At 41.5% G+C, this 72,089-nt stretch overlaps 2 protein-coding genes and 1 pseudogene across 2 annotated transcripts; 1 reads left to right on the forward strand and 2 right to left on the reverse strand.

Annotated features, from left to right (window-relative positions):
• Nucleotides 1-3,283: 3,283 nt before the first annotated feature.
• CUNH6orf141 (chromosome unknown C6orf141 homolog) lies at nucleotides 3,284-3,875 on the reverse strand. Its single transcript, XM_056130640.1, has one exon. It carries the CDS (start codon nucleotides 3,782-3,784, stop codon nucleotides 3,284-3,286), a length of 501 nt encoding a protein of 166 aa, XP_055986615.1. The 5' UTR covers nucleotides 3,785-3,875.
• A 16,278-nt stretch (nucleotides 3,876-20,153) lies between these two features.
• Nucleotides 20,154-39,075, reverse strand: GLYATL3 (glycine-N-acyltransferase like 3). Its single transcript, XM_056130642.1, has 5 exons — nucleotides 38,998-39,075; nucleotides 34,537-34,644; nucleotides 32,830-32,956; nucleotides 25,468-25,594; nucleotides 20,154-20,568 (listed from the first exon to the last, which is right to left on the reverse strand). Exons 1-5 carry the CDS (start codon nucleotides 39,073-39,075, stop codon nucleotides 20,154-20,156), a joined length of 855 nt encoding a protein of 284 aa, XP_055986617.1.
• A 16,487-nt stretch (nucleotides 39,076-55,562) lies between these two features.
• Nucleotides 55,563-60,690, forward strand: LOC130038825 (methylmalonyl-CoA mutase, mitochondrial-like; annotated as a pseudogene).
• Nucleotides 60,691-72,089: the final 11,399 nt, after the last annotated feature.

A 72,089-nucleotide genomic window follows, 5' to 3' on the forward strand; every position in this document is an offset into this window, starting at 1 on the left:
TGTTTACTAATCCATTTAATGTTAGCAAAAGCTCAAGTAACACTTTTAGGAATGCAGAAAAGCGTTCATAAATGATACTGGTTTCGGTCCTATAGGATTTTTTGTGTTATGGCTAGAATGAAAAGTGAATTAAATAATAATAAAACACTCTGATAGCTAACTTTGGCCATTATTTCATGCTAGGTGTTGTTCTAAGCTTCTTTCATTTAACTTCATCCTTGGGGAAACCCTGTGAGACAGATAATATTTGCTATTACAATTAACAAGATTTCATAGGCATCCATATGCCCAAAAAACACACACAGTAAAATATGAAGACTGTTTTGAACCCAAGAAGCTGATCTCCAAAGTTTGCAACTAAGTGGTATTATTCTTTACAGTTAATGATAAAGAGGGTTTTCTTGTTGACTATGTTTAGTGCTCAGTTATTGGGACATATGATGACTCACAACCCAATTTGGTGTCAGGTTTGGTAATTGTCAGGAATTTTAACCTCACATAGGAGTCAGGCAGAGTTGTTGGTGGAAAAGGTCATTCACTCTATTAGGCTTAGGTTACATTACCTTTTCTTCCACCAAGCAGTCTGTAAACAAATGAGCTCAAGGTGTGGAATTCCTCTTTCAAGTGCTGCTTTCATTGGCCTAAGAACTGTTGTTGGTGATTCTGCAGCCAACAGACCTTGCCAGACTCAGCGACACCCATGTGATTGCAGGACTTCTCATGAACATGAGTTAGAACAGTGGTTCTCAAAGTTGATCACACACTGCAATCACCTGAATGGACTTTAAAATACTGATGCCTGGGCCCCACCCTTAGGAATTATTCTGACGTAATTGTCATGGCTGTGGTCTGGCCTTCAACCATATTATTACAAATATTAGGGAGACATGAGGTATTTCCAAAATTGTCCAGGTTATTCAAGTAAGTTTATGGATCTCTACAGTAGGAAACTCAGGATAAGCTGAAGTATCTCTGGATGCCCCCTAGAAGTAAATTCTTCTGCAGGCCATCCCCAAACCTGTAGGAGAGTAATGATCACATTTATAACGACTTAATGTGTGTAATTACCCTACAAAATACATAGCATTTAGCATGTGTGGTCTACAGATGCTACGTGACCTCCAGGCCTCGACTGGTTCATCTAGAAATTTAGGAAATTTCTTGACCTCTCTTGTCTGCCAAAAGACAAGAAGTGGATTAGATATTTGAGAGCAGTGAAGCTCTAAACTGAAAAAGAGTGGTGAAGGAGAAGTGGAGGTGGGACCTTATACTCAACAGTTTAAAATTCCTCAAAAGCCAGAGTCCCAGATGTTTATAAATTCTTGCAGTAACCAAATATTCCTTCAGCAACGATAAATTCAAGCAAGCTAGTCTCCAGGGGGAGTGTACTGCTTCAAACGAGGTCAGGCTATTCTTTAAAGAAATGAAAAACAGGCTATTTGATAAAAATAGCAGAATACAGGGGCTGGAGCAATAGCACAGCAGGTAGGGCTTTTGCCTTGCATGCGGCCGACCCGGGTTCAATTCCCAGCATTCCATATGGTCCTCTGAGCACAGCCAGGAGTAATTCCTGAGTAACCCCTGTGCATTGCCAGGTGTGACCCAAAAAGAAAAAAAAAAAGCAGAATACATACAATTACGATGAATTTTTGCAAGTGCCCCAGAGAAAGTCATTTTAACTACATCAGAAAGGGGTGTATCTTAATCCGCTCTTGACCACAAGAAGTATTAACTAGGAAGTATGACCAAGAATTTCTTCTTGGAGTGTAGATCTCCAAGCCTGCTCAGATTGGGACTGGGGCCTCCTCCACCCAGATCCCCATCTTCCAGTATGTAGGCATTACACCCACCAACTGCCCCCAGAGCTGTGTAATCCCATCAATGGCCAAGACCCAGAGACTATAAAACCCAGCTCCCGGAAGTGCGCGGCTGCATTTGTGACTGTGCAACATCTTATCATCTAATTCTTACTCTGGAGAACCTGGCAGGCTACCAAAACTATCCTGCCCACAAGGCAGAGTCCGGCAAACTCCCGGTGGCGAATTCAATATGCCAAAAACCAGTAACAATGATGGATCTCATTCTCCTGACCCTGAAAGATCCTCGAATATGCACTTTTTAAAAAATCTCAGTGCTAGGACGAAGGAGACCTTACTGGGGCCTGCTCAAGGCAATCGATGAACAACAGAATGACAGTGACAACGATGACCAAGAATGAAATATTCAACCCCTTCATGGAAAACTAAACATTTCAAGGACGCATCAGAGCAGAATTCTGATGCAGCAATTTACATGTTGACATAGTTTAAGATTAAATAAAATTTCAGATTAAAAACGTGTTTACTGATTGAAGATAGCTTAGCAGAGCCCATTCCAATAGTATTTCACCTTCAAAGCACAGTTTTCAGTGTGCCCACCCTCCCACCACACCCCACCCCCTTCAACCGCTAAACTGCTAACGCCTCTTACCTACCTAACACGTGAAAAACAGAAACATAGGCGCATGGACAGAGAGCAAAGAGAAAAGATTGTGTTTACTTGTCACTTTATTTTAAAAAGTTTCCCACTTCCTTTTCATCTTTTAAATAAGTCTCTCTCTCTCTCCTCCCCCCCTCCATCTAGTCCTACCTCTTCTGCTAATCAGAGCAGACCCCAAACTTCACCTGCTGTGCTTTTTGGGGGGGGAGGTCCTACAGAGGAAAGGCGGAGAAAAGAAACCAAATTAGGCGATGCTGTTAAAAGGGAAAACAGCAGTTTTTCTTATTTCAAAATCTCCACAATCTGCCAGCTTGAAAATACCTTTTCTTCTCTTCTAAGTGACATAGGTAACAGGCTCAGTGTTTAAGCAAAAAAAGAGGTCTGTTGTTGACTTCCCTGCAATTAGTTCTTCCCTCTGTGGTGGGGGTCTTCTGGCTCCCTGAAGCTTGGTCAGGCCATGGAACACGTCCTCCTGGTTCATTACAAGTCAACGTTTCTGGAAGAATCTTTCCCCCCACCGGGAAAGATGAGCTCCTGCCCCAGCCAGGTGCTTTCCCCGGGATCCTCTTTCCTGGAACCGTGTTTAAACGATCCTCCCTGCGCAGTGGACATGCGCTGGTGCCACTGTCCGAGCTACGGGAGCCGGGGGCTCCCTCCTCCTGGGGGTTCCCCGCGCGCCCCGATCCCGGTGCGCCCCCGGCCGCCCGCCAGGCTGGGAAGATCGTTCATGCGTTGGTTCTTCCTGGGGGTCCCAGGCTGTCCCTCCCGGTGGGAGGATCAGGGTCCCGGGCTCCCATGCCCGGCCTCACTCCCTGCGGGTGCGGAAAGTGACGGAGGTCACCGAGCGCTCCTCGGTGAGCCTGGTCATCTGGCCCCGGGTCCAGGCGCTGCGCAGCACTTCCTGCGTCACCTGATAATCCACGACCCGCACGAGCACCGACGTGGCCGGGGGCGCGCCGGGGTGCGGCAGGGGGGCGCGGCCGGCGGGGTCTGCATCGCGGCTGTCCGGAGTGCGCACTCGGGCCCCGAGGGGTGCGGAGTGGCCGCCGCCGTCCCCGTCTGCGCCGCGGGCCGGCTCCTCCCCGCCAGGGTCCTGGAGGGTCCCCAAGCATCTCTCTGGATGCAGTAGGAAAAGCACCTTCTCTGTCACCCAGGCCTCACCGGCTCCTCCGCGCTCGTGGGCGCCGCCCCGGGCTGCTCTCGGCTCCGCCACCGTGGACCACGGCGCGCACCGGGCCTGGGGTTCCCCGCGCGCCCCGACCCCAGCGCGCCCCCGGCCGCTCGCCAGGCTGGGAAGATCGTTCATGCGTCGGTTCTCCCAGGGGGTCCCAGGCTGTCCCTCCGGGTGGGAGGATGATCAGGGTCCCGGGCTGCCCGGCCAGGTGGGAAGATCATTCATGCGTCGGTTCTTCCAGGGGGTCCCAGTCTGCCCCGCCCGCTGGGAAGATCGTTCATGCGTCGGTACTTCCAGGGGGTCCAGGGTAGCACGGCCGGGTGGGGGGATCCTCCAAGTTTTTTCCAGGAGGGTCCAGGCCCGCAGGGCCGAGTGGGAAGATAGTTCAGGCGTCGGTTCTTCCAGGGGGTCCTGGGCTGTCCCTCCGGGTGGGAGGATCAGGGTCCCGGGCTGCCCGGCCAGGTGGGAAGATCATTCATGCGTCGCTTCTTTCAGGGGGTCCCGGGATGTCCCACCGGGTAGGAGAAGGATCAGGGTCCCAGGCTGTCCCCGTCCGCTGGGAAGATCATTCAGGCGTCGGTTTTTCCAGGGGGGTCCAGGGCTGCACGGCCGGGTGGGGGGATCCTCCAAGTGTCGTTTTTTCCAGGGGGTCCAGGGCTGCAGGGCCGAGTGGGAAGATAGTTCAGGCGTCGATTCTTCCAGGGGGTCCCGGGGGGCTGTCCCACCGGGTGGGACAAGGATCAGGGTCCCGGGCTGCTCCGTCCACTGGGAAGATCGTTCAGGCGTCGCTTCTTCCAGGGGGTCCCGGGGTCCACTCCCCGCCCGGGAGATGCGCGCGGATCCCGGCGGCAGTGGGGTCGGGGCGCGCCGGGCTCCGGCCCGCGGGAGCCGAGACTAGATTCGAGTCCAGCCGGCCCGGAGCCGAGCGCCGCCCCTTCCCGCCGCCCCGTCCTGTCCAGTCCCGCCGCCCCTTCCCGCCGGCTCCGCACCCGGAGCCGAGGTGTCCCTGGCTGCCCATCGCGCCGCCGCCTCCTTCCCTCGGACTCGTCCTGCGCGGCCACGCGGGGCTCCCACACCTCGTGGGGGCATCTCGGCTGCCCGCTGGGCAGCTTAAAGCCCCCAGGGACCAGGCGCCGGACAGCCCCCGGCCCTGCGCGCGCCCCTAGAACTCAGGACAGAGGGTCTCTCTTTTCAAGGACTGTCCTCGAAGGGAAGATTGCACGAAGTGTCCTGTGTGTGTGTGTGTGTGTGTGTGTGTGTGTGTGTGTGTGTGTGTGTGTGTTAAAATCAGATTTGGTGAATTCTGATAAGGAGTTCGTGTCTCCTGTGAATCTCACCCCACTTGGCCTTCCACCCAGAGAATGCGGGTCAAAAGATCCGACTAGCCCCTGGGCTCCGGGCCAGAGGACTGGACAGCGGGTAGGCTTGGCTTGCAAGTGGCGGTCCTCCTTGGTTCTGTCCCTCCTTGGTTCATGTACTTCGCAGTGCGCTCTCTGGTGTTCGCTGCAAGTTTGAGCATTGAGATTGAATCTTGGTCACTGACACTGAACATTAAGATTGAATCTTGATCGTTGTGATTGAGAAATAAACGTGGGGTGTTTTTTTTTTTGATATTTTCCCCCCTTTGGAGACGTCAATATTGGTGAGACAGTCGGTTTCACCGATTTATTTGCTTTTTAAGTAATGATTGTTCCAAGAAGGGGCTCAGTCTTTGATTTAAAACAGGATGTCAAAAACAAACAAACAAACAAAACAGAACATACACAAAACCCAAAACTGGGAAAGAGAGCTTTAATAAGATATAAAAATTTAGTTTTGAAGGCAGATGGGATAGAGAAGGGATCAATTTGACAAGGATAATGGGATATGAGCACTGAGGAGAACTGTGTGCATAATAATTGGATATGAGCACTGAGCAAACATGATAACATCTCAGTACCTGTATTGCAAATCAAAATGCCTGAGAGAGAGAGAGAGAGAGAGAGAGAGAGAGAGAGAGAGAGAGAAGGAGAGAGAGACAGAGACAGAGACAGAGACAGAAGGAGAGAGAGACAGAGACACAAAGAAAAAGTATTTGCTGTAGACACTGGGGGCAGGGAGAGGGTGACAGGAGGGAATCTGGGGACATTGGTCCTGGGAAGTGTACACTGGTAGAGGGATGGGTGTTGGAACACTGTGACTGAAATATGACCATGAACAGCTTTGTAACTCATGGTGATTTAATTTAAAAAAATAAATTAATAAAAAATACAATTTAGTTTCAGTTTGTGTTATTTTAAACCGTTTCCTTACTGGGGACATTGGTGGTGGGAAACGTACAGAGGTGAAGGGATGGGTTTTGGAACATTCTATGACTGAAACCCAATCATAAACAGCTTTTTAACTATATTCATGGCGATTCAATTTACACACACACATATTTTCCCCTATCTTTTCTCCACCCTCCTATCCCATCTCCATCTTTTTTAAGCCCAGAGGTTAAAAACATCTGTCTGGGGGCGGGGTGGGGGGGGGAGGGTAGGCTTTGGGCAGACCCTCTGACACATTAGTCTTTGCCTGAATTTAATGGGAACGCCAGTAAATAGGAAAAACAACGACAACAAGCTAGGCTCTTGATTTATGCTGTTCAGTTCATCTATGGTAACAGGTGCTGGTTTTATCAGATAAAGCTCGCTGTTTTACCTGCCTCATGCACAAGGATGACCACACTGTCATTTCTGCCATTGTAGTATGGTGAAAGGTATTTACTTGGACAGAGAATGTTCTGGTGCCTCCCAGCTGATATAACAAAAGAAGCGTGGGTGGTGTGAGAAAACCTGGATCAGATCTGGCTGATAAAATGCCTGATCATGCCCCGATTTACTGCTAAATCACAGTAAAAGATTTTGAGTTTTTCATAACAGAATTATTGTGAACATTCTATAAATACGGTATGACTGAAATTCATTCACTAACAGCTTTGTAATGATCTATATTACAGTGATTCAATAAAAATTTTTTTATAAAAGAAGTTGTCTATTAATCATAAAAGAAAGAATACAACATGAAATTTGGTTGTAAATGGATGGCTATGGAGAGTGAATCATGCTGAGTGAAATGAGTCAGAAGGAGAGGGACAGACAAAACAACTTAGCATAAGACTAGCACTCAAGGACAACAGAAACAAGGGTCGGGGGGGGGGGGGGGGGGGGGGGGGGGGGATTGGTCTGCAGTTGGAAGCCTGCCTCAAGTGCTGGAGGAGAATGCAGTTAGGATAGAGAAGAGACCACTATGACAATGAAAGTTGGAATTGATCCCTCTGGATAAAAACTGCATTCCTGAAAGAAGGTAAAGGAACAAACAGGATAGCCTCTCAGTATCTGTATTGCAAATCATAATGCCCCCCCCCCCAAAAAAAAAGAGAGAGAGAGAAAGAAGAAAAGTGCCTGCCACAGAGGCAGGCTGAGGAGATGGGGGTTAGGGGAAGGGAAACTGGGGGCATTGGTCACTGTCACTATCCCCCTATTGATCACCGATTTGCTCGAGGGGGCCCAGTAACATCTCCATCGTGAGACTTGTTGTTACTGCGTTTGGCATATCGAATACGTCACGGGTAGCTTGCCAGGCTTTGCCATGCGGTTGAGATAGTCTCGGTAGCTTGCTGGGCTCTTCGAGAGGGGTGGAGGAATCGAACCCGGGTTGGTGAGGTTGGCCGCATGCAAGGCAAACGCCCTACCACTGTGCTATCTTGGGAAATATACATCGGTGGAGGATTGGATGTTGGAAAATCGTAAGACTGAAACCCAACCATGAACAGCTTGGTAACTGTGTGTTTCACAGTGATTTAATAAAAAATATATTTTTTTTTAAAGAAAGACAACACATGGACTTCAGCTGCGAAGACTATGACTGAGATAGAGCTGGTGATATAAATCAACTTTTGCTATCATAAACCAATGAAATTTGGGGACCGTTTCTTACTAACCTCTGAGTAAAAAAATGTTTCTCTTTAGTATTCTATTTCACACCTCTTCTGAGTATTTCACAGTTTTTCTCTAAACCCCAAATACTGTGAAATTGAATTCCTTGCTGATTTTCTCTCATCAGTCCTCTCTTTCTGTTTCTTGTCTCAAATATTAGCATGCTTGATATATTTATTATCTTACTTTCCCCTTGGGCTGGAGCGGTAGCACAGAGGGTAGGACGTTTGCCTTGCACGAGGCTGACCTGGGTTCTATTTCTCCATCCCTCTCGGAGAGCCCGACAAGCTACCAAGAGTATCCCACCCGCATGGCAGAGACTGGCAAACTACCCCGTGGCATATTCGATATGCCAAAAACAGTAACAACAAGTCTCACAATAGAGACGTTACTGGAACCTGCTCCAGCAAATAGATGAACAACGGGAGGACAGTGCTACAGTGCTACTTTCCTCTTAAGAACGATCCCTTTCGAATGCCCTGCTACAGTGGCAGGGGGGGATGGGGGGATGGGAGGATGGGGGGGGGGGAGGGATATTATCCTGGTGGTGGAAAATGGGCACTGGTGGAGGGATGGGTATATGATCGTGGTATGACCGAGATCCAAGCACAAAAATTTGTAAATCTACAACTGTACCTCATGGTGTTTCACTAATAAAAAAAAAAAAAAGAAGATTAAGACAATGATTAAAAAAAAAAAAAAGAACTATCCCTTTCTATTCCTGTCTGGTTCCCACAGACAAAAAAAAAAAGCCACTCTTAAGATTAAAATTAATCTAAAAATTAATTGTAATTAAATTAATCTTAGGACTTAAAATTATCTGTAAACCTACCCAGCCTGTGTATTGTTAAATGAATGGAAAAAAATGAACAAGTCATCCGACTTAAAAAAGTACAAACTTGAGAATAGTGTAAGATTATTCTATACAAATAAAATTCAGCCTTAGTTTGTAAAGATCTTTAAAACTACACGTGATTTAGAAGAGATTTTAAGAGAGGAGGGATACTGGGGACATTGGTGGTGGAAAATGTACACTGGTGGAGGGACGGGTGTTTGATGACTGAAACTCAAACATGAAAGTTTTGTAACTGTAGCTCATGGTGAGTCGCTTAAATAAATAAATTAATTTAAAAAGAGAGATTTTGCCTCTTTTGCAGACCACAACACCCAAAAGGAGAGAGAGAACACAGGGGATTGCCCTGCCACAGAGACGGGGGGATGGGGGGATGGGGGTGGGAGGGATATTATCCATGGTGGTGGAAAATGGGCACTGGTGGAGGGATGGGTATCTGATCATTGTATAATCGAAACCCAAGCACAAAAAATTGTAAATCTACAACTTTAAAAAAAAATAAAATACAATAAAGGGGAAAAAAAATAAAAATAAAAAGAGAGATTTTAATCCTCTTTCCCTTGACAACTAAAGTACTTATGACCTAGAGAACTCAGACCTTATAAAGAAAATCAACTTTGGTCTGAGTCAGGAGACTCTGATGAGCCATAAATTCTTGGGCAATTCTCCCAGCCCTTGTTCTCACCTGCAAAGTATAAACAGTACCTAGCCTTGTTTCCTAGGGCTATTGTGTAAGTCAAGTGAAGCAATTCTTTGGGTTATATTCTGAAAACGAGGAGGCCTGCAACATTAATGCTTTAAAAAGTGTATCATGGTTGCAACTTGGAACTGGGAAGCCGAAGCATAGCTTACCATGAGCTCCTCCAGGAAAGATGAAAGCGTCAAGGGCTTGAACCAGGAAACGAGAAAGAGAGTCTGACTCTTTGGAGGAAGAAGCAGTTAATAGTTATAAACTGGGGAGCCGCAGGGGAAGAAGAAGAAAGAATGGGAGCATGACAATTCTGGTATCAGTTTAGCCAAGCAGTCTGAAAGAAAATAAAAACAACCCTTTTCGCCACACCCCCCACCCCAGGGGAAGCCTGGGACAATCCCGCCTTGGTGCTCAAGGTCTGTTTCCTGGCTCTGGTGTTTCATAATGGGAATATATCCATGCTGCATGCAAGACAAAAGCCTTATACTATCTCTTTAGCCCCTTTGTTTAAAAAGTAAACAAAATTCTTTTTGTGTTTGTTTTTGGGTCACACCCGGCGATGCACAGGGGTTACTCCTGGCTCACGCACTCAGGAATTACTCCTGGCGGTGCTCGGGGGACCACATGGGATGCTGGGAATTGAACCCAGGTCGGCCACATGCAAGGCAAATGCCCTACCTGTTGTGCTATCACTCCAGCTCGTAAACAAACTTCTAAAAAGTCATGTTTGTCTTAAATTTTGAGTGCAAACATATATATGTATATATATATATATATATATATATATATATATATATATATCTGGGAGAAGAAAATACAGGCCTAGTCCCTGTAACATGTGACCCTGAAACTAACATGTATATAGAGTTTTGAATAAAATACTTAAACATATCTTTTCAGACTAGTGGTGATCCTTAAATTATTTTGGCCAGGCACTTTGAAATCTGGAACTAAAGGACATTTAGAAAAGGATTTTAGGTGTTCATGTTAACTGTAAGCGATAACTCATGAATCACCAACTAGTACAAGTGCTTACACAAGATTCCAAAATTACAATTTAGTATCATGGTCTCCATTATCCAATATTTCATAACATATTTACCATTATCCTCTCTTGTCGGAGATCAAAACTTAAGATGGGGTCTCTCATGGAGGATGAGTAAGCAACTTACTAAACAGGAAATTACATCATGGCCAACTGAGTCAGCATTTAATGATGATAATAAAGAACCAATGTTCTCTACCTTACACCTCTCCTGAACATGAAAACAACTTGGCCTGTTCAACCATGGCACATAGTGTTATTTCAAAGATAATTTCACCTTTGACTCAATATGGGCTAATCAAAATTTACTAAATATTTCCCAAAAAATCATCATTTGTATTAGTTCAAATAAGGGTAATAACTTAAAAACGATCTTGATAACTTAAAAAATTAAGGGGCCAGGACTGGGGTTACAACATGAATTCCTCTCTGGTATAGTCTGAAACTTAATAAGGGGTGGGGAATATATGATCTGTGGGCTACAGGAGGCCTGTGAAATCACTAGTACACGATGGGACATTTGCTTCTCATGGCATGCTCGACCCATCTGTCCATACTGTTTCACCTGCAAAAGATGTTATAAATATCCAAATGCCCCTTGGCAGAAAAAAGTTTCCTCATCCCTGGGAGGACAGTTGAGACTAAAGTAAAAGACAGGCTCCTCCAGACAGGTAGGTAGCAATTTTAATGAACAAGACATTGTCTGGGTGGCCACAAGATGAGTAGTTTTCTGCACCATTCCCACCTCCTGACATAACCTCAAAATTTTATAGAGACTTTAACTGTGTTGTCATACGTGCAGTGCAGATAGCCTCAACAACAGGGCACACCAACATCCTGGGAATAAACACTGTATCCTTGGAATACATGTTGGATCCTCTGGGAACACATGTTCTCAGGGAGGGGATCAGATTGCACAGGGCCAGATCCTGGGTCAATCGACAGTCACATTCTTTTGCTTTCCCCAAGAGTAAGACTTTTTTTTTTTTTGGTGGGGGATCATGCCCAGCGATGCACAGGGGTTATTCCTGGCTCATGAGCTCAGGAATTACTCCTGGCGGTGCTAGGGGATGCTGGGAATTGAACCTGGGTCGGCCAAATGAAAGGCAAATACCCTACCCTCTGTGCTATCATTCCAGCCCAGCAAGGCATTTTTTCCCCCTTGCCAATATATAATTATATTAATCAAAGTACATGTGATCAGAGTAGGTTATCATAGTTGTGGAAATGGTCAATATTATTTTGCATTCACAGATATCTAGCTTGTCTGGCAAACTCCCCGTGGTGTACCCAATTATGCCGAATACCAGTAACAATGATGGATCTCATTCTCCTAACCCTAAAAGAGCCTTGACTATGGCACTTTTTAAAATCTCAGGTCTAGGGCGAAGGAGACGTGACTGGTGCCTGCTCGAGGCAATCGACGAATTGCTCGAGGATGATCATGATCTCATGATCGTGATCCTGAAATATTTAACTAATTAACATTGTACTAATAAGGCTCTATCAACAAAGCAAAGTGGTTGGAAAATACCGAGTCTTTACGTTTAACAAGTCTGCAAACAAGTTGATTTGGAATATGCCCTGAAACTCAAACTCTGAATAACCCTCCCCCTTTACTACTTGGACATTCTTCATTATTTACTCTTCAAGGGTAATGCTTGAACAATGTGGTTAGAGGAGGTTGAATCAGTCATCACAACCGCAATGCCTGTTTCAGCCCCTCCTCTTTTTCAACTCATATTCAGGACAACCTGGTTATTTTCTTATTAATTAATAAAGGCATGGAATTTAGCCTCCTTCAGCCTACTCCTCTGGACAGTTACCTTGGCTCTGACCATGCTTTGTATCTGAACTTTATCATTCTCTTTTTGTGGGGTGGAGAGGGTGTCTTTGATGTGATCCCTTATTTATAATGTGACGTGGGCAGGATTTAAGAGTGAGTGGATTCAAACTTCCTAAATTTAAGTATGACCTGATACATATTAATTGAATGACTTTACCCCCCCCCCTTTTTTTTTTGGCTTTTTGGGTCACACTGTCAGGTGCTCAGGGGATTCCTCCTGGTTCCGCACTCAGGAATTAGCCCTGGTGGCGCTCGAGGGACTACATAGGATAGAACCCGGGTTGGCCACATGCAAGGCAAACACCCTACCTGCTGTAATATTGCTCCAGCCTGACTTTATCCTTTCTTTACTGAATGGAGTTTCTTCATCTGTAACTCAATGGTAAGAATATATCATTCTTCTAGAATTAGTGTTGGGATTAAGTGAGTTGATACATGTAAAAATGCCTGCCGCATAGTAAATGACTTTTCCTCTGGAATGAATTCAGGGATGTTATTATTTTCTTAAAATTTTGTCACTCAGTGTGGCGATTACTTTTATCCTTTCAATATCACTATTTAATTAATCATCATTGTATTTCTACTACATTTATCTCAGCTTTTCTTCTTTGGAGTTCTGCTTCCTCTTATTTTTCTCTTAAGACTACTCGATTTCTACTTCTACATTTCTTGTCTCTCAGACGAATTATATCATAAGTGCAGGTGTGCTGGTTCAGTATTAGAGTCCAGTGATGTTGTGTTTTGTTCTTGTGGTAGGGGGTCCACCAGACTATGCCCAGTAATGCTGGGGGAGGAAGTGTCATATGAAGCTAGATAGCAAACTTGGGAGACAGCATGGTCATTTCTAAGGTTGCCATGGCAATTGTAAATGGTACTGTACAAGTGGGAGAGGCTTTTTTTTTCATTAGTGAAACACCATGAGGTACAGTTATAGACTTACAAATTTTTGTGCTTGGGTTTCAGTTAAACAATGATCGAATACCCATCCCTCCACCACTGCCCATTCTCCACCACCACCACCAGTCCCAGTAGCCCTCCCACCCCTCACCCCATCCCCCAGCCCTGCCTCTGTGGCAGGGCATTCCCTTTTGCTCTCTCTTTCCTTTAGGGTGTTGTAGTTTGCAACTACATTATTGAGTGGCCATCGTGTTTGCTTTACAGTCTAGTTTCAGCATGCAGCTCACATCCTGAGCGAGTGTTCCCATCTCTATCTGAGCTTCCTTTTCCCCCAGCATGTGCTACCGGCTTCCAAGCTGTGGAGCAGACCTCCTAGTACTTATCTCAACTATTCTTGGGTGTTCGACTCCCATTCTGTTACTTTATATTCCCCAGGTGAGTGCAGTTTTTCTATGTCTGTCCCTCTCTTTCTGGCTCATTTCACTTAGCATGGTATTTTCCATGTAGAACCACTTGTATGTAAATTTCATGACTTCATCTTTTCTAACAGCTGCATTGTATTCCATTGTGTAGATGTACCAAAATTTCTTTAACCAGTCATCTGTTCTTGAGCACTCGAGTTTTTTTTTTCCCCGAAATTTTGGGCATTGTGAAAAGTGCAGCAATGAAACGTAAATATTTTTACCGTTTGGTTTACTGCTAGCAAAAATAGGCGATGCTTGGAGGAAGAACCTGCTTACAGATGGGAACTAGGCAAAGATGGAAAGAGGATGACAAGTTAGAAGGATAGAGTAAAATTGTTACTAGTTCTTTTATCCATGGACAGTGAGAGGACAGTGCTAGACAGTACAGTTCTTTTATAAGCACACAGATGTTTGCTTAACTGTAATAGTTGTTGAACTTTGCAATGCTTGCACAAGGACATTTCAATTTTTTTATGACAGGAAAATTTTCTGATCCTTTCCAGTCAAGTTCAGTTGTATATCACTTCATATTGGCCATTCTCCTGTCTCACCCAGACTAATTAAAGGGCTCATTATTATTTTATTTTTTTACAGCAGGAAAAAAAATTTTCATGACTACACAGCCACGCTCCAGGCCGCTTTCTGGATGCTCGGGTCGAGCCTCATGCATGAGTGAAGAAGCATGGAACCCAGGTAATGCGGAACTCTGTGGCCCTGGACTCTGGGCCCCATGGACCTGGGAGCAGAGATCCTCTGCCTGCGTTCCCATCTCTGGCGACTCAGGGGTCACAACTAGATGACACTCCCTGCTGGCGCCAAATGATCTCCTCATCGGCCACCCTTCAGAACTCACGACTGCTCCTCCTGGATGGGAGTACAAAATGAGGAGCCCATAACCATGCCACCAGACTCCATGCCAGGCTATTCTCACTCGAGGCATCCCAGAGGAGGTGTGAGTGAGAGCCCTCCCCACCCCAAGGGACCCAGCCCCGGCAGTTACAGTCAACCTCCATTGCCCACCTGCCACCACGCTCCAGGCTGCTTTCTGGACCGCGCAGACACATTATAAGACACTTTCTACCCATTTTCCATAATTACCCCACCATGTTTGATGGGGTTCAAACAGTAGGCAACATATATATATATATATATATATATATATATATATATATATGCCTCGCAGAGCTTAGCAGGCTACCGAGAGTGTCCTGCCCGCATGTTTAGAGCTTGGCAAGCTCCCCGTGGTGTGTTCAATGTGCCAAAAACAGTAATTATAACAGGCCTTATTCCCCTGACCCTGAAAGAGCCTCCAATTGTTGGGAAAGACAAGTTAGGAGAGGCTGGTAAAATATCAGGGCTGGGATGAATAGAGATATTACTGACGCCCGCTCGAGTAAAATGAGGAACAACGGGATTACAGTGATTGCACAACTGTACAATATAAATTGTTCTTTATATTCTATAGAGAATAGTCTTTTATTTATTTCTCCTAGTTTTCCATGTGCATTTTGACTTTGCCACTGAGAAATTATACAGATGCATGCATGTTGAATTGATCAAACTTAACATTTTTCCTTGCTTTCTAAATCTGTAGTTTCTGAATTTGGAAATTTCCCCCCATAATGTTCAGGTTATAAAGGGAATACCCAATGTTTTCTTCCATTGTTTATATGTCTTTTTTTGTCTTATTAACTTTTTATACTTTGAATTGGTTTAAAAATTTTTTTTACTAGAGGATGCAAAATTTGAAACTAAATTTACTTTCTTCTTTCCGAGTTGCTATATTTTATTAATGTTATTAATGTTACTTGTTTAAAATGTCATCAACTTCCCATTGAGATACCACTTTGATGTTATTTTAAACTTTTCTCTATACTTTTTATTTCTGGGCCTCTCCCCGCTTCATTGTTCTAAATAACTATATACCATCATTATACTTTCAGTGCTATAAGCTTCATCTTATTTAGGGAGAAATTTCAGCCAGGTGGAGCTGGTTAACTTTTAGTAGGAACCACCCAAGCTGAGGGCGCAATGTGGATTCTGCACGAGGGGAGACTGAGCCTTAATAGGATTCCACATATTTTGGGTCGAAAAGCCACTGATAGTTTAATACTGCTCTTGGGAGCAAACTCTCTGGACTGGTAGATCCAAGAATCAACCCAAATGTGGTCTTAAGGAAGGCAAATTAGTTGGTCAATAACGGAGACTTATTTAGTCAGCAAAAAAAAGAGCTTGGGCGGGGGGGGGGGGGGGGGGGTGGCAGGGAGATGCTCTCAAGGCTAATTTGCATGCAGGGACCCTACCAGCTCTTGGACGCTGCAAAGTGTGACCTGAAAAACCAAAACCCAAACTAAACTAATTTTTTTCCCCTTTATTTTATTTTATTTTTTTTAAAGTTGTAGATTTACAATTTTTTGTGCTTTGGTTTCAATTATACAATGATCAGATACCCATCCCTCCACCAGTGCCCATTTTCCACCACCATGGATAATATCCCTCCCACCCCCATCCCCTCATCCCCCCGTCTCTGTGGCAGGGCAATCCCCTGTGTTCTCTCTCTCCTTTTGGGTGTTGTGGTCTGCAAAAGAGGCATTGAGTGGCAAACATGTTCAGTCCATAGTCTACTTTCGACATGCATCTCCCCTCCTGGGAGGATCCTCCAAACATCCTTTATTTGGTGCTCCCTTCTCTATCTGAACAGCCCTTTCCTCTAGGATACCCGGCTCTAAACTAATTTTTAATCTTCCTCCTAAGAAGACTGGGGATTCCACATCCTAGAGTAACATGTGAATTACAAGGAATTTCTAGAAAACACTAATAGTGAGGAATATTATGTTCAAAAAGTTGTAACAGAGATAAAAGAGTATTTCGCTAACACACTGGCACTATTTCTCTAGATCACTTGATCACTTGATCCCCCGTTATTCATCGAATTACTCGAGCGGGTGCCAGTAACGTCTCCATTCTTCCCTGTTGCGTGCTAACGTAGCCCAATGGCATCTGTTCGTTCTAGGAACATGCAGAGCCTCAAACCGATCATTCAGGGTCTTGACGAAGAAGTCTGACCATCTTGTAGGTGGGCGTCCACGCGATCTTTTGACGTCCTATGGAATCCAGTCAGTAATGGCTTTAGTCCAGCGGTTCTCAGTAAACCTCATTACGAGTCCAGCTCATCTGATTTTTGATGCCTTGGCATCAAAAAAATTTTTCAGGGTACCTTAATGAAAATAAATAAATTTTATTTACATTCATTTCTCTAGAAAGGTTAAAAAAAAAAAGACATGTCCAGATGAAAAAAGCCTGGATTTACTGCTGACTTCTCTCCATGGCTGCTTAAAACAAGTGGTGAGGAATTCCCCAACCTGTTTAAGTGTCTGAGATGATGTAGTGGCTCCTCCAGAGACTCATCAGAAAGTAGTACGAGGCACGGACACCTGCGCGGAGACTCTCTGGAAACACAGTCCAGCCCTTTGCCCTTCTTTGCAAAGGATGCACTTTGAAAATGTTAGCAAGTCTAACAGAATTAATGTTGTTTGGTTTGATTTTAAACCCAAAATTAAAGGGGTTAGAGATTTTTTTTTCATTTCCAAATTGCTACAAGTATATTTAGTGATCAACAACAGACACACTGTAGGGCCTCACTGTTTGGCAGACAAAGTGCTTGTGGTACCATTCCTTTGACATTATACACATCCTAGTAAATCTTAACACCAGTGACAAAGGCATGCTTCAGTGCATGTGACTGAACATAGGTCCCTTTTTATTTTTTTATTTTTTGTGGAGTTGGGGATCAAACTCGGGGCCTCAGAAATGACAGGCAAGGGCTCTCTCTCTGAACTAAATACCCATATTTTATCTTTAAAAAAATGGTGCTTAAATAGCCCACTCTATGCAGATCTTCCATGGCCTTCTTTAGGCAATATCTGTGCTTGTATTATAGAACGGTGGTTTATTTCATTTTTGTGTGTTTATGCCTAATGCACATTTTACCACGAGCGACACAATGCATGGTGTAGCTGCAGTTTTCAAGAAAAGTCAATCTTTGTGGCATTGTTTTTTCAAGAACTCAAATACATCTTTTGTTTTAAAAACAAAACAAAGAAATAATAGAGGTGCAATTTGGTGGGTAAAAAAAATGAAGGCCATTGTCGAGGTAGGCTTGGAGGTAGAAAACTCAGATAGTGGTTAAGAAATAATTGTCTCAGTAAAGGGAATGCCCTGCCACAGAGTTAGGGTGGGATGGGTGGGATGGGGGGTGGGAGGGATACTGGGATCAGTGGTGGTGGAGAATGGGCACTGGTGGAGGGATAGGTATTCGATCATTGAATAAATGAAACCCAAGCACAAAAATTTGTAAGGCTACAACTGTACCTCATGGTGTTTCACTAATAAAAATTTAAGAAAAAAAAAGAAATAATTGTCTGAGAGTTCTAGACTGTTTAAGAAGTAAATTAGCATAATGATTAATAGCACAGGCTTCAGAATCTGACCAACTCAGGCTGTGATCATCACCTTGCCACTTAAAATCAGTTGAGTCATAACGCGCCTAAACAAGAATTCTCAAAGTAAGGCTCTACTTAACCCTTCAAGGATTACGTTCTATTTACACAGACACACACAGACACACAACACACATATTTTCAGTAGCTGGCACAATTATCATCACCTTGTTAAATAAAATGTTAACTAACATATAACTGTAAGTTATATTATTACACCTATTATTAAGGAAAAATAAAGTCTATAGTATTGCCATCTACAAGACAGGAGAACCCATGGTTAATCAATGCTGAAGATAATGAGCATCCCTGGGGCAAAACTAGGCCACATTCTCTCAAGGGGTTTATGGACTCCAGCTACTTGATTTTCTTCCCTCTGGTACACACAAGTATCCAGGTAACCACTGGTACAGGATGACCTAAGCATATATTCGCGTCCAAGGGGTTTTATTTTATTTTATTAAAACAAAGTTTTCTTTCCAACAGTTTGTTTTCTTTGCTCAGGACACATACATTTTGGATTTCCCTTTCTCTGTGTAGTTGGCAGGTGGCTTCCATTGGATAAGAGACCGATATTTCTCTATGGCTGAGTGAATCTGGTCTGAACTAGAGAAATCTGGTCACTATGTCTCTACCTACTTTTATTGCAGAGGAAAGAACACAGTTTACAATACGTCTATCTTTCCTGAATTGTCCTTAGAGTATAAACATACAAAAGTAATTGGAACCTAACTTTAAAAAGGAATGCCGACCAGGATAATGTTTAACAAAAGTGTTAATTTATTTTTTTTAAGTATTTAAATTTCCTTTACAGAAGATACATGATTTAGTGCAAAGATGATAGAAATCAACATGTTAAAAATCAGGCTTAGGGGCTGGAGTGACAGCACAGCGGATAGGGCGTTTGGGCCGGGTTGCACACGGCCGACCCGGGTTCAATTCCCAGCATCCACCCAGGCGTAATTCTTGAGTGCAGAGCCAGGAGTAACCCCATGTGCATTGCCATGTGTGACCCAAAAAGCCAAAATAAAAGAAAAAATCAGACTTAGCCTCCAGAATGTTTTGTCTCTGCAATCTTGAAGATGTCTACTTTTCCCTCATCATCAAGTTCTTCATATTTAAACAGAATTAAAGTTTGTTTCACTATCAGTATTATGCATACACATATGCATAGAGAAAATAGAGGAAGGTATGTGAGTATGTGTGTATGTTTACATGAGAAAGCAGGTTAGAAACAAGAGGTCTGGCGTGATAGGTCAGGTTCAAACTCTGCCGACAATCATCTGTCTCTAGCATTTGAAATGTGAATATATTCATTTATCCAAGGCACCTGAACAGTGAGAGCTGGGGAGAAATCCAAGTTTTAGGTTCTATGCCATACCTACTGAACGAGAGACTGAAGGGTCCAGGTCCAGGGATCTGCCCTTCAGGTGAGGGAGAAAAAGGCAGTGTTTGAACATGCCCAGCAAAGAGCTGTAGACTAGAGGTATACATAGAAGGGAAGAATCAGTAAGTATAATTAAAGGAGTTAAAAAGCAACCTGTTCTACAGAGAACTTGGGTCAGATGTGGGTGAGACAAGGCAGTGCTGAGCGCAGGAGAGTGTTATGGTAATAGTAGGGAACTAAGTTGTCAGATGTGAGAATATAGAAGCCTGATGACAATAAGAAGCAGAAGCCATCAGATTCCACATTAAGTCATTTGCTGCCATGCACGTATTTCTACTAAAATATGATGGGCTTAGAACCTGTTTCTTATGGAGGATTCCGAAGGAGGATAATCATTTATCATTCTGTTCTTAGTTACAGCTAACTCTTATGCTGAGAGTTGCTTAATGCAGAAACCAGAGACCCTGAAAGTTATTTCATGCAGAAACCAGTGGCAGGGAAACTTAAGATTTCATAGGCTGGTCTTCCCAATCTTCTCCAGGCCCTTTTCAATCACTTAAGATTCTTTTGAATCCAGATGAAACCTTCCCCTCCCGGGGTCGAGGAGATAGCTTAAAGGACTAGTGGGCATGCTTTGCAGGTAGGAGACTTGACTTCAATCTGCAGCACCCAGATTCCCTGAGGTGTTTCCCCGAGTACCAGGAGTGATCCCTGAGCAATGAGGGCACACAGGGGAAGAAGGGAGTTCCCAAACCCAAACAAACCAAAGTTTCCCTTACTGGCAGCTGAAGAGTACACATGTGGATGTCCTCGGGGAGATGAAGAACATTCCTGCATTTCATGGGGGCTCCTGGAAAAAGCTAGCCAGAGAAATTTGCAGGGGTGAGAATAAGCCTATGGAAACGACAAGGCAAGATTTCAGCGTTCAGACTCTTCAGGAGGCTAATGGATGCCACGTTGTCATCCAGGACGTTGCCCTGGGATGGGAATCCCCGGCTCTGAAGCTTCTTGGCGAGGGTGAGGGCCACTAGCCGGCTATAACCTTTCCTGCGATGCTCTGGCAGGGTGTAGCCATGGCACATGGTGGCAAACTGGTCCGTGAGAGACCAAGAGACAGGGTTTCCCTTTTCATCACGGACACACACACTGGGAAAGCAGGCGATGAGGTTGGCAAGGTAGCGAAGGCACTGCTCATTGCCACCCCGAGACCAAGTCCGGTTGAGTAGATCAGCGTCTGCCACGCTCAGGTAGGTCAGTCGTGGGGGTGATGTCCTTCTAGAAGAAAACGGCATAGGAAGCATGAACTTGGGATCCTGGAACTATAATCGGTCACTACAACTGACTTCTCTTTTTCAGACTTGAACAGTAACGCTTTCCCTGAGAAGTCACCTAGCAAGAATCTCAACGTTGTAAATGAGCTCAAGTCTACCAATTTCCATTCTGAGAGGGTTGTTTATGAGGGCCCAAAATATTCATCTTACCAAATTTAAGTCTTGTGTTCTCATTTTATATCTATTTGTCATTGTCCTCAGGATAGATTAGCCAATGCTTTCAGTTTCCTTCAAACAATTCAAAGACTTGTTTGAATCTTCTCTGAAGTATTGAACAAGTCCAGATTCTTAGGTCTCTAATTTTTCCCTTGGTGTAATGGCATTTTAAAACTGAACTTCTATCTTTATGCATCCAATTGCTGTCACTGTCACTGTCCTCCTGTTGTTCATCGATTTGCTCGAGTGGGCCCAGTAACGTCTCCATTGGAGACTTTGTTGTTACTGTGTTTGGCATATCAAATACATCACAGTAGCTTGCCAGGCTCTGCCGTAAGGGCGAAATACTCTCGGTAGCTTGTCGGGCTCTCCGAGAGGGGTGGAGGAATCGAACTCGGGTGGGCCATGTTGGCTGTGTACAAGGCAAACGCCCTACTGCTGTGCTATTGCTCCAGCCCATTTGCTATAAAATACAAATTGATATTCCAGGCATATTAAGACGCTTAACAAATGCTACTTTTTCAAACCTTCCCTTAAGAGACTCAAAAGTCTAGGTGAGGGCAGTATAGTAGCAGGGTGTGCATAAAGCAAAAATATGAGCACTATTGTAAAACATCATACTTCAATAAAAATAACTGGAAAAATGCATGGTTTTTAGATAAAATGATAAGAAGTAGTGATATCTAAGACCTCACATGGATTACCTGTTTGAATGGTTATGGGGCTGATTGAGCCTTAAAATTGCTCTCGTTCTTAAAGCCATGGGCTGTCAGGAGACTGGTAATGTCATTCTTTTTATAGGCAAGTTTATATATAGATATATTTTTGTCACTGGTTCTGCTGTGTTTACATTCCAGGCATACTGAGGGCTCTGGTACTGAGTAATGTAGCTACTAAGCAGGAATTAACTATAAGACACAAGTGGATTTTTCCCCAGGTAGCAAGATAGTGGCCGCCTCGGAGCTTATAGGAAAGCCAGGTATGAGCTGGCGGTGACTGGGCAACTACAATCTCATGGGAAGGGGGGCATTCCTGGCTTGTCCTTCACGCCCTACCGAGGTCACGAGTTGCCCCCCACGAGTGGCTGTTCGGCACGGCCATGGCTTTAGAGGCGCAGGAACGAATCTCGTAATTATCTGGCTCTTGGCAGAAATTCCTCCAGACTAAATAAGCAAAATATCAGAAATCCAATATCGCATGGTCGCTATCGCGGCCGCAGGACATCATATAATTCCCATAACCAGCTATCGAAAACAAATTATTTCACAATGCCTTTTTGGCAGTTCTGATTGTCGGGTGTAAACTCTAAACAATAATAGTGCATCTTTTGTCGAAATAATGAATGTAATCAAAGTAGATAGAGAGTTAAGTAGAATTCATCTGCCTCACAGGCATTGGGAGGGGTGGGAGGGTGGTGAGAAACAGGTACTGGTACTGGCGAAGGGAAAGGTGTTTGATCATTGCATGATCGAGACTTTTCCCACAGTGATTCAATAAAAAAAAGGCATAAGTGGATTTTTGGAAGTGTATCATTTTTGTATGTGCTCTGGACCACACACAACCTTGCTCGGGGCTCACTCCTGATGGAATTCCTGGGATCACATGTGGGGTCAAGACTTTGAAGAGGAGCAGGTTAAGCTTCAAAGCAAGCAGCTTAATCCTGATACTATCTCTCTGACCTTTGATCTTGTATCTTAAGGGCAGAGTAGTAGAAATCGTCTATCTCTTTGGGTTATAATTTAAGCGTTAAAGAAAAATTGTTGAAATTTCTATGCAGAAGGGACCAACTCAAGTTAAAGTTGGGCTTGGCATAACTGAAAATAGAAGAAAAATTTAAATAGTACCTCAGAATATGTGACTAAATAAAAAGTGGGTAAGCCTAAAACTCTAAAAGGACAAATGGAATGGTTTATCCCACAAAAACACACGAGAAACAGAAAAGAAATAAGGGGAAACTATAGTCACAAGAAACTTAAGAGATACTAACCAATGACAAGGTATGAAGATGATTTATGCTTATTGAAAATGTAAAACAATAAGTTGGGAAAAATGATTAATAATACTGGTGATTACCAAGTGGTTATTTTAAAGACAGACTGTTAACAAAATTTTTAAGGAACTGTGTAGGGTGAAGACAGCAGGACTGAAATTACTTTTTTATTGGGATGGAAGTTCCCAAAAGGTGCTCAGGAGGCCAAGGACAGGTGTGTGTGGGGTGTGTGTGTGTGGGGGGGGGGGTGGTTGTTGCAGTGATTCCCAGCCCACTGGACTAGATGGCTAAGAGTGAGGGTCTGTCAATGCAGAGCTGACTAAGTCCTACAGTCTTGGGACCAGAAGGGGAACCCTGGTATTGCCTGGGGTAGGATGGGGAAGTGTGGCTCTGGGGCCATGCAAGGCTGGCATCCCAATCCCAACACAACTCCCTGGGCCTAGAGCCAGCTTGGCCTTTCCCCCAAACTGAAATGAGACGTTTGCATAAGCCAGACCCTCTATAATGACCAGCTGGTTTCTTTCTGGGATTCCAAGGAATGGGTCTATGCCAGACAACGGGTGCCTGCAATAAAACACTTACACAGATTGCCACGACTCTGCTGAGGAAATGAAAAGGCACCTTGTGTTGCGCTACAGAGAGGTCCCTCGGAGGCCTGTGCTTGGCTCCTCCTCTTTGCTTCCCTCCCCAGTGGGCCTCTGACTCTGCTGAGTTTGCGCTGGGATTCTTATTTGACTATAAAACCAGGACTCTCTATATATTGAATCCTGTAAGCTCTTCTAGCCAGTCTCTAAATCTATGGGCAGACTTACTCAGGGAGCCTTGACCCAAAAGGGGTACTATCATAGGTTTTGAATAGTCACTCACACACACACACACACACACACACACACACACACGTGTGTGTCACACATATATATACACACACGCATATATATGACTAATGGGATAAAGTTTGAGATACTTCTTCCAGAGTAATTAGGTGGATATGGGGTATGAAAGAAATAAAATTAACAATGTATCAATAAGAAGTTGGTACATGGTTAATTTATTATTATTTATTAATAACTGACATTATTAATTTATTATTATTAATAATTAACATTATTATGAATTCCGTACAAAGTCTCTTAATCTTTGTATCAGCTTAAAATTTTTGATAAATGGAAAAAAGGGACAAGTTGTTTTATGTAACTTAATGTACCAATTTTTCAGGTCTAGTCTTCTTTGCCCAACAGTTCCTTTAACATAATCCACCAGAAAATAAAGAAAATTAATAATTATTGAGGCATGTACTTTTCAAGTATCATGTTTAACCTGCTAGGAATCTTAAATATTTACAAATAAGAAAGATATTATATATCTAGTTACTATATATATCTATATATATATATATCTAGATATATATATCTAGATATGATATATATATCTAGATATATATATAGATATATATCTAGATATCTAGATATATATATCTAGATATATATATCTATATATATATCTAGATATATGTATATATCTAGATATATATATCTATATATATATCTAGTTACTATTATATATCTGGGCTGGAGCGATAGCACAGCGGGTAGGGCGTTCGCCTTACAAGCGGCCAACATGGCCGACCCGAGTTCGATTCCTCCGTCCCTCTCGGAGAGCCCGGCAAGCTACCGAGAGTATTCGATATGCCAAACACAGTAACAACTCAATAATAATAATAATAATAATAATGCAGTAACTAGGTTAACAACTCGATATCTTGAACTCGGACAACAGAGATGATTTGAAATTATTTGGAGGAGGAGGAGGATATCAAAGAATGATTTGCCTGTGTATGCTGTGAAAATACATAAAAAGGTAAAAGGTAAAGGCCCTCCCGTTGATCGTCGATTTGCTCGAGCGGGCCCAGTAACGTCTCCATTGGAGACTTTGTTGTTACTGTGTCTGGCATATCGAATACTCTCGGTAGCTTGCCGGGCTCTCCGAGAGGGGCGGAGGAATCGAACTCGGGTCGGCCATGTTGGCCGCTTGTAAGGCGAACGCCCTACCCGCTGTGCTATCGCTCCAGCGGTGTCTTTTATTATTATTTATTTGTTACTGTTGTCAAAGATTGTGATACGATTTTTTCAGGAAATAATGTGCAAATTAAGCACAACTGAAAGAAAAAAACACAGCGCACAGATGTGTAAGAGCAAGCACACAAGTTTAGATGTGGTGGCCCAAATTCAACTACTATATACTCTTTTTATTCATTTTTGGGCCACACCTGGCCGTGTTCAGGGACCACGCCTGGTGGGACTCAGAGAACCACTGGTGGAGTCAGAGATGGAACTGGGTCTGCTGTGTGATGGCAAACACTTTGCCTGCTGTACATCCTCGGGCTCCCTGACTATTTCTTAAATGATATAACGATAGCACAGCGGTAGGGCGTTTGCCTTACACGCAGCCAACACGGCCGACCCGAGTTCGATTCCTCCGCCCCTCTCGGAGAGCCCGGCAAGCTACCGAGAGTATCTCGCCCGCTCGGCAGATCCTGGCAAGCTCCCCGTGATGTATTCGTTATGCCAGACACAGTAACAACAAAGTCTCCAATGGAGACGTTACTGGGCCCGCTCGAGCAAACATACTCCATTATTACTATTTATATACTTGCGTGGCATTAAGCCCTACCCCCCAAATAAATCTTGGTTTACGTACAGCAAACTAGTGTCTGGAGTAGATGAAACAGGAGAAAAATGAATGGCCTTGAAGGAAATTTGCTTTACATCCAACTGCTTTTTCTGGGCAACAGCTTTGGAAACATCACACAATTCACTCTGCAGCCCTGAATATTGAAAGAGATCATGAGAAATGTAGACTTTTTATCTTAAAAAAAAATTATAGGCACTCTATCAACAAGAACAAATTTGTTGCAATATTTTTAAAAACACAACAATAAGTAGCAATCATATACTCATTTTCCACCCTGTACTGCTCTCCTAACGACTATGCCTTCATATATTATCACAACACTCTTGGCTATACTGAGCAATGCTCAGGGCTTACTCATGGCTCTGTTTAGGGATTGTTCATGCTGGTGTGAGTGGGTTCATACGCGGTGTCATGAATTGAACCAAAGAATAGGTAAAGGTAAAGGCCCTCCCGTTGATCGTCGATTTGCTCGAGCGGGCCCAGTAACGTCTCCATTGGAGACTTTGTTGTTACTGTGTCTGGCATATCGAATACTCTCGGTAGCTTGCCGGGCTCTCCGAGAGGGGCGGAGGAATTGAACTTGGGTCGGTCATGTTGGCCGCGTGTAAGGCAAACGCCCTACCGCTGTGCTATCGCTCCAGAACCAAAGAATAAACCAGAGTTAACCCGTGTGTGAGGCAAGCACCTTAGTCCCTGAATTCTCTTCAGCCCAAATCCCTGTATTATCTCTCCATTTCATAAAACCTTTTATCTGATTAAAAAATTTTGTATTAAATCTGCAAATTCCTACCTTGTTGCACACTTGCAATTACAACCATGGATTTTCTAGGGCAATTTCGATGGGCTTATCCCTTAGGTATTTTTTTTATAAATGATTTGATTTATAAAGTTTATAAAGGTGAAAATGAGAATTTTTACTGTTCTCCATCCTCACACTGATTTTTTTTTTCATTTGGGGGCTACACCTAGCAGTGCTCACAACTTACTCCTGACTCTGAGCTCAGGGATCACTTCTGGTGGTGCTCAGAGGACCACGTTTAGTGTCAGAGATCAAACTATGGTTGACTTTGGTGAAGGAAAGCACCTAAATTTCCGTACTCTCTCTTCAGCCCCTTATGGTGAACTTAAGTGAGACACACAACGAATAATGTCCCTAGGGCTGCAGCTATATAGTACAGTGGGTAGGGCACTTGCCAGGAATGATCCCTAAGAGCAGAGCCAGGAGTAATCCCTGAGCACTTCTAGGTGTGGTTCCAAAACTGAAAATAAAGAAATATTAATGTCTCTACAAATCTCTAGTCTACTATACAGTAAGACATGTAGAAGAACTTAGACTTCTTTCACAGGGCACTCTGAATTTAAAGACTCTCTTCCAACTTGTTTTCATAGCACCTAATATAGGAATATCAAGGTATATACTTATTCTTGGTGAGATTTATCTGAATTTGAAACTCACCCAAGTCCCACTCACTTATCATAGCTATGCTATATTATCTATAAAGTATTATTCAGTACCCCTAATATGCAAAGGACTGTGGTGTGCACTCTTTACAGAGGAATCCAGGAATAGTGGTCTGTCCTCTGACAGAGCTTATAGCATGGCAGGATGGTTTCTGTAAACTTAGAATCAATTTGCCCTGTCTTTTTATTATTATTATTATTATTATTATTATTATTATTATTTTGCTTTTTGGGTCACACCCGGTGATGCACAGGGGTTACTCCTGGCTCTTTGCTCAGGAATTACTCCTGGCGGTGCTCGGAGGACCATATGGGATGCTGGGAATCGAACCCGGGTCGGCCATGTGCAAGGCAAACGCTCCACCCGCAGTGTAATTGCTCCAGCCCCTGCCCTAACTTTTTAAATCCCCATCCGTACACTACTGGTGGAAAATGTACACTGGTGAAGGGACGGGTGTTGGAACATTATATGACTGAAACCTAATCACGAAACTTCTAACTGTGTATCTCACTGCAATTCAATTTTTTTAAAATAATAAGTTAATAAAATGAATCAATCCCCATTGGCCCTGTCCTTTCCAGTCTGTGTCCTGATTAGTGGGATCCTCTGGAAACTGACTTCTCCACTTCAAGGCTTGTTTTCTCTTCCCAATAACACAACCCTCTTAAAGAATATGTGAGTGAGAAGACATGTTGAGGACAGGTATCTAAGCCTTGGCTCTTTTTTTTTTTTATAAGAGTTTAGCTTAATATAAGCAAATATTCAGGTTAATGCTTTTAATGAAAGATTCTGTGACTGACTTTCTATACTAAACCACTGAACTGCTCCAAGTATTCAAAAAATATCTTTGAGGCCTATTCAGATTTCCCCTTCTAACTATTCTTAATTCTCCCCTTGCTTACTAAATTTTCTATTTGTAGGACTTACATATTTCATGTAAATTCTAAAATGATAAGCACAGAATTATTCATGATACTTTTTTAACTTTATATGTTTCTAAAAATATTCAGATTCTGAAAAAAATTACTTCATCAACCTATCATTGATTTTTAATTCTGTGGAATTTCAGGAGATTAGCTCTATTTATACATGTGCTGGTTCACTACCTCCCTTACAAAATGAAAAAAGAGATCTTCCCACATGTTGGGGAAAAAAGAAACACAGTAAGAAAACAACAAATGGCCAAAGTCATTAAAACTGAAGATCTTGCCTACTATATTGAGCATACACAGATGTGGCGGGGGGTGGGGGTGGGGGGGAGGGGTCCTTGAGACACTGATGGGGGATGTGGTCTCTCTTAAAAAAATAGGGTTACCAAAAGGAGAGAGAGAGAACACAGGGGATTGCCCTGCCACAGAGGCAGGTGGGGATGGAGGGATGGGGGTGGGGGGATATTATCCATGGTGGTGGAAAATGGGCACTGGTGGAGGGATGGGTATCTGATCATTGTATAATCAAACCCAAGCACAAAAAATTGTAAATCTACAACTGTACCTCATGGTGTTTCACTAATAAAAAAAATAGGGTTACATTGAAACAATTAGGATGAGAGCAAACACTACTTTAGCATTAAAACATATATATATAAATTAAATTAAAAAGTAAAGACTATCTATGAGATAAACAAAAAAAGGTAGCGGCAACCAAAGTACTCCCTACTGATTTTTGGTATAATCAGAATTTTCTTCCCCCTAAGGCTATGTAGCACTGTAGCACTGTCCTCCCGTTGTTCATCGATTTACTTGAGTGGGCCCAGTAACGTCTCCATCATGAGACTTGTTGTTACTGTGTTTGGTATATCGAATATATCACAGGGAGCTTGCCAGGCATTGCGGTGCAGGCGAGATACTCTCAGCAGCTTGTGGGGCTCTCCGAGAGGGGCAGAGGAATCAAACTTGGGTCAGCCAGGTTGGCCACATGCAAGGCAAACGCCCTACCCACTGTGCTATCGCTCCAGCCCCCTCCCCCTAAGTCAGACTAGACTTATTCTTTCAAATTTTCAGTATCACTTCAAAAAAAACCTTTTCATGTAACTAGAAAAACTAGAGAAAACATCATAAAACAATGAAGCTCATAATGGAGGCCAGGGACGTGGCTTAAGTGATAGGGGACATGTCTGCCTTGGTGAGATCCTGGGTTTGAGCCTCAGAACTTCAGGCCCTGAGCACTGCTGGATGGGGTCTCCGTAAAAACAAATGCACAGAGGCTGGAAAGACAGTACAGTGGGTAGGCTGGCCTTGCATGGGGCTGATCTGGGTTCAGAGTAATCCCTGAGCACCTCTGGGTGTTGCCCTGAACAAAACAAAACTGAATGAGCAGCTAAATGATTATCACTTGATCACTTGACTTCCCGTTAATCGGCGATTTGCTCGAGCGGGCGCCAGTAATGTCTCCATTTGTCCCTGTCGCGTGCTAGTGTAGCCCAGTGGCGTTTGATCGCTCTAGGAACATGAAGAGCCTGAGAAGGATGAGGCTCTAAATGATTATACATTTGAATTACTACTGATTACCTGACATTTATCACTTTGCCAAATACAATTCCTTCTCTCCACTAAAAGCAATCACTACCTAATCATGGCCATCGTTTATTTTTATAGCAAGCATTTCCTTGTTTTCTTCACAATTTCATTATCCAAGTCTTTCATGCCAGTTTAGTTTAGCCTGTACTTTGTTTTATAAATCTTTTAATCCACAGGTTTTGTTAACATCCCTATCCTAGTCCCCTTTAAAAATTTATATATATATATATATATATATATATATATATATATATTCCAGTTGTTTTCTGGGTAGAAATTCCAAACTGTGAATTTTGTTTTGTTTCCATGGTGAGGCTGACCATAACTGCTCTGTCTTCTGTTTAGGCTAGTACTTTTCACAAAGGATTTTGTCCTTTCTCACAGGTTAAAAGGAAGTTCTAGTCACTGTTCTACCCTTGTTGCTATCTGGAGAAGCCAAAACTTAGAATGTTTGTTGGTCTCGTTACCAGGGGCCCTCCCGTTGATCATCGATTTGCTCGAGCGGGCCCAGTAACGTCTCCATTGGAGATTTTGTTGTTACTGTGTCTGGCATATCAAATACTCTCAGTAGCTTGCCGGGCTCTCCGAGAGGGGCGGAGGAATCGAACTCGGGTCGGCCATGTTGGCTGCGTGCAAGGCAGACGCCCTACCCGCTGTGCTACCGCTCCAGATAAGTGCCCATTTAGACAAGTCCTTTCTCATCATGTCGGTGTTGTACAAAAGAGTCTGGCGGCACTGAGTATCAGGAGACTCTTTTCAGTTCCTGTCCTCATGTAGGACGAACACAAGAAGTTGAGCTCCCGATCCACTGTTATTTGTGGCTGGCTCTTATTAAAAACGACAAAGACGCCCTTGTGTAGGCTGTGCTATGGCTCCGAACACCCCATGCTAAAGTAGCTCCCCAACTCAAAGCTTGGTCCAGCTGAGCAGCCTAACTGATGGGTCTTTTCTTTTTCTTTTTGGGTCCCACTCGATGATGCACAGGAGTTACTCCTGGCTCATGCACTCAGGAATTACTCCTGGCGGTGCTCGGAGGATGATATGGGATGCTGGGAATTGAACCCGGGTCGGCTGTATGCAAGGCAAATGCCCTACCCACTGTGCTATCGTTCCAGCCTCCTAACTGACTGGTCTTGACTCAAGTCTACATTGCAGCACAAGGGGAACAATGAAACGGCAGTATATATGCTTTTAGAGTTGTTTGTGATTTGGGGAGAGAGGGGTTACGGCCGAAAGCAGTAAAGATGGTAAAGATGCCTTCGACGCATTCAATGTTCCAAGGACATTTTGGTTGTTAGCAAAGAAGCCCAGAGTCTTATGAGGCCATATCAGAAGCCAGAGTTTGGAATGTTTGCTCTAACTTACACATAGCATGGGAGATTTTAACAATCTAGTTATACTACGTGTTTTTAACTCATATATGTCCACTTCAAATCTTCTAGAAAGATGACTGGGTCCATTTAAGTCACCATAACTGACCCATGAGCTTAGTCTTCTGAAAAATTATTGGCAATGACAGGGATTTGACAAATGCCATAAATAACAGTGGATCAGGAGCTCAACATGACAAATGACCTGGCACCCGAGCTGCGCAGGAGGAAGAGAGCGGCTTGGAACGCCTTCAAGAACATCGAAGAAATAGCTAAGAGGACGAAGAACCTCCGGCTCCGGGCACATCTCTTTGATTCCACTGTTCTTCCTGCATTAACATATGCCTCAGAGACCTGGGCCCTACGCAAACAAGATGAGAACGCTATTCAGGTCTCCCAAAGAAGAATAGAAAGAGCTATGCTTGGAATATCACGTTTCACTCAAACGAGAGAAAGAATCTGGAGTTCTGACATCCGTCGACGATCAAAAATCAGGGACGCTGTCTCATTTGCCAAGGTGTCGAAAATCAGATGGGCTGGTCACGTAATGAGATTTAAAGACGACCGTTGGACTAGAGCTGTTACTGATTGGATTCCACGGGATGTCAAGAGACCGCGTGGCCGCCCACCTACCAGATGGTCAGACTTCTTCCTGAAGATCATGAACGATCGGTTTGAGGCCCTTCATGTTCCCGGAGCGAACAGATGCCATTGGGCTACACTAGCACGCGACAGGGACAAATGGAGACGTTACTGGCGCCCGCTCGAGCAAATCGACGACTAACGGGAAGTTAAGTGATTAAGTGATTAAGTGACAGGGATTTGAGGGTGGGAAATCTATAGAGAGCATCAAATTCCATTCAGTTACTGCCATGATTTTTCAAGTCAAGGAAGAGATTATCATTTCTACATTAAAGTGCATGACATTAATAACCCCATTTCTACATTAAAGTGTGCCACCATTATTGGTGAGAAAAATTTTCTATATTGGCTGAGTGGCAAAAACATATCTCACATTAATGAGTATAATGGGTAGGTCTCTAAAGGAGAAATACGGTATAGAACTTCCTCTATAAGTCTTGAACATATGCAAATAGATTTAGATAACATTCCAAATCTATAGCAATTTATGTGTCAGTTACTATTGTACATGACAAGTTTTGTTCTTACAAGAGGGTTTCATAAGTAACAGTGACTGAAAAACATTCCTGGATTTAATATTTTTAACATAGGAATCCTGCCTTCTTGTCAAATTTCCAAAAAACTTATTTCATAAGAATGGTTATAAACAGTAACTTTGTTGCCTGTATTAATCCCCAATCATCATTAAAAGAGTTAAGTGATACACTGAAGATAAAACTGTCAGTTCAAACTATGGAAAACTTTAATCTATGTCCATCTTGGCTTAACCATGCTGTTATGTCCTCAGAGCTGACAGGACACTTTCCTCATAAACTAATTCCAGTATTTACTGTGAAAATCAGTTGATTATCTCTTTACAGAATCATTTTCTTCAGAAAGAGAAAGTGGCTTACCTATTAATTAACACTTAACAGTCTGGGATACTGATGCCTATATTATAGTAGTAGGGAAAAAATACCACTTAAAAGCAATTTCATTTAAATCACTTCTACTTACTCTCGGGTAGGGCGTTCGCCTTGCACGCAGCCAACATGGCCGACCCGAGTTCGATTCCTCCGCCCCTCTCGGAGAGCCCGGCAAGCTACCAAGAGTATTCGATATGCCAGACACAGTAACAACAAAGTCTCCAATGGAGACGTTACTGGGCCCGCTCGAGCAAATCGACGATCAACGGGAGGGCCTTTACCTTTACCTTTACCTTACTTACTCTGAACCCAAGCCCCACTAGGATATACATGCATATGTATTTGTTCATTTTGTGTATATTTTACATGTCATATCTATTTATTATATATATATGTGTGTGTCTACACACACATATATAACAAAAAGGAGAACAAAATGACAGTTAGTTATGCCTTACACTGGGTCTCACCTTGTATTTGAAAAACTTGGTCCCAGTTGATAACATCATGTTCTTCTAATAGTTGTTGGTAAGCCTGGACATCCTTGTAGAATACAGCATAAGCATTTGTATAATGGTCCAGGTAATCTGTCTCAGCCTAGGACAGAATACATAATAAAAATATACACATATCCCTGCATTCTTAAATACTAAAAATAGTTTATATACCATTAGCTGAGCATGTCTAAATCATTTTTATTACTATATTAGTTGCAGAACAAGAATAGCTAAGCGAGAATGTGGCTGAAAATCTAATGGGAAGAATAGCCTTTTAAAACTTTTGTTAGGGGCCGGAGCAATAGTACAGTGGGGAGGGCATTTGCCTTGCACGTGGCCGACCTGGGTTCGATCCCCAGCATCTCATATGGTCCCCCGAACACTGCCAGAAATTATTCCTGTGTGCAGAGCCAGGAGTAACCCTGAGAATCGCTGGGTATGAGCCAAAATGCAAAAAACAAAACAAAACAAAACAAAACTTTTGTTATCAGGGACAATTTCAGACTTTTATTTCATATATACATATATATGTATACACATATCATAGCTATATGCTTCGACTTGTCTGTCTGTCTATATGGAAGTGTATATTTCAGCAGATACACTTCTATGAATCAGACAGAATTCTCCAGAACTTCCTGAATGTGGGGCGGATGCACACCTTTGATCTTTCTTGTGTCCCACACTCTCTTTTTCCCAATCTTCTTCCATATTTGTCTACTTGACCAAAAGAGTCATTAGGAGCTTAGCAATCCTGTGAGAAAACTTGCCATGTACAAGTATGCATACTTGCTGCCTTTCGATTGTGAAAATTAACGCCATCAAACACATTTAACTAGAGTTTTTTTTTTCACCTGGAAAACCAGCACTCAACAGAACCCCTTGGTCAGCTGTGTTCAGGCCCAGAGAAACACAGTCTCTCTCCCACTTCCCACTGTCCATCTTCTCTCCAGGGTGCAGACGATACAGCACCTCATTGCCCTCAGCTATGACAGCATTTCACTTCTGTGGGCTTGTGGGCTTTCATAGGGAGGACCACCAGGGAGCACTTCCTCTCTGATCTCTGAGAACTTTGCTGTTTGGATGCTGGGGATTGAGCCCAGGGCCTTGCATTTAGAATCAAGTGGTCAACTGCTGTTATAGTACGTCCACCGTGCATGCCCAGATCTGTGTCAATTTTATACCCATAAAAAGTATCTTTGGCCGGGATCTATTTTTTTTTTCATTTTTGGGTCACACTCGGTGATACACAGGGGTTACTCCTGGCTCATGCGCTCAGGAATTACTCCTGGCAGTGCTCAGGGGACCATATGGGATGCTGGGGATTGAACCCAGGTCGGTCACGTGCAAGGCAAACACCCTACCCTACACTGTTCTATTGCTCCAGCCCCTCAGCTAGGATCTATTCCATCGGCTGCCAATCCCCATCCTGGCAGGGCAATGTTCCATGGGTTTTTAGACTCAGATTTCTTGGGCCAAATAGATATGTTTGTTTTGTGAAAATAACATGAATACATCAGAGGTTCTTAGTATGTTTCATATACCAAGTCAATCAAATAAGTAACTTGTTAATCTGGGTATGATGGATATAATGGTTACTTGGTTACAATATCTGCGTTACCTATCTATTTTTTTTCTAGTTGATGCCAACTCTTATTTTTACATCTTTCTAAACCTTACCTCTTTCTGACGACGGGTAATGACAGCTTTAAAGTCCGGCCATGAATCCAACACTACTTCCTTTTGAAATGGATTCCCTCGATTTATGTTCATCACTGCTCCGTAAACCTATGCCAAAGAATTCAGAGATGTCAACCATTACTAGCTGTTACAACTACATGTCATTCATTTTTATTCTTTGTCTGCTATATAATCGTGGTCATAAGATGGGAAATAAAATCTTATACACATATATAAGACACATACATTACGACTCCTATTATTTCATCAGCGCAAATAAAAGCTGGCAGAAAATCTATTAAGTCCATGAAAACTCTACCCACCTAAGCTTATTTTGTAAATAGTAAAACAACAGTGGGAGATTCAATATGATTAGGCTTATGAGATAGGAAGTTGGCACGTAAGTTAGCGATAAATACTCAAAAATGGATGAATCAGAATCTAATATAAGGATTTAGGATCCAAGCACCTTTAAAAAGTTCTAGAGATGCTCAGTTGTTTGATGTTCTTTATGCCATCTGAAAAGAGCCTGAAAAAACCCAACTATGCCTTTAACTCTGAATTATAATCAAATATTTGATCAAAGACTCATTGACTAAACAACAGTGGGGTCATATTAAATTCTATTCTGTGCTCTTTTAGTTCCCCCCCAGTAAAAATCAAAGATTTATTTCATGCAAATTAATTTTTACATATTCTATTTGTTCTTATAAAGAAGAGAAAGTTATAGTCGTAACAAGTAGAACTAAGCTCTAGGCCAATGTCTATGGTGCCATTTTCATAACCAAAAAAACCCGGAAATAACATACTGGGACTGGAGTGATAGCACAGATAGAATACTTGCCAAATACGTGGCCTACCTGGGTTTGATGCCCATATATATATGGCCCCCTGAGAATTACCAGGAGTGATCCCTAAGTGCAGAGACAGGAATAAGTCCCGAACACTGCCAGATGAGGCCCTCAGACTTAGATATATGTGTGTGTATATTTATATATATACTTATATATACACACACAGTGTATGCACACACACAGTGGCGATTCATAATCCCTTTAGATCTCTTAAAGCTGAGCAAAAATAAACCAGTCACAAAAGAATTCTTGAATGTGTGATTCATTATATATTTAAAAAAATTGAAACAAACTATGGGATCAGAGAAACAGTACAGAGGTTAAGGCACTTGTCTTGCATCTGGTTGTCCCTGGTTTGAATTTCTAGTACTGCATATGGTCACCCAAGCACTTCCAGGAATGATCCCTGAGCACAGGGCAAGAGTAAGCCCTGAGCACCATGGGGTGGGACCCCAAAATAAAACAACAACAACAACAACAAAACAACTAATTATGGCTTTAGAAGTTGGAGTACTTGTTACCTTGGTAGAGCAGGAACAGGTAGTAGAAAAGAAAGATCAGGGGAGCAGTAAATAATTACTCTCTGAATTAATGTTCTTTCTATTCATACATTTTTGGGCAATGCTCTCCATTTAAGTAAAGGTTACATAAATATTTGCTTTGTGAAAATTCACTGAACCATAAAATTATGTCATGTATGTTCTAGTATATACTGTATTTTAATGAAAAAATCATAAGAGTGTTGGAAATTATTTTATCTCCTGTATCATTATCAAATTTCATCTTAATTCTAGAACATTATCCAGTCCTTTCCTGTCTTACCCAATCCGGGCCTCACACAAACTATTATCAAATTTGACTCTCCAATTTAGTCTGGCTAAGATGCTTTGTAACATGGATCACACTCAGTGAAAAACCCAAGAAGTAAATAACCCACAAAACACATGCTTTTTCTGTTATCATTAAATTCTAGGACTGCTACTGATCTTAGATATACAGAGTAAAGTGTACTTAAATGGCTTCTTAAGGAGACATCATGCACTTTTATTCAGAGATTACACATAATCGAAATAAATGTTCACAAAGTTAAAAAGGAAAACATGCTAACTAAAAACACTGAAAATGATCTAGAACCAGCTGATAGATCTGACATAGGTAGGTAACAAACAAACCTTTCTAGTAGCTATTCATTCAAAAGAAGAGCATTGAATAGAGATGGTGAGTGGGTAGGGGGACACAACGGTGTGTAGGAATGAGTACTTAGAGCTTGTGATGAAAGTACAAACAAATATTTTATCACTTACACCCTACGGCAAGATTATAAGAAACATGTTCATGAACTCAAAGATATGGAGGAAGGATGGACAGTAAAACTTTGACTTCTTTCTTTTTATTCTCAATAGGATATGGAGATCATTTGGGTTTGACTGTCCATTTACTACATTTTTAGTGCCCAGATACAAAATTATCAGATTTCCTCTATCATGAGTATCAATATCAATAAGGCAAGATAATGAGATTAAGTCAACTGGAAGGCTTCCTTTCACTAATTCACTTTTTGGTGCACATGAGAAGTGTTTGTTAAAACAGAGTGCTAGATTTTTATACAAATCCTCTTCGGAAAGTATTCTTGTATCTCTCATATCTTCCCTTGTTTACTTGTATGAGATGAATATTTAGAAACTATAAGTCTTAACTGTAGTGCTTAACTCATGGAGCTGAGTCCTCACACCCACATCCCACAACCGCTGCCATATAACCTCATTTGGTGGCACAGCTTTGCAGACTTGTGATTAAATCTCGGAAGACAGGCCAGGGCGAGCATGGAGTCACTCAGGAATTTGCATTGCATGCGGCCAGCCTGGGTTCAATCCCTGGCATCCCATCTGGTCTCGCGTGCAGAATCAGGAGTAATTCCTGAGTATCTCTGCATATGGCCCCAAAGGGAAAAACAAAAAATCTCAGAAGGGATTAACTAGCTTTAAAAATTCATATATATACACAGGTCTTTTGGTTGAAAGAAGCTACCAGAAGAGGCACCCTCAGGAGGGGGAGGGGAATAGGCTGAGTCCCACCCAGACAAGCACAGGCAGTCACACTCACCACCTGCCCCTCCACCCCCGACCCCACAGCTGCCACCAGGCTAAAGGCCTGACTCTACCAACTCACAACTGAGCTCTGCAGAGATACCAAACTGCTAAAAACTTCAGGTATACCGGTCACCAGGCTGAGAACTCTGGGGTTTTCTCCGAGTGTTAGTGGGAAGTTTCCCCCACCCCCAATTCTACCTCCCCCCCATACTTCTGGAAACCCTGACAATCACACATACACATCCCACAACCATTGCTATGTAAGTTCAATACCTAGTTATATGTCTCTGGCTTTTATGGGGGGTGGGGTGGGGTGGGGTAGGAGAGCACCCAGCAGTGCTCAGGGCTCATTCCTTTTTTCCGGGCTCTGTGCTTAGGAATCACTCCTGGCAATGCTTGGGGACCATATGGAATAACAAGGATCGAACCTGGGTTGGCCACATACAAGGAAAGTACCTTATCGTCTGGACTGCCCTTCCTGCCCCTAGTTAAATATTCTGGAGTTCCTGGAGTCACACCTCCAAACTCTACAAATACTGACATCCCAGTAGGAGCACATAAAATTTGATGGGACATGTAACATAGAATCCGGTTCAGCTCAGTAAAGAATGTTTCATACACAGAAGCTCAACTAGCAACAACAGCTCAGTAAACCCTCAGACAAGTACTTTATGTCCCATGGTGAAATATAAAAATTTTCACAAATTTTCTTTTACGGAGGTGTATTTTGATAATTGCATTGAGGGATGGTGGGAAAATGGGGACAATGGTGGAGGGAAGGTCACACTGGTGATTGCAATACTGTATATTTATAATGAATGCATCATGAACAACTTTGTAAACCATAATGTTTCTATGAAGGGGAAAAAAACAAAGAGGAAAACAAAGCAAAACAAAAAAATTGAGTCCTAAATAAAGTGTCATTATATTCTATATTTTTACCAAGTTCTTAAATATTTCTAATCTTATATTTATTTCTAATCTTCTATTAATTTCTAATTTCTAAAATATTTCTAATATTTGACTAATGCCACCTTCCATAATAGCTCTGAGTTATTTGCAGAGTTTCCTGGACTTACAAAAAGCTCTGATAGAAACTTAATGACCACAAAGTATCATTGAAAAAAGTTTCAAAACTAAATATATGAATGTAAATTCCATTTTAAGAATTTTTTTGTTTAAAATTTAGTGGCAATCCCTAGATTTTAACTTCATGTTGTAGGCTCTTCCCAACTCATACACTTCTGCCATTTAGAAAATTTTACGTCTCAAATTGATCTTAGCCTAGCAAAATTATCCTCAAAAGCATCTAGACTGTCAAAAATCAGAAATTATGTTAAAAAGATAACAGTCCATACTCCACTGAATCAGTCTTTAGCAGGAAGGGATTGGGGACCTGTCTGTCTAACAAGTGCTCCCAAGAGGTTTTATCATTAGAAAATCTGATCTACAGCCCCAAGCCTGACATTATGTCACAATTAGTAAAGTGGAAAATAAAATTCTTACATTTACAGTACCTTGAGTGATTCAGGAAAGAGATTCTTCAACATTTTTTCCAGTGTCAGCAGTTTGGTAGAACAGTTTAATACCAACATCTTCTCGGAGCTCTGGCAATTCCACACTTAATGAAAAAAGAAGAGCTACATTTAACTTCTGCCTGTTAACATTTGAATCTATCAAGAAATATACTTGAATGCATGAATTTTCCTCTGGGTACATTTCTGAATGCCATCAAAGTAAGGAGGACGATGGGGAAGCTCTGCGATGTTTACACAGTGAGGAATACTTGGAATTGGAGAGTATTAACAACCTGGTCCTGGAAAGATGCAATAAACATACTGGGGTCAATCTAATTTGAATTCTAAATATTTTCTTCAAGACAATTGTAACTATTGTAAATTTAGATTTTTTTTTTAAATTTAAATCTGTCTCAAGTACCCTGTGAGTAGGACATAAAAATCCAGGGTGAAAATTTACCGTCACATTCAAAATCAAGACATTTCTTCTTTGGACCACATTGGCTATTATCCTTTTAGAAAACAGCAATCAATTTCAAAAAGATCTTTAATTAATTACAAAAATACCCTCTAATAGTAACAAAATAGAACGCAAAAATGATAAATGATAGACAGTATCTTTTATATACTTCTGAATTAGTTAGAAAGTCAGAATGTCAACTATTAAGTAAAAGCTACAGTATCATAATGCTCTCTGCTCACTACTCAAAGATAAAGTCTTCATATATACTTAATACATTCTAGAACTAGAGAGTAAAAGTCTGTAATGTGCTATCAACAATGAATGCATCTAAAATTTTGTCAAGAAAAAAATTGTATGTTTTAGGAAGTGACTGAAATTGTTCTGAGTGATCAAGCATATAAAATGTTTTATTAATATGCTAATCAGATACTTAAGGTAGGATACCGTCTTAGTAAACTTTTAACCCTTACAAATAAAATATATAAAACAAAGTATATTTTCGTGGCGTACTACATCATACTATTTACTTTACAGTGGTGGATGTTTGTTTTGTGAGATTTTTTTTTTAAAAACACTTGGAATCCAATGCAGGAATAATTTTCTAGATAGACTTTCAGTGTAGAGTTCCCTTGTCTGTCTCTCTATTTGTGCCCATGTCATAATATAATTTTATATTTCATAATTCTGCCCCCTATATTAGTATAGAAAGGTAAGAGAACAAAAACAAAAATCCTTTCCACAAAAACTGAATTGTAATTTATTCTCCCTATACTATACTGACTCCAATCTCTCCTCTATTTCTCCCATTTCTTTTTACAATTGTAATTTGAAATTCATTATTTTAACAGGTAAATGCTTACCGAGTGCTGAGGACTCCGTCTGAAATTGATTCCTTTCACTGCATCAATGCAGTGGCTCCTTCTCCATAAAAGGTGTGTTTATTAAGGCTACATCCCTAATTACTGGAAACAGGAGAAAAAAAAAACTGTCCACACCTATAGAAAGGGAGGAGTTTATGATGTCAGGTTGGTGAAAATCATCTCACAGACTGACAAAAGTTTCCACGCTAACGCTTTTTTCCTAGCATATTTAACTTACATTATAAAAGTCAGTGAATACTTATCTAAATGGACGTCTAGTCACACAATCTATCCCTGTTAGCTCATGGAAGGGAATGAAGAGGCACGGAGCCGAGAAGAATGGGGATACAAAAAATTAATATAAAGGCATGACCCTTCTATATCTTTATGTATCCTAAAATTACAGTTTTTCAAAATTTTTTGAACTTCCAAGCCTGAATAGGGTTAATCTTTAAGGAGAATTATCAAATTTTTGAGAATTTTAATTCTTTTCATGCTATTGTTTTTTTGTTGTTTGTTTTTGTTTTTTTGTACTCAAAGCTTACTCCTGATAGGACTGTGGGGGTTAGGGGCTGTATGGGATACTGGTCGTGAACCTGGGTAGGCTGCGTGCAAGGCAGGCTCTTTACCTCTTTACCTGCAGTAGTATTTTTGCAGCCCTAACTTATTCTTTTAAGTGAAAAGTCATTCAAAGTTTAAGTCCCTCAAATGACTGTGACTTCAAGCATCACTATAAATATTTACATGGCACTAGGTATACAACATGATACCTTGAAACTTGGGACAATAAACAGATCAAATACCTCAATGGCATTCAGAGTGCTCCAATTTGAAAGTGGCCACAAGGGAGAGAACGCTTGTTTTCATCTTTATGTCTCATAAAGTCATGATCAGATGAAGGGTTAAGTTACAAGAGATTTCTTAAAGATGCTGGCTGAAGTAATATAAGGGGCAATTGGTCATTGAAAGTGACAAAAGAGAAATTACGTTAGGAGTGAGTTATCGGGTGTCAACGTAAGAGCATTTTTTGATCCTGGCTTATTATTTTTAAAAAGATCTTACTGAGTGTAGCAAACAGCTGTGCATAAAGGATATAAGAATCTGAAGAGAACCTTATAGAAATATACTATTTTCTAAATATTATCTCAAGAAGATCCATTAAACAAACGAACAGAAGCTGTGACTTGTAGAATAAGAAGTGCAGTATCAGAGAAAAGATTAAAAAATCAGGGATTGAAAAGATTTATAAATGATGTCCCAAATTTAGACTAAATTCTGTTCTCAAGTTGATTTAAGTCAGAAACAACTTCTTTTTAAAGCAGAAAGACCTAATCTTTCCAAGATCCATGCTCTCTTTAAAATAACACAACTCATTAGAAAATTGCTTTTGTCGAAAGGAAACATAACCAAAAAGCAAGCATGTAAAAAACAAAGCACCTAGGCTAAAGATAATTAAAGGTAAAATATGTCCATCAAGCTAAACTGGACTTTAAACTCTGAGATTAAGAGGGAAAGAAATGGGTTGGGTGGGGTATAACAAAGTAAAAAGTTAGAGATTTCATTAATAAGCTCAACTGAACACATTCATAATCACATTCGTTTTAATCCTGGAAAACAGATTCATTTACACTGTAAATATTTACCCATTAGCTACAGTTATTCCCTCTATTTCTAGCATATGAACAAATTTCTATCACCCAAAATTATCATTTTTTTTTTTGTTCAGTCACTTTTTGTTTGTGACTCGAAGACAGCTTCTGTTTGCCTCAGCTTCACCTATAGGATGGGGATGAGGATGAGGATAAGATTAGGTTTTATCCTTATAGACTGGTTAGGATTAAACATTGGTATAAGTACTCAATGAGTTTACAGCAATATTCGGCATATAGAAATAGAAAGGATAAATTAACGTCAGCCATTTTCATGTGTTTATTACTATATAGCCTTGTTGTTCCCTTTGAAAACCTACAGTAATTATAATGACCTCCTTGGGGATGGAAGCGGGGTGAAACTGGCTAAAGCCATGCTTGTTTCTGTTAGCTAAAATTAAACAATTTCATTTTAATAGTTATATTGAAGTTGGAAAATGTCTTTCCTTCATCTTTCTCTTAATGCAATTTCACCCGAGGGTTCAGCTTTGTATACGGTTGCTGCAGCAACAACTTCATCCTCTTGATAACAACTATAACGAAAGTGTACTTACCCAAGACAAGATAAAGTCGCTCTGTAGTGGCTTGGTTGCGAAGCTATGAAGAGATATTCAATGGCAGTTACTCAGAAAAGCTAGTTAGGGTGCAGAAAGAGCTTGGTCGCTTCGGATATGAGAAACACAAATGGAAACTTTGAATTCTCAGCTTTTGCGTTCCTTCTTTCCTCTGCTACCTTCCTCAAAACCAAGTATTTAACAATGAATGAAACAGGATAGGATTAGGAGACTTATGTTTGCAAATGAAGCCAAAGCAAACCATTCACATACGAATCTTGACAGGTGCACCTGAACTTATTTTTGGTAAACAGGCAATGCCAGGATATTCTATCCAACCGAACAAAAGGAAGTAAATCCTTTAATTTTAGGTTCCTAGGTGGGTGTCTCATATTTATGCAAAACCTGTTTGTATAACACGCCCCACTGGGAGTTGGGGAAAATAACTATGCTTTTTTTTTTTTGCTTGGTTTGAAATTTTTAACTCACTTTTGAGTTAAACTTTAATGTAGCATTCATTTATTTTTAGGTTTTAATTTCAAATTTATTAATACTTGTGAAAAAGATAAACACAATCAACACAAAGTCACTGCAATCTTAATTCCTTTTTTTTTTCAGTATCACTATTGACTTTGCATTCTGCTCACTCTTCATTTTGTTCTTGTTCCTGTTTTTTGTTTGTTTGTTTGTTTGTTTGGTTTTCTTTTTGGGTCACACCCAGCAATGGTCAGGGGTTATTCCTGGCTCTGCACTCAGCAATTATTCCTGGCAGTACTTGGGGGACCATATGGGATGCTGGGGATTGAACCCAGGTCGGCCGCGTGCAAGGCAAATGCCCTCCCCGCTGTGCTATCACTCCGGCCCCGTTCCTGTTTTCTTGAGGTTGTTTTCTTCTCTTCTCATATCACACAAAATGTATCTTGTCAGTCTCTGGGCTTGTTTTTCTTTGTATATTCCAGGGAATCGTGAATCATGCAAAGGCTGGTTCTTGCCAACACCAAAATGGGTTCTGAGTCCAACACAAAGATGACAGTTGAGGTGGTCTTGTACATTTCTGCAAGTTTCTCTTGAATTTCTGTCTTAGGTGCTGTGTCCTTCCAAGATGCACAACATGAAGTCGCTTGGTCATGAACTGCCGGTTGGATAGTTGTTCAAGAGGGCGGCATATAAAATACTTATCGCACTGTATAGCAACGTCCTCCCGCTGTTTATAGATTTGCTTGAATGGGCCCAGTAACGTCTCCATTGTGAGACTTGTTACTGTGTTTGGCATATCGAATACATCACAGGTAGCTTGCCAGGCTTTGCCATGCAGGTGAGATACTATCGGTAGCTTGCCGGGCTCTCCGAGAGGGGCGTAGGAATCGAACCTGGGTTGAATGATTTTCATCGATGATTGTTTTCCCAAAATGTCACCAATTACCAATATTCTCTTTAGTTTATATTTTTGTATTTATTTTTATATTAGCAGGGTAGAAACCAGTTGCCTTCTCCTCCTTGAACCACTGGTATTAGTTTTCAGCAGACCATTTATTCACTATTTTATTGGACAATACATCTCTCTCTCTCTCTTTTTTTTTTTTTTTTTTTTTTTTTGCTTTTTGGGTCACACCCAGCAATGCACAGAGGTTACTCCTTGCTCTGCGCTTAGGAATTACCCCTGGCGGTGCTCAGGGGATCATATGGGATGCTGGGAATCAAACCCGGGTCAGCCACGTGCAAGGCAAACGCCCTACCCACTGTGCTATTGCTCCAGCCCCAATACATTTCTTATTTTATTTAAAATACTATCATATGTTAAATTTTTATACTACATGCCTGATTTCAATATTCTTATCTTTTATAATCAAAAGTGTTAGATTTGGCACTTAGTTGACAGAGGGCATGGCTACGCATGAGAACTTGGGAGATAAGGATTCTACCAAGGAAGATTGTCATCTGAATCACTGGGACCACATGCAGTTTAATTTTATTTTCTGTAATTAGCTCTTAAATTGTTCAGAGTATACAAAATCCAGCCTTAAATAAATACATAGTGCACATTTTTAATTGCCTGTTATCTTCTAGAAGATACTATGAATCTTTCAAAACTAGGTCCCACATTTTGTTTTTACAGTGCTGGGGACCGATCTTGAGTCTGGCGCATGCAAGGATGTACTTTACCACTGAATCACAGCTTTTCCAAGGCTACACACTTTTCAAAGCTACAAGAAGGTAGTTTGAAAAGCTATAAGAGGGTTATCTACATGTCCGATTTAAGCACGGTGAAGAATTATTCCTCACCAGCAATGCCACGTAAAACAGCAAAGTTCATTTCAATAACCTGTTAAGCAGAGCTTCTAGATAAACAGCCAATGTGTCTGCAATTCCTCCTTCCCAGCATGAACTATTATAAAAGCTCATGGTGAATAAGCAGTAATTTGGTACTCTACTAGTCATTTTTAAAACATGAAATGCACACATGAAAATAAAACACTCACTCTTCAGTCTCTGACAACAAAAAGGTCGATTTTGAAGAAGGGAAAAGGGAAGGAGGAATGCAACTAAAACAGGGGGTCAATTTTATTTATTTTTGGGTTATATCCAGCTGTACTTAGGGCTCACTCCTCACTCTGTGTCCAGGGGTCATGCCTGGAGAGCCAGGTATTGAACCAGGAAAATGCAAGGAAAGAACCTGACCCACTGTACTATCTCAACCAGGGGGTCAATTTTATAGAGAAAAGTGGTGGGGAACTTGGAGGGTGCATGTGGTGTGGAAGATGGAACACTAAAGTGGTCAAAAACTTTTAAGATGCTTCCTTTACATGTTGTACTTTCTGTTTCCTTTCTTGAAGATTCTGTGTACCCATGAAGGTGTTTTAGATTTACAGAAGTACTGGAATGATCCAAGGGACTCAGGTGCATTTCATGGGGATTATTGAGTAGGGGGAGTTTGCTTAAAGATTTCCAAGGGACTTGGGAATGATTTATTTCTCTAAAGTGGAGGACAGACCAAATGCATTTGAGAAGTTCTGCTCTAAAATCTCAAATGTTCTCCTCCGAACATTATTTTCTAAGAAAGTACTTAATTTTACCCTTTGTAGGCTTCCCCATGATGACTGATCTCCATCATTGCAAGGGAGTGTTTAGAAAAAAAAATTTTTTTAAAGGCATAGATGTACCCAGGTTTCTTATTAACAATTTTCTGAAGTAAATACATGGCTTGATGACAGTAGAATAAAAATATTTAACATTTATTCAGTGATCCAACCCCCCAAAATTACAATTTTCTCTTTGTAAAGTTACTTGGTATCTTTTTTTTTCAATAGGGTCACACCCAACTGTACCTTGGGTGGGTCAAGAGACACTCCTAGCAAAGCTATGCAACCAGGGCTACCCACCCCTTGCACTGCTTAAGAGGCCATTCGGTGGGTGCCACGAATTGGACCGTGAGCAATGACTTGAGCTTATTTCCCTGGTCTGTGGCCAATTTTAATTAAGCCACACAAAGTGCAGTGAATTATGTAAAAAAGTAAAACAACCCGGGGATTTCTCAAATTCCACATGACCAGACAGAAAATGCAAGTCAGCTAAAGCACAAAGATGCAAATACATACATTGTAGGTACCAGATACACTTTATACATACACTAAGTCACAGTATTACAATTACTCTGCATTAACTAACCATGAGCTCTATTCAACCAACTTAACTCATTAGACTGTGGCTGTAAACCATAACAATTTAATTTATTGTTTCAGGCAAATAACTGAAGTAATATAGACAAAAGGGCTTGGTGACATATTTGTTGCTATAAAAAGTTTTCAGGACTCTGATAGATGCTAATAGATCTACTATAAGAGCTAATTTTAAAGTGCATATTAGAAGATAATAAAACCAGAAATCTTGGTCTCTGTTCTGTTATCACAGAGGAAGAGTTTTACAAATCCACAAGTATTACATTAAGGTAAGGTAAAGGTAAAGGCCCTCCCGTTGATCGTCGATTTGCTCGAGCGGGCCCAGTAACGTCTCCATTGGAGACTTTGTTGTTACTGTGTCTGGCATATCGAATACTCTCGGTAGCTTGCCGGGCTCTCCGAGAGGGGCGGAGGAATCGAACTCGGGTCGACCATGTTGGCTGCGTGCAAGGCAGACGCCCTACCTGCTGTGCTATCGCTCCAGCCCTAAGGTAAAGGCCCTCCGGCTGATCGTCGATTTGCTCGAGCGGGCCCAGTAACGTCTCCATTGGAGACTTTGTTGTTACTGTGTCTGGCATATCGAATACTCTCGGTAGCTTGCCAGGCTCTCCGAGAGGGGCGGAGGAATCGAACTCGGGTCGGCCATGTTGGCCGCTTGTAAGGCGAACGCCCTACCCGCTGTGCTATCGCTCCAGCCCAACATATAATAGATATACACATAACTTTTTAACATCTCTTATATTGAAAAATCTCCAAAGTTGCTGGTATTAGAGACCCTGGAATATCCATGTGAATGGATTTGGGACCTAAGAACTGAGGGTAGAATGAACAATAGGAAAATATGTAAGAGCAGAAAAATCGCAAATATATCTTAGGAGCATTTGAGTGTTTTCATTTGGCCAAAGCAGCGCTGATCACTATGTTAGGGACACTAATAGAAAATGAATCAGAGTTTTCCACATGAAAAGAGTATGGAATAATGGGTAATTTTCCACACAAAAAGAGTATTTAACTTATGGCAGATGAAAAAGAGAAATCAATGAAGTGAGTATGGGGAAATCAGGGATGTGTTGATCAAAGATGTCTCTGGTATTCAGTGGATAAAGGCTTTTAGTGATTAAAAAAAATGTATCCAAGAGCTCTATAATTTACCATGCACTGCTTCTTAGTTGTCCAAGAGCTATGAATGATTTATATATCTTTAGAGATTAAAAAAGTTACCAGGCAACTCATAGTTCTTGGCCCAGGCCTTATGAAACATTTACAGTAGACAAAGTAATAGGAATATCTTAACTTATTTTCATCCTGTTTTTTGGCATTGTGCTTCAGAAAACCCCTGAGAGTTTCTGAGCGATTAGGGCGAAAGGAGCAATTGCTGCCCTCAGTAACATCTTTCAACATATAGTTTATGCTAATGACTCAGAGGATGAAGTCTGGTTGACAGAGCAACCATGTACACAGAGGTTTATCACTCTTAGCCCCATTATTTAATCCAAGAAGTCCCAGGAATAGGGTTACAGATTTAACAGTTTCTGCCTACCTGAGCTGGAGCAATAGCACAGCGGGTAGGGCGTTTGCCTTACAAGCGGCCAACATGGCCAACCCAGGTTCGATTCCTCCGCCCCTCTCGGAGAGCCCGGCAAGCTACAGAGAGTATTCGATATGCCAGACACAGTAACAACAAAGTCTCCAATGGAGACGTTACTGGGCCCGCTCGAGCAAATCGACGATCAACGGGAGGGCCTTTACCTTTTACCTTTACCTGCCTACCTGATGATGCAGCCATGAAAACTAAACAAGTTTGGAAACTTTCCAATTTGGTGAACATTCTGAAGTGCTGGGAGAGTGGTGTGTTTAAAGAAGGAAACTACCCTTGAGAGCTCTTTGGTTGTTCCTTATTTATACCCTTTATAATGGTAACCAGAATTTAAGCAAGTCCATTTGAAGATCTAACTGGCTTTATTAAATGATTCCTGAACCAGGCATCACCTTTTTTGGCAAAACAGAGAAATACTGTGAGAGGTTATACAAGGTGGAAAGAAAGGAAAGCAGGGTAAATAAGGAATTAGCAAAAGGAGAATGGAAGTTCATTTGAAGAAAGTAAAATTTCAGATGATTATGGCCTCTCATTGTCTGAGCTGCATCCTTGGGCTGGGCTTGTAGCTGGACAGGAAGGAAATGTACCTGTTGTTTTATAACCGAAATTTAACTGATGAGTGGTAGAGAAGGAGAGCTCCCTCTACAGGCCTTCCTCTACAGACTTCCAATTTTAATTGAAGTATCCCTTATTAATATTCACAATAAACTGGTAATAATTAAAGTGCCTTCCTGACTTCCGTGAGCTGATTTCTCAAAATACCAAGTCAGAGATGAGATCATGGGAACCTTCAATTCTGAATTTACTAGTTAGAAATACATTGAAAGTAAGACAAAATAAGAGTAAAAACATTATTTGAGATTTTTATAATTACAAAATATATACAAAATGATCAGGTTATGTGTTAACTAGATGGGGGAAATATGTATACTTTCAATAGCTTATAATCAATTACACCTCAGTCAAGTGAAGTTTAAAAAAATACTAAAGTCATCTAAAATTATTTATAATGAGGCAGAGCTAGTGACAACACTGAAATATATACCCCTGACAAAGTACTAACATTGGGAGAAAAATGAAATCTTACAACATTGAGATAAAAGTGGAGATAGAGGGGCTGGAGCAATAGCACAGCGGATAGGGCGTTTGTCTTGCACACAGCCAACATGACACAGGTTCGATTCCCAGCATCCCATATGGTCCCCTGAGCATCGCCAGGAGCAATTCCTGAGTGCATGAGCCAGGAGTAACCCCTGAGCACCGCTAGGTGTGACCCAAAAAGCAAAAAAAAAAAAAAGTGGAGATAGAAATATTATACTTGGATTGGAGAAAGAAGGGCACACAGGTTGAGGTGTTCGCCATGCATGTGAACCCTGGGCGCAGAGCCCGTGAGCAGCACTGGATGTGACCTAAGCTCCCTCCTCTCCCAAATACCACCTAGTATTTATGTGGATATGCTGTTCAGTAGCTAATTCTTTCAATATTATTCTCCATCATATGAAGAAATGAACGACTTAAGAATGCTTAGTTATTAGAACACCTTGAAGATGTATTTTTGCATAAACCTCCACCTTGGATTTACTAAATTGCTAACCAAAAGCCTAAATAACTATAAATAAACTAAACTCTGAAATGATAAGGAATGGGACCATTTACATTTTTAGAATGAACACTTTACCATTTCTTTTTATTTATTTATTTATTTATTTATTTTTCTTTTTGGGTCATACCCAGTGATGCACAGGGGAAACTCCTGGCTCATGCACTCAGGAATGACTCCTGGCGGTGCTCAGGGGACCATATGGGATGCTGGAAATCGAACCTGGGTCGGCAGCGTGCAAGGCAAACGCCCTAACCGCTGTGCTATCTCTCCAGCCCCTTACCATTTCCTTTTAAAAAAAAATTATTTGGGGTTGGAGAGATAGCACAGCGAGTAGGGCATTTGCCTTGCATGCGGCCGACCCGGGTTCGATTCCCAGCATCCCATATGGTCCCCCGAGCACTGCCAGGAGTAACTACTCAGTGCATGAGCCAGGAGTAACCCCTGTGCATTGGCGGGTGTGACTCAAAAAGAAAAAAAAATTCTTTGTTGTTGTTGCTGCCATGATTGTTAGAAAAGGCACTTTTTGGATGTGAAGACTATTAGTTAGACTTACACCGTAATTTTAAGCAGCAGCTAAGGTTCAATTAGAGACGTCTTTCACACTTGTAAAATGAGGACAACACACTCAAAACTGTTTTTACTTGGTGTAAAGAAAAAGATATGCAACTGTGACATTCAGGGGCCACCAGGGTCATGCCTAGAAGCAACAGGGGACCATGCAGTGCCCAGTGGTGGACTGAACCTTGGGCATCCCATATACCAGACATGTGTTCTGACACATGAGTCACATTCCTGGTCCCATACGGTTGGAATCCCTGAGTTCAGGCAGTTTTTGCTGACAACAACAACAAATCTGATCCAAGATCAAATACATCCAGGATAATACCATGATAATCCAAAGTGGTTGCTGTCTTTTCCCTTTTCCCCAAATGTATGAAACTCATTCAATTTTCATACCTGCAACAATTCCAGGCTTTCTTCATTCCTTGTGTGCTGTGCTCTCTCCATTTTCAGGACACCTGCTACATTAGTCAAATCTTCCATTTTGGGGGGAGGAACATTCAAGGATTCTCACTGCTGCAACAATCTTAGGAACAGAATAAAAATCAATTATTTGTTTCTACTTGAGTACCACCAACATTCTGTTCTGCTTTGAAAGACAGTTGTCATCTCTTTTTCTTTCATCTAATTCCCTGGGGCTATAATGTTCTTTTGTGATAAGTTGATTAATCTGAGTAATAAGTATCCTCCCCAAAAAGTCCTGATAAATCATCTCCACGAACTCCCACAAAACTGCATACCACTATTTCTATTTTGTTTCCATGATTTAAGATTAACAAAGCAAGCAACATTTGTGCTCAGACTTCCCTGAAAGAAAGGACTGGGTCAAAAAAGTCCCTAGGCAAACATGAAACTGAGATGGACAACATCCTTTTAGGAAAAGAAAAATACAAATACTGTGGAAAAATTTATCACTGAAAATCATCATCGGTAGGTGTGCCTTTTAAGCCTGGAGAAGAAACTTCCATTTTACAACTTGCTGTAACTCTTGAAAAACTACCTGATGTTTATGCAAATAATGCAATACAATATAAAATGAAGGGAAACATTGCAATAGAACAAATATTAGGTAAGAATAATAAACTGTTAATCTTTAAATTGCTCAAAATGAGACTAAAGAAGTTAAAATTGACAAAATATCTTTTCAAATCTTAGAATAGAACTACAAAAATAAATACACATTTTGTGATGTTATTTCTTCACAAATTTTCTAAACTTATTTTAGAATTATATAGCAATTTCTGAGCGCAGAGCCAAAAGTAACCCTGAGCATCACCAGATACAGCCCCAAAACAGACCAACCAAAAAAACAACACATGGGCACATTTCCTTTAATACGATCCATACTGATACACCATATTGCCTAGTCAACATCAGAGCTGCCATTACAGTTCATTTCTGGTATTGTACATTCTAGATGTTAGACTACTACTTCATTCTAATTTTAATTTACTTTTAGTTGTAATCAGTTGAAACCAATAAAAAGCACAAGTTCTTCCCCACCCCCCTTCAGTTTGAGAAGCACTATTTTCAGTGAAATTAACTAAGGCAATAATCTAGTGCTCAGTTTCAATAATATTTACATTTTGCATGGGATAAAGTTTTTTCTGTGAGGAGGTGTCCTGCACACTGTTGGATCCTTTGCAGTATTCTTGCTCTCTACCAACTAGAACAAAGTAAGCATCCTTCAAGTTGTGACAACTAAAATCATCTGCAAACATTGTCAAACATGCCAGGTGGGAAACTGTCCAGGTTGAGAACCATTGCTAAGACAGAGAGCCATTGGTAAGGAAGAGACCCAGATTCCAAATCTAGGCTCTGCCCGTTAATTATCTGTATAGACTTGGACAAGCAAATTTGCTCTTTTGTCCTAAAAACAGTACAATGAAGTACTGACACCAAAGGTTCTTTGTAAACCTAACATTTCCTACAAAACGCATAAAGCGTCTAGAGCAATACTTGGGCCATGAAAGAACGCAATAGGTAAAAGCCATTAGCGTTCTATGGGCTGGTTGCATTGACAGAAAAGCAGAAATTTTGTCCTCTTAGAGATCCACAAAAAACCTCAAATTAATGGTAGTGATAAGAGGGAAAAAAAGTGGGGGGAACCCTACTAAATACAATCACATCCCGTATGATAAGTATGTGAATGCCCCATGCATGTGACAGGGGCGAGCACTCTGACTCTGTGGGCAGCTGAGCTACAGGGGGAAAATGCAAAAAAAGAGCAAAACAAACACCTCAAATGTGTCTGTGCATACGCCTGGAGGCAGAAGAAAAGCAACAAATGAATGACAGCTCTAAATATCCAGATACGAGGATCAGGGTGAAGAATTAGAGGGAACACCAGCAAAAGCCTGATGGCAGGAGAGCTGTTAGTAAACTGGTCGGTCAGTGCCCCAGGATGAAAGATTCTGTGAGACCCTTCAACGTGCAATGCAGGAATGGACATAAGCCAGGATGAAAGGGAAGTTTTAGAACAGACCGTGCACTGTGGCGAAGAATCCGCACTGGGTTTTGTTTCCTTACCAGTTAGCTCATGCTCGTGGGAGCCGAGTTTCTTGGTACAGGTCGGGTGTGAGCACAGGAAGCGCCCAGATCGTGGGGCAAAGGCAAATGCGCGTTTATTGCACGAGGGTCGAGCCCTGCAGTCGTGATGACCTCGAGTTTCTAAGGCTGCATGGGGTCTCGGCTGAGGAGGAGGCTCCTCAGGCCAAGGAGGACATGGACCCCCCCCCCCTCAGGAACCCGGCAAGCCAAGGGGTCCCGGAACAGCACCCACCAGCTGACAAGTTCTGATTGCCTTCTCCTTCCTCAGGTCCTTCAATTACCAGGCGCGGGGAGACTGAGTCGCCAACGCTCCAGCTCTCAGCCATGGTAAGGGTTAAATTAGGTGAGGGCCTTCCACTTCTCCTAGGTCACTTCTCTTAAAAATCCCTTTTGAGATGAAGTCATGAAATTTACATACAAGTGGCACTACATGGGAAGTAGCATGTTAAGTGAAATGAGTCAGAAAGAGAGGGACAGACATGGAAAGATTGCATTCATCTGGGGAACATAAAGTAACAAAATAGGAGATTAATACCCAAGTATAGCCGAAATCAGTACCAGGAGGATTACTCCATGGCTTGGAGATCAGTCGCACACTCTAGGGGGTAAAGGGAGCTCAGCTAGAGAAGGGAGCACCAAGTAAAGGGTGTTGAAAGGATCCTCCCAGGATGGGAGATGCATGCTGAAAGTAGACCATAGCCCAAACATGATTGCCACCCATTGCAAACCACAGCACCCAAAAGGAGAGAGAGAGAGAACAAAGGGAAATGCCCTGCCACAGAGGCAGGGTGGGATGGGGGGGATGGGGGGTGGGAAGGATACTGGGATCAGTGGTGGTGGAGAATGGGCACTGGTGGAGGGATGGGTACTCAATCATTGTATAACAAACCCACGCACAAAAAATTGTAAGTCTACAACTATACTTCATGGTGTTTCACTAATAAAAAAAAAATTTAAAAAAAATCCCGTTTGAGCTCTAGGCTCGGGCTCTCCGCGCCCAAACATCCAAACATCCTAGGGGAACCAGAAGAGAACTTGCGAAACCGGAATTGCTTGCGAGGCTCCCGAGTGACGTCACGGCGCCCGCCAGCGCACCTGACGATTGGCTGGTACAAGAGTGTCTGCCCGGCCCCAGCTTGGCTCCCCCGTGCCCTCTGCCCCGCTTTGGTGTCTCAGCGGCTCTCTGACTTGCTGCGAGGTCTCGGGGGCATTGGAAGGCGTCGAGGGAAAGAATGTGATGCCGCAGTCCCCGGCCACCCGCTGCCCCTGCCTCTTTCCATCCTGCGCCTGCCCGCCTGGACAGGGCAGCCTTGGTGACCGGGAGGGTTTCCCTTAGCGAGGGAGCTGGGTTCAAAGTGACTTTCTGGGAATGCCCTGCCACAGAGGTAGTGGGGGATGGGGGGGATGGGGGGTGGGAGGGATACTGGGATCCGTGGTGGTGGGAAATGGGCACTGGTGGAGGGATGGGTACTCGATCATTGTATAATCGAAACCCAAGCACAAAAATTTGTAAGTCTACGACTGTACCTCATGGTGTCTCACTAATAAAAATTAAAAAAAAAAAACTTCCTGTATACATGGAGGCTGCAAATACACTTTTTTTTTTTAAGAATAAGGGATCAATCAAAAGGAGAGAGAGAACAAAAGGAAAAGGGAATGTCCTGCCACAGGGGTGGGGTGAGATGGGGGGATGTGGGGGGGATGAGAGGGATTCTAGGAGCATTGGAGGTGGGGAATGGGCACTGGTGGAGGGATGGGTACTCGTCATTGTATAACTGAAACCCAAGCACAAAAATTTGTAAGTCTACAACTGTACCTCATGGTGTTTCACTAATAAAAAAAATAATAATAATAAAAAAATAAGAGGTCAATTTATTTTAAGTGAATTTTTTTTTCTTTTTGGGTCACACCCAGCAATGCACAGGGGTCACTCCTGGTTCATGCACTCAGGAATTACTCCTGGCAGTGCTCAGGGGACCATAAGGGATGCTGGGAATGGAACCCGTGTCAGGCCGCATGCAAGGCAAATGCCCTACCTGCTGTGCTATCACTCCAGCACCCTATTTTAAGTGAATTTATCATTAAATAGAAACGTGTGACAATTCAAACATCTATAAATATTGTGATTCATAGAAAATTAGTATGAGCTAAAAGTTATTTGGATAGTGAGATTCACAATTATTTACAGTTCACCCAATCATTGCAGAAACAATATTTCTAGAAATAATGTCCCCGTCCCCAAAAGTAGTTATTTCACAGAACCATTCTGAAAATGTCATTAAAGTAATAGCTGCATCAATAAAACCCAGCAAATTCAGTAATTTAGAGGTGACCACTAATTTCAAACAAAATGAATCCCCTTATACTATTTATACGTGTTCCCATTTTCACCATAGAAGAAAATAATTAAGAAGCAGTATATTCTTATTTGTAACAAACGGGAAGTTTTAAATATTTAAAATGACAACAAGAAAGTACAGTTGGTCATTTTTTACGTCTGTCATATTTAATCTTGAAAATTAGTGGTTTCATTGAAAGACATTCTAATGAAAAAAATTTTAGTTGTGGATTTTAGGATTTTTAGTTGTGATTATATAGCATTAAGTATCGATAATTTCCTGTCTTCCCGAACAGCTTTTATAATTGCATATCAGCATTAGCCATATTTGAAAAGAGCTCTCTTTTAAGTTTTTCTCAATTTAGAACTTTAGCTCTTTTGATATCCCCTCATGAGGATCACAGATGTATCTGAATGTACGTATATAGGACAGTGATTGTGTTTGGAATCAATATAACATATACTATATATCCAGGTGTAAAGAGATGTTTAAGTCAATAAAACTCTACTAACTTATTCTTCGTTTCTTTCAAAAAGTGCAATCCTTCCCCAAACCCTGTATAAGGCACCATGTGTAAAGTTTCAGAATGATGGTTTTTCTCCCAGTGTGTTCTCCCAGCTTAATAGTTTGTTTGCGCTAAAATTACAATTTGCGTGCACAGTTCTTCCCAGGTTTAGGAAAAAAGCCAATGAATAGTTTGTGTGAAATTGGTATGCTAGTTTTTGTCTATGCTCTACCCAAAACAGTTGCCACCCTCAAACTTTCTATCTTTCTCCTTTTTGTATTACTGCCATTAACAACTAATCTTCTGATTTTTTACCTAATATGGCACACCTCAGAAGGGATCTCCGTCAAGCCTTTATATTCCAGTAGAGACACCCAAGAATTACCTGAAGAACATCCAGGAGCGAAGCCATTCACACGCGGACCATACCCTACCATATACACCTTCCCGCCCTGGACCATCCGCCAGTAGGCTAATTTCAGTAGTGTGGAAAAGAGAAATAAGTTTTATAAAGACAATATTAAGGGTGAGATTTTGACATTTGATATTTGTGATCAAACGTATACCTCCTTTTACTAGATTTTGTGAATGGAAGCTGGTTAATCACAATACAAATAAGTCACTTTTTAATTTTGTAATTGAGATTATACTCTAAAACATTCCTGGTCAAAAGATAGGTGAGACAGAATAAAGCACTAGATTCTTGAAAGCAAGCAACTCGTTGCACGCACTGAAAAAGAAATTAGAATGAAGTGAAGAGACATCAGTTTCGCCTAAACAGGGTTTTTTTTTTTCTTTTTGGGTCACACCCGGCAATGCTCAGGAGTTACTCCTGACTCTGCACTCAGGAATTACCCCTGGCAGTGCTCAGGGGACCATACGGGATGTTGGGAATCGAACCCAGGTTGGCCGCGTGCAAGGCAGATGCCCTACCCACTGTGCTATTGCTCCAGCCCTCTTGCCTAAACAGTTTTTAACTAATCATATTAGAGCAAGAATTGGTGGGGTAAAAATAGTTTCAATAATATCACCCTCCCAGTGACAAATTATAATCATATGTTTCCAGTATGTTCACCACAACTTAGTATTCATTCACTGAAAATTAAATTAATTACTATTTTTCTTTTTGGTTTATAATGAAATATTATTTGAATGCTAAACTTTAAAATATCTAAGGTTATATTATTAACCACGGAGGACTGAATTTGTAGTGTAGCTATTTCATTTTCGCAAGTTTCACAATTCTATTTCTCTGAATGTTTAGTCAAAACATTTTTATAATCATATTAACTAAAGGAATACAAATAAGTAACAGCATGTAAGTGCTAAATTGTGTGAACTGTATATAAACAGCCAGAGTTTTTCTTGGAGATTGAAAATAATTCCTCAATAATTTTTAAGTTCAAAAGTTCCTCAGACAACTATGAGATCTAAGTGAGATGTTTTATTCATTTCATTCTAACGGTGAAGTCTGACCCTCTTACGAAGTGAAGTGTTTGGGTTTTTTTTTCTTTTTTGGCAAGGATTGAACCCAGGGCTTCATACTTAAAATGCATAAACGCATGTGTTCTACCACTGCCCTGGAAGTGAAATATTTCATTTACATTAAGTTTGGCATGTATGTATATCAAAGTATGCTATAGTAACAAACCAACACTCCTCGTAGTGTTAAAGCAAGACCATTTACTTTGTGGTCAGACTTTAGTTCTGTTATTTTTCATTTAACCTTTAAGCTGGTCAGCAGGGATTATCAGTTGCCCTGGACTTAGCAACACATCGTGGCTACGATTCGGAATACCCTCGAGTTCGTGGTGATGTTGGAATGGCTGGAGTTGCTATCGACACTGTGGGAGATACCAAAATTCTCTTCGATGGAATTCCCTTGGGAAAAATGTCTGTTTCTATGACCGTGAATGGAGCTGTTATTCCAGTTCTTTCAACTTTTATAGTAACTGGAGAAGAGCAAGGCGTCCCTAAAGAGAAACTGACGGGTACAATTCAGAAGGACATACTCAAGGAGGTTATGGTCAGAAATACTTATGTTTTCATTCCCGAACCATCTATGAAAATCGTTGCTGACATTTTCCAGTATACAGCAAAGGTATCCTCTGTCATACTATGGGTTGTTCTGCGTTCTTGGTAGAAATTTTTATAATGTACTGTAACCTAATTCGAACTTGACTGAATCTGAGTGAAAGTCACGACCAATGTCAGTCCCAGAAGCACTTGGTAGCTTTCTTTTGGCTGAGCACTGTCTTATACTGTGGACGCATTATGTATATACATGAGGGCTTACACTTTCAGAATTTATAGACTCCTACTGGGTGCCTTTATCCTAGAATTGTTGCGTACTTGTCATAGTGTTCTTGAAGTTTCTCAAATGAGTTTACAGAGTTTTCTAGTGGTTGCTAAAACTTAAAATTTTTCCATAGTCTCACCAGTTTTTTATTTTATGATTTTATTAAACATTTATTTTTTTTGCCTTTATTCTTTGTAGATATAGGGATTACAGAATATCTAATTTTTCAAGAAACTGAATGTTGAGACAGACAGGAAATGTGAAGTATCTTCTTTTAAGCCACACATTAAAGAGAATTATAAAAATGCAAAATTACGAGTTTTTGATATAGCAAAGTATACTTCTTATAAAAAGTTACTTCCATGGTAGCATAATCTACATTTATTATTTTTTCAAAATAAAATAACATATAAAATATTGACAGAAGTATCCAAATTGATAAAAAAAATTCCTTGGGGTCTTTAGTAATTTTTAAGAGCTTAAAAGATTCTGAAGGGCTGGGGAATTAATACAACCAGTAAGGCACTTGCTTTGCATATGACCAATGTTGGTTCAATACTGAGGATTAAATGTGGTCCTCCAAGCACTGCCAGGGGTGATCCCTTATTCCTGAGCACAGAACCAGGAGTAAGTCCTGAGCACAGCTGACGTGGCTATGAAGTGAATTTTTTTCTATATGCAAATGGCTGCGCTTTTATGAATTAGGTTTAAAAGTTAAATATATAGAGAGGCATATTTTTATTTTATTTAAGATTTAATTGTTTGAGAATATAATCTGGATATTGAGTTATATGTTTTACAATTAGCTTTACTTTCGATTTCTTATTGAGTGTAATCAACTTCTGGTTGTAATACATTTTAGATTGTCCTTTTTCTGGGGAATTGGAACGAACTTTTATATGGAAATAGCAAAAATGAGAGCTGGGAGAAGACTTTGGGCTCATCTGATAGAAAATGTTTCACCCCAAGGACTCTAAATCTCTTCTTCTGAGAGCACATTATCAGACATCTGGATGGTCACTTACTGAGCAGGTATGTATTCAATTTAAAGTGTAGAATTTTAAAAGCGTTGTATCCTTGGGCTGGAGCTATAGCACCGTGGGTAGGACGTTTGCCTTGTATGTGGCCGACCTGGGTTCAACTTCCAGAATCCCATATGGTCCCCTGAGCACCTCCAGGAGTAATTCCTGAGTGAAGAGCCGAGAGTAACCCTTGTGCATGGCTGGGTGTGGACCCCCCCCCAAAAAAAATTGTTGTATCCTTAATCTCAACAGCATAGATATGTCAGGAAATGGATTAAGAAACTACTTGCTAATATTTGAAAATAATAGTTACTTTGAAGCTTGATACACACTTTTTACGTGTTTAAACATAAAATTAATGATGTTGTCTCCCTCTAGTGGCTAATAATAATTACTTAATCTTAACTCACCCATAGTGTTCTTATACTGTTTTGAAAGTAAAAAGCAAATATATTTGATGGTGTAATGGTAAATAAGTAATCATTTAATAAGGTAAAGGTAAAGGCCCTCCCGTTGATCGTCGATTTGCTCGAGCGAGCCCAGTAACGACTCCATTGGAGACTTTGTTGTTACTGTGTCTGGCATATCGAATACTCTCGGTAGCTTGCCGGGCTCTCCGAGAGGGGCAGAGGAATCGAACTCGGGTCAGCCATGTTGGCCGCTTGTAAGGCGAACGCCCTACCGCTATGCTATCGCTCCAGCCCAATCATTTAATATTAAAATAATTTTGTGTTAAAACTTAATATCAATTGCCTAATTGAACCTTTATTTCCTACATTATTTTGTTATGATTTTGTGCTCAAAAGCATGTATGCCAAGTAGTACTGTCCTTCCATTGTTCATTGATTTGCTTGAGCGGGCACCAGTAACGTCTCCATTGTGAGACTTGTTACTCTTTTTGGCATTTCAAATATGCCACGGGGAGCTTGCCAGGCTCTGCTGTGCGGGCGGGATACTCTCTGTAGCTTGCCGGGCTCTCCGAGAGGGACGGAGTTGAATTATACATTTAAAAGTGAATAAATTGATTTTGATTTGATTCACTTTTGTTCAAATCACAGAATTAACTAGTCTTCAAATTTCTTGTTTCATGTTCCATTTTCAATATGTTTTAATGAATTAAAATGATATAATTTGTTTGCCTTGCACGTGGTCTACCCGGGTTTGATTCCTCCTCCCCTCTCGAAGAGCCTGGCAAGCTACCGAGAGTACCCTGCCCACACAGCAGAGCCTGGCAAGCTCCCCATGGTGTATTCGACATGCCAGAAACAATAACAAGTCTCACAATGGAGACATTACTGGTGCCAGCTCGAGCAAATCGATGAACAATGGGAGGACGGTGCAGTTATACATTGAGCATCTATTTTGTACATATTGTGATACAAGTAGGTATGAGATAATGATCCATGAGATGACTTGTCTTGTAATTAAACAGAAGTTGTCTTCTGTGACACACTTATAAAAGAATATTTAGACAATATAGAAGTAAACCACAAATGTTTTTATTTCAGAGACTTGCAAAGCAGTATATTCGTGTTTAAGTGCAGACTTGATGCTTTGACGCCTATATCTAAGTCCTGCAAGTTTGCTAATTTGGCCAAATTCATTGCATATTTCGATGCATCGTGTAGACCTTAGCAAAGCAGGCATGCCAATAGTGCTTAGTATTGTATCTCATGGCTACAGGACATACCAGCTGTTGGCCTGATTTTCTTTGTTGTTTTTTTTCTAAATGTTTTAGGATCCTTACAATAACATTATTCGGACCACAGTAGAAGCCATGGCAGCAGTGTTTGGAGGAACTCAGTCTTTGCACACAAATTCTTTTGATGAAGCTTTGGGTTTTCCAACTGTGGAAAGTGTTCGAATTGGCAGGAACACACAAATCATCATTCAGGAAGAATCTGGAATTCCCAAAGTGGCTGATCCTTGGGGAGGTTCATACATGATGGACTCTCTCACAAACGATGCTTATGATGCTGCCTTGAAGGTCAGTTTTTCATCTTTGAAGCTTTGAAAATTTATAGGTGTAGAGGCCAAAGATATAGTACAGTGTATAAGGACTTGCCCTGTAGGCAGTTGATCCTAGTTCCATCCCCTGCCTCGTAAATGGCCCTCTGAGTCCCACCAAGAATAACGCCTGAGCACAGACCAGGAGTAAGCCAGGAGTACTACTTGGTGTGGCCTACAAATTAAAAATCAACAGAACAATCCCCAAGATTTACAGGTTTATAATGTGTATAGGTCCTTACTTTACAAATCCAATTTTGTTGAGGTTTCTACCCAGAGTTAAAAAAAAAAGCATTGCGTTTTCTAAAGACAGAAATATAAATGCATTTTACTTTTAGTGATTATCAATGTTGTGACATGTATTATATTTGGAAAATTCCTTTTCTCTTATACTTTATTTATTTATCTATTTATTTGGTTTTGGGGCCACACTGGTGGTGCTCAGGGCTTCTTTGTGGCTCTGTGTTCAGGGGTGAGTTACTCCTGGAAGTGTTCAAGGACCATGGGCAGTGCCAGAGATCAAATCAGGGTGAGCTGCATGCAAAGGAAACTCCTTATACATGGTACCATCTCACCAGCCCGTACTCTTATACTGAAGTCACTTACTACAGTTAGTTGCAGCTTACAGCTCATTTACCATAAATTATATTATATTGGTAAGGATAGAAATTCAGTTAATGCTAATGAAGTATTTTTCTTTCCTTTTTTTTTAGTTTTGTTTTGTTTGGGGGGGGCCACGCCCAGTGGTACTCCGTGGCTTTTCTGACTCTGGTTCACACTCTGTGGTGCTCAGGTTCTCACTTTGTGCAAGGCAAGTGGCCTTGAGGGAACTGTTAGCCTGTGTACTATTTCTTTTTTAAGTATAAATTTTCTGCCCCACCTCCGTAAATGGGCTGGAGCGATAGCACAGTGGGTAGGGCGTTTGCCTTGCACATAGCCAACACGGCGGACCCCGTTCGATTCCTCCGCCCCTCTCGGAGAGCCCGGCAAGCTACCAAGAGTATCTCGCCCACACAGCAAAGCCTGGCAAGCCACCCGTGATGTATTCAGTATGCCAAACACAGTAACAACAAAGTCTCAAAATGGAGACATTACTAGGCCCTCTCGAGAAAACCGATGAACAATGGGAGGACAGTGACAGTGACAGTGACCTTCGTATATAAACCATAAGATTTTAATGGCCTCTAAAGTTCCATATTTAGATTTCTTACAGGTTATAGGAAGTTGGACTTAATTCGATTTTAGATAACTTGGTTTAGGCAGGTTGACAGCTAAAAAGAGTAGAGCAAAGTCCTGAAGGATAAAAGCTTTATCATTGCTTTTCACGGTCTTTATCTCAATATTGCTCATCTTTTCTCTTTTCTCTTGCTCTTGGAATTATTTTTAAATACAAAAACATAGCTTTAGGCATGTTATTACCTATATATTACTTCATAGCTAAAGTGAATATAGGATATAACTTAAAATTTTTTTTATTTGTCTCTAGTAATCCTTAGTGTGTTTTCAAAGTTTTCCATATAGAAGATTGATTTGTTTCAGTGACTTGCCATATTAGAACAGCTGTAAAAATAGTCAACCCCTCTCTGGAAAGAAAGATGGCAGCCGCACGGGAGCCTTGTGGACAGCAGGTTTGAGCCGGGCTCGGCGGAAGCGGCGGGGACCTCATGGGAAGGGGGGCTTTGTGGGCCGTCCCCCACGCCCCACCGAGGTCGCCGGCTGTCCCCCACGAGCGGCTCTCCGGCACGGCCACAACTCCAGGGCACAGAAGCCAGTCTCTTAACTATCTACCTTTTAATAGAAATTCTTCCAGGGTCAATAAGTAAAATAGCAGAAATTCAAAACCGCGCGGACGCTATCGCGTCCGCGCAACATCATTTTATTCTTAAACCAAGTTGTAGAAAGCAAATCATTTCACAACGCTGTTTCAGCATATCTGATTGTGGGGGGTGGGTCGTAAACTCTAAACAATAATTGTGCATCTTCTATCGAAACAATCTATCTAGTCAAAGTAGATAGAGTATTAACTAGAACTCATCTGCCTCACAAGAATTGGGAGGGGTGGGAGGTGGGGGTCTATTGGGGTTCGGGGTTAAAAATAAGTATTGGTAAAGGGAAATGTGTTTGATATTTACATGACTGAGACCTAAACCCGAAAGCTCTGTAACTTTTCCCACAGTGATTCAATAAATAAATAAATAAATTAAAAAAAAAAACAGTCAACCCTCCTTCTCCCCCAGTGAAAGTAAAAAGAAAGTCTTATCTTTCCATGGCTACCGGGACTGTTAGTTGTGACTTTCGTCTGCCATACTTTTCTAGGCTGTGTCCCAATGTCTTTTCTAGTTTCAGAACCTCAAGTTGCTTCCTTCTGACTCCTCAGAGTCTTTGCTTTTACTGTTTCCTTTTTCAGACACTCCCTGCTGTGTTCCCTTGGAGTTCTGCATCCCATCCCTTTAGGTCTTTGTTCAAAAGTTGCGTCTTTCTCTTTAATACCTTTCATGTAGCTTTGCCAAGGGCCTGAGACATGACTTAGTGGCTTAAAGTGCTGCCCAGAAAACACAAGGTTATGGGTTCAAACACCGGTGCTGCCTTGGGCATTTCTGGCAGCTTTGCTGTTAGGGATCCCCAGTGAGAAAGAGCCCAGCTGCTGACTCAGTGCGCCAGGAAGTGTCCAGGGCCAGCTATGATCTGAGCTTAATCCCTGGTGCCAGGCCTAGACAGTCCCACCTACCTTGTGTTCTGGAGTCCCAGGTAGAGCAGAAAGCTTCCCCAGATACCTCTTTGTGTTTTGCATATTTTGGTGTCCTCATTGTACTTAATGCAATTAATGCGCAGTTGTCTTATTTGCCTGTATGTTGTTGTTTCATCCCCTAACTAGGTAAGTTATAGTAAGTACTTTGGGACAGGGGTCGTATTTATTAGTTCAGTTTTAGCTCTTATAATTGTCTTGTACACATACACTTCATGCATGTTGAACAACAAATGAAGTGCATGGAGTACGCTAGGTGATTTATTATAAAAAAGTTCCTAATTCCACTCTTTACTTAAATTAGGTGGATCACTCAGTAACCTTAGATGCTTCTCTGGTTACTCTTTGGATAATTTAGTCATATTTTTGTTTGATAAATGTTGATAAGAGCACTGCGTATAGAGAAGTATTCTGAGGAAAGATGTTATTGTGAGTAGGAAAAACATCCATTTGATTTTAATAGGCTAATCATATTTCAGTAATTAAATATGCCTACTTAGATTTATAGGTAAGGAAATATTCTTCCTTTAAATAATGATGTTGACAGAACTTGTCTTTAACTTTTTATATGTACAGTTGGAGAAATCACAGATGCTATGAAGAAGGTGTTTGGTGAGCATAAAGCGAACGATCGTATGGTGAGTGGAGCCTATGGCCAAGAATTTGGAGAAAGCAAAGAGATAGTATTTGCTATCAACAGGTAGATAAAATATTTCTTACTCTAAAATTTTATCTTTTCTATTAGCAGTCTCCAAGAACCTGTGGGGACTTTATTTCTTCACATACCACTGGCATATTTTCCATGTGGAAAGCATCACCTGTTCTGTAAATCTATAGTTGTATGAAAATAATATTTTGAACCTTCAAGTAGGTTTTCTTAGGAGTTTCTCATTTGAAACAATTTTTTATTTGAAAAAAATTAACTGGCACTGATACTACTTGATACCCTCTAGGTCCTTGGATTTTAAACTCTCATACAATATGTTTATATATTTTAAGTTCCTGTGTATTGTCAAATAATCATAAAGTTTTAATATTCATATTTGAAAGTAAATATTTGGTTACTCTGTGCTTTAATCAAAATTAGTGGTATTTACTGAATTAACGATAACTATCGTTTCCACAATCTGACTTGGAAATGTTATCATGTTTCTTAAATATAAAAAATACTTATTGGGGTTGGGAGACAGTACTGGCCTTTTGAGCATCACTGAATACAGCCCTGGAGGGCCCTGGAGGGCCCTGGAGGTACCACCGGTGTGTGTGTGTGTGTGTGTGTGTGTGTGTGTGTGTGTGTGTGTGTGGCCCCAGTAGCCCCAATCATTGTGGCATAGTCATCCTTTGCATGCAGGAATCCTTGCACTGAACCGCTGTTTCAGCTGACTGAGAATCAGTCACCTGGTAAATTTCAAAACAGCTGAGATTTAAGTGATAATATGTGGAATATTTTTTCTTTTAACAAATATGATTAAAATACTTTTTTCATGTGGGTCTACATTTATTGACTTACACCATTAAAATGCTTTGATTATACATCCTTATCAGTTATTACATTGTAGTCTGCACGGGTAATACTTTGGGCACAAAACACTGGTAAAACCCACCCACATGTATAAATAATTCTGAAAGGTATTTTAGTTTAAACATTTCTGTGTGTTGTATCCTGGAGAGTGGCCTATGAAGGTGACAAGTTGTCACTTTTGCATCTTGTTTCTGGGTAATGTTCTGTTTTATGGACTTAGAGGCGGTTATCTTTTAAATTTCTCTAGTGGTAAACATAATTATTATATGGAATTCTCAGCGTAAAATAAAGATTTTCACAGATTATGAGAAAACAGTATTTTAAAATGAATTTCAAAGATTCCCTGTGCATACAATTTTTTTCATCTTGCCTTTGGATGATTAATATATAACTGCTCTTGTATTTTAAAATGTTGCTTAGGGTTCAGAAATTCATGGAACGTGAAGGTCGCAGACCTCGTCCTCTTGTGGCAAAAATGGGACAAGATGGACATGACAGAGGAGCAAAAGTTATTGCTCAGTGGTTTGCTGATCTTGGTTTTGATGTGGACAGAGGTCCTCTTTTCCAGGTACTGAAAATTTTGGGGGAGTGGTGTCAAAAAGTATGTTATACCTCACTTATATTTAGAAATAATAGTAAAATGATTCTGCATTAAGCTCATTTTTTAAATTAGTGAAGCAGCATGAGGTGCAGTTGTAGACTTACAAACTTTCGTGCTTGGGTTTCAGTTATACAGTGATCGAGTACCCATCCCTCCACCAGTGCCCATTCTCCACCACCACTGATCCCAGTGGCCTCCCTCTCCCCCCATCCCACCCCACCTCTGTGGCAGGGCATTCCCTTTTGCTCTCTCTTTCCTTTAGGGTGTTGTTGTTTGCAGTACAGGTATTGAGTGGCCATCCTGTTCGGTCTCTAGTCAACTTTCAGCACGTATCTCGCATCCCAAGCGCGTCCTCCAGACATCCTTTACTTGGTGTTCTCTTCTCTCTCTGAACTGTCTTTTCCCCCAGCATGTGCTGCCGGCTTCCAAGCCATGGAGCAGACCTCCTGGTACTTATAAGGTCATATTTTTTTATAAAAGAGAAACATGTTCAACAAGCTCTCTCATTTATTTCTGAATGGCTATCCAATTATGACAGGGATGAGAATAAAACATAATTTATGTTAATATACTTATTACTAAAGCTTCATTAGTTTTAGTTCAGAGCTGAAACTTTCAGTAATCTTTTGAAGCTTTGAAAATTTTTTTTAAAAAAATCGTTTTTGTTTATTTTGTTATTTATTGAAATTTTATTTTAATGTGGGAAAGAAAACAGATCAGATTTGACTAATAGTGATAGCAAAGATTGTCCACATCAGATTGATGAAAAGTGTTTTGAAAGGAAAATCAAACATCAGAGTGAACATAAAACTTAATTAAATTTTCTTTTATTCTCTAATGTTATTTAATTGCAGGAAAACAAATAATATTTCCAGACAGGAAAATTATTTATTTGAAATAAATGAGGCTTGGAATTCTCTAGAGAGTAATAAAATATTCATTATTCACTCCGAAAAAGTCCTCAGCTGAGAAGTCTATTGCAATAACTCATTAAAACTTTATTCATGATATGTAATTGACAGTCTCCCAGATACCAAGATCTGAGTTGATGAAGAGGATTTTGGTCTCAGGCTCCTAACAGATTTGCTTACCAAGAATCACTTCCAATTACTGTAAGTGAAGTTTAGATAACAAAATGCATCTCACTATATTAAGCCGGGCCTTTCAGAAGTGGAAAATGGGCTGGAGTGATAGTGTAGCTGGTAGACTCTTGCCTTGCTTGTAGCTGACCGGGTTTTGACCCTTGGCGTCCCATATGGCCCCCCCAGTCCCTGCTGGGAGTGATCTCTGGTTGCAGAGACAGGAGTAAACCTTGAGTGCTGGCAGGTGCGGCCCATAAAAAAAAACGCAAATGAGAAAATAAAAAGGAACGCGCTTGCAACAGCAAGGGTCGGCTTGAGCAGAAGTATAGAACTACAAGAAGGTTCGGTAATATCTGAATACAGTGCTTGCCACAAAGAATAATGAATAATCACAGAAGCCATTCCAAAGTATTTGGAATTTTGCCTCCAAGAGTTTAGTAGAATGAGGTAATCAAATTTCTGGTTCAAAAAACTCACTTTCTAATAGAATCACTTTCTGAAGTGAGTTGAGGGGAGCTGCACCTAGATGAGAGGAATGGGGTAAAAATATCATATAGTCAACACACAGCTTCCATGAATCTATTATTTTCATAATTTTAGTTTGCTCTTTGGGTATATAAGTGGTTTTTTATTAGAGATCTATAGAACACTTATATTTAATTATATTTTTAATTTCTTTTTACCTAAATTTTGGGATCTAATATTAAAATTTAAAAGCAAAAATAATTAAACAGTAGAAAACGTTGAAATTGAAATAGGAGTTGCAGAGATAGGTAGACCTCTCATATAAATGATCTGGCATTTCTAGAAATACATTTAGCACAAGTTGTAGTAACTGCTTTAATTTTCAGAACATATAGACATGTTTGCCATCCATTCCCCCCCATGAGTTTTAAAAAAGTAAGGGTCGTTCCCTCTAAGAACACACTGTGTTAATATGGTTATATAGTAGTCAACTCAGCACCTGTGCATTTTTCCCACATATTTACAATAAATTGGCAAAATGTTACTATTACTTGGTTGGAAGTCACTTAGGTTAAAAATTGGGAAAAAAAACCTTGTGTACATATTCAGCACTCCATCCAAGTTAACAAAAGTCATCTTTCTTCAGCGGTATGTATTACTCCAACCAGATCTTTTCTGTTTATTTGTTTCCTAGTGCTGGGAATTAAATCCATACTTTTATAGTTGAGCTTCATCCTTGGCCCAGTTAGGACCTTTTAACCCATTTTCCAGCACTGCTTCCAAGTATCTTAGGTTGGGCTGATACACGCATGATGGCTTCTTCTGTCATGAATAGTCATTGTGATGTATCTGTTCAAGCTTGGTATGTCATATTTTACAGAAATAGTTTTGACTTGAAAATTATTGGATTACTGATAATATTTAAAAGTTTTGAAAATAAAAAGACAAATAGCTGTATACCCTTTTCTCAGACAACGTTTTTCTAACATTTTACTCCAACATTAAAGTCATTGTATAAGATAGGTCAGGAATCCTTTTGCCAGTTGTAATATCTTATGGACCTTTCCCAATTGAGTTTTTCATCTCAGTTACATAACTCAGATGTCAGCAGAAAAAAGTTTGCAACACTGCTAGGATAAACTAAAGGAGATAACTTAACCATTTTGACTCTCCCTGATTTGGAGATAATTATTACTAGAAGGTTCATCAAACTTTCTTGTGAACTCTTCACATCGATAGTATCTGCCAAGAGCAATGACATATTTTAAGCAGCTTTCCATACCAGGTGGAGAGGATGTGAAGATCGGACGTGATTGCTGCTCTTAAAATTCACAGACAAGGAAAAAGTTTTTAGGGGTGTTAAGTGCCATTGCAGAGTTATGGTACTACACAAATAATACAAGGAAATGATAGAAAATCGTGACTGAGAGACAGCACCATCAAATAATTTATCACCAAAGTGAATACTTTTATTTTTCTTTTTACACTAATCTGTGATCACACATGGCAGCACTAGCGGCCCGAGGCCACTCTTAGTCATGCTCAGAGGCCACCAGGCCATGCCTGTAGCACTCAGGGGATTGCTGGAAATTGAAGCCAAGGTCTCATATACTCAGCACGTGAGCTCTCCGACTTGAGTCATATTCCCCAGCCTCTGTGATCACCTTTAAAAATGAAAGTAAATGCTATTAAAAGGGTACTATACTAACAACTTTCACTGTCACTGTCACTGTCCTCCTGTTGTTCATCAAATTTTCTCGAGCGGGCCCAGTATTGTCTCCATCGTGAGACTTTGTTGTTACTGTGTTTGGCATATCGAATACGTCACAGGTAGCTTGCCAGGCTTTGCCGTGCGGGCGAGATACTCTCGGTAGCTTGCTGGGCTCTCCAAGAGGGGCAGAGGAATCGAACTTGGGCCGGCCATGTCGACTGCGTGCAAGGAAAACACCCTACCCGCTATGCCAAGCCGGGTTCGATTCCTCCGCCCATCTCGGAGAGCGAGACTAGCTACCGAGAGTATATTAAAATATGCCAAACCCAGTAACAACAAGTCTCAAAATGGAGAGGTTACTGGGTCTGCTGGAGCAAATAGATGAACAACGGGAGGACAGTTTGTTTTTGGATCACACAAGGTGATGCACACGGTTTGCTCCTAGCTCTGCACTCAGGAATGGCAGTGCTCAGGGGACCATATGGGACGCTGAGAATCGAACCCGAGTCGGCTGCGTACATGGCAAACGCCCTACCTGCTGTGCTATTGCTCCAGCCCCATTGTGAGCCTAGTTTTTAACCTGTCTTGTTGTAGGCTTGTATGTGTGTTATTGGCACTGAAAGGGAGCATCTAATGGATGACCCCCTGGATATCCTCTAATTTAGTGGCAGTGAATTCAACCATAATCATTATGAGAAGGACTGAAGGATCCTGATGTTGTCACAACAAATCCCTGTAGCACACACCTCGAAACTGTGACTTCACAAACTTTCCCTTGGAAAGTCTGTTTCTGTCCCTGAGTGTGGATTAGACTGGAGTTCTCACATCCACAGGGCATTCCCGAGCCACAGAGGATTCTCCAGCGGGCGCCTCCTGACGGCCTCTAGCCCTGTCCTGCTCTGGGGTTTCCCCTGCAGGCCAGGTCTCACGTCATTAGCCACGTCACCTTGTCCTCTGTCTGCCGATAAGACAGGAGAGCAGGAGCAGCTCAGAGTTCTACTGAGCCTTCATCAGTTTGCTCTTTGAACAGAAAGATCCCACAGTAGAAATGAATTCTAAAATTCATAGACATGTTTTGTACAAGACATTGAGGCAGAGCATTTGCCTCACATGTGAATTCCTGGATTCAATTCTAAACACAACCACACCCACCCACAAATTAGACACATGTTGCTTTCCAAATGAAGTGTAATATTTGTCATATTTCACAGTTGTCGTCCTTTCAGTGCCAAAAAACAGCATGTCCACACACTTTATGCGCCGTAAGGAAAAATATTATTTATCACTTATTTGGACCATGTGCACATGTCTGTGACTATGTATCTGGATGTATCTAGGTGGGTATGAAATTGATTTCTCATTGTGTCCACTCAAATTGTCTCATCGGGCAGATGGACACATTGGAATATGGAAGGGAATTTTCAGCAACGGGAATTTAGTTTTCATGGGTTTGATCTCAATGTGCTGCTTGCCAGCTGTTGGATGGCCTCTTTACACGTCATTCACTCCCTGGACATTCTGGCTGCCGGATGCTTCCTTGGGAAGGGGCAGGAAGATGCTTCCCAGCCTGCCCTGGTCTCTTCTCCTTCAGGGTCCCTGTGCCTAAAGGAAGCGCAGCCCCTCTCCTTATTTCCTGGCACAAGGGGAACTTGGGGCCCTTCTGCTCTCAACAAGACCTTTCTCTTTGCAGGCAAGACTGAATCCCACATTTAGAGTGACCTGTGAGCCCTGGAGGTAAGGCCCACTGAGCACCCTCCAGCAATGAGGGAGCCTCAGCTGTCCTGGGTAGTCTTTGCTCTTGATCTCTTTATCCTTCTCACCTTGATTTTCTGCTTTTATTTTTCTTTCTCTTTGGGTAACACCCGGCAGTGTGCAGGAATTACTTCTGGCTTTCAATTCAGGAATTCCACCAGGCACTGCTCGAAGGACCATACAGGATGCCTGGGATTAACCCCAGTCAGCCACATGCAAGGCGAGCACCGTGACTTCTCTACTATTGATCCGGCTCCTCCTTCTGACCTTGAGTGACTGAGGTTACTCTTGTTTTCGACCTCATGGGCTCCCTTCTGTCCTGCTGCCCACCCCACCACACCGAAACCCTCTTTCCGGTCAACCCCCTGCTTAGACCTTGGCCCTAGAGGAAGGGAAGTATGGGGAGTGGGGTCATGAGCCATCTGTGGGCCCTCATCTAGGACACCAGATTCTGGATCACCCAGGAAGGGTACCAGTGAGCTGGGTGGGGTGGGGACTTGTCGCCTTCTCTGGAACAACGATACACACTTCACTTAGTGCATACCAGGAGGGCTGAAACAGGGAACAGCAGCTCAGCTTCCCCCGAAGGGGCTGGGCCCCAGGGAAGCCAGTTACTTCCTCCACGAGAGGAGGAGGCTGCAGGGATTGCATCTTCCCCGCTTGAGGATCTACCAGACGGTATCCCGCAGATTTCCCCAAAAAAGTGCAAGAGCTTCCCCAACAATGAGACAAGCCCCGATGTGCAGGGATACACACAGGAAGAAGCAGAGCCTTTCCCGACAGTGGGGTCCACCTAAGATTCCTGTGTCGAAAGGAAGTTTCAGAAAACCAAGGAGTTTATTATGGAGAGCACTGTAGCACTGTCCTCCCATGGTTCATCGATTTGCTTGAGTGGGCACCAGTAACATCTTCATTGGGAAACCAGTTCTTACTGGTTTTGGCATATTGAATATGCCAGGGGGAGCTTCCCACGCTCTGCCATGCGGGCAGGATGCTCTTGGTAGCTTGCTGGAATTCCCAAGAGGGACGGCAATATTGAACCTGGGTCGGCCACCTGCAAGGCAAATGCCCTATCCGCTGTGCTATTGCTCCACCCCAAACTAATCTAGAAGGACTGGATAAGAATCTCCACACCCCAAGCCGCAGGACTATAAACAGCTGTTGCTGGTGTGGGTGCCAAGTGTGTGGGGAAGGCCAGCGAGAAAAATTGTGACACTAGGAAATTGCAATAGGACACGTTCTTTCTGTCAGTTGTTTTAATTCTAAACTAAGTGTTAATACGAACTATCAGACTTGAAGTTCTTTAAGAACAAAAGGAAGTGAAGGGCGTGTCAAATCCACTGTTGACATGGGATGGAGCACGTTCCTGGTGGTGCCGTGGGTTGGATGACTGAGTCGGGGGCTCCCACTGGAAGGACAGGATGCAGCTGCGGACAAAAAGGCAGCACTTGGCGACCAAAGCCACACTAACACAGTCCCTGCCAGTCTCAGGAGACCAGAAGGGTCCAGGCTGCAAATCAATCTGGA

Source organism: Sorex fumeus, unplaced genomic scaffold (genome assembly GCF_029834395.1).
Source record: "Sorex fumeus unplaced genomic scaffold, SorFum_2.1 ptg000080l, whole genome shotgun sequence".
Taxonomy (NCBI): Eukaryota; Metazoa; Chordata; class Mammalia; order Eulipotyphla; family Soricidae; genus Sorex; species Sorex fumeus.

Coding starts and splice junctions, on each gene's coding strand:
- CUNH6orf141 (XM_056130640.1), bottom strand. CDS start 3,784: ATGAACGATCTTCCCAGCCTGGCGAGCGGCCGGGGGCGCGCTGGGGTC.
- GLYATL3 (XM_056130642.1), bottom strand. CDS start 39,075: ATGTTGGTATTAAACTGTTCTACCAAACTGCTGACACTGGAAAAAATG. Junction 34,645..38,997: donor TCTTTCCTGAATCACTCAAG/GTACTGTAAATG, acceptor TCTTTGGCATAG/GTTTACGGAGCAGTGATGAA. Junction 25,595..32,829: donor CCAAGTTTTTCAAATACAAG/GTGAGACCCAGT, acceptor TTCAATATTCAG/GGCTGCAGAGTGAATTGTGT.